Source organism: Magnolia sinica, chromosome 12 (assembly GCF_029962835.1).
Source record: "Magnolia sinica isolate HGM2019 chromosome 12, MsV1, whole genome shotgun sequence".
NCBI classification, from domain to species: domain Eukaryota; kingdom Viridiplantae; phylum Streptophyta; class Magnoliopsida; order Magnoliales; family Magnoliaceae; genus Magnolia; species Magnolia sinica.
Window position 1 is genome coordinate 10927313 of NC_080584.1, and position 72089 is coordinate 10999401.

Consider the following 72089-nt stretch of genomic DNA (forward strand, 5'->3'; position numbering starts at 1 on the left):
GCTGCACTTATGTTGGACATGCGATAATTGATCAGTGATCAGGACACTCACTAGGTGGTTTCCACTGTAGTTAGATCAGTCTTTGAGGTGCACGCATTGGATGATCTTACCTGTTTGAATGATGACCTTTTATCTATTCACTCTGATTATTGCAGATATTCTAATCTATTGACTGTATGGTTAAGATTTTCCGATCAGTTGGATTTGTCTACCGTGGTCCAGTACACTGTAGGACTTGCCCAATTAACTGCCAATGTCATGGTCTATTGTGCCAGATTATATATATATATAGATTGTGGTTTCTCACATTGATAATCTCAGAGGATGGAGGCTCATTCAACTGTTGCATATTGCTGGGCCCATCATGGATGGGCTAGGCACAAAATTTGTACTGGTGAGGTGATTCTATCTGTTGGCGCAATGGACTTTTCCCCTGCTGAATGTAAAGTGTACACCGTGGGCTGTTGTTGTTTTTATAACCATTCATTTACTGGCTATGAACTGACGGGATTTGTCTGTTGATGCATCTTGCACCATGCCTATCCATGGTGGGACCCATCAGATGAAATGGTTTAATTTGGTAGCATTTGGTGGTGATTAGGTGGGCCCCCTACTGGGGCAGTGGGGTCTATGAAACAGTGCCCGACTGTACCATTTAGTAAATGGTGCAGCACCACAATGAGAATGCGAAGTGGACTGCCACCACTGCATTTTCCAAGGTACTCATCCTCACGTGTTTTAATCTGCAGCATGTGTAAGGAATGAGCCATCAAGATGGACCCTATTGTGTAGATGCATGGGACAAAATCAAGGTCTACTCATCTAATTTACTGATTATTCACAACCCCAAGTGTAGGGTCGCGATGTAGTAATAATCTCGGTAAGACCAAGGTCGAATCCACAGGGACTGAACCTTGTACGTAATCTGAAAGTAACTAGAACTAGAACTAGAAGAAGATGTAACCTAAATGAGGAAATTTTAAGAAAATAATTGTGAACTAATTAACTAAAACTTATAAAATTCAAAGGTGGGAAACTAGGGTTTCCAAGGATCCACTTGTAGAGATCAGGGAGATCTATGCTTGATTCATAAACACAGCTCGAATCAGAGTCCCATCTTCATCCAACTGAAAGATAATTCATTAAAACTCAAATATGAACTTCCTTTGATCTAGTTTTCAATGGAAGAGAGGTATGAGAACTGAAATGGATTCCATCACAAAACCATGCCCATGAGAAAAAGTAAACAACAAAATTTAACTAATCCATAACCAATCTGAGAGAGTTATAAATGTTAGGAAGGATTCCATCATCCAACCATGTCCAAGGGGCGATCGTGAATAACAGGGTTCCTAAGTTCATAATCACAATAATGCCAAAAACATGCACAAAGCTAACGCAGATCCATTATAATTTAAGTCACAACAAACCGTTAACAACTAAAAGCATTCCTTATAATCAAACTAGAAGCAAAGATAATTCAACTTAAACATGAATCAAAACCATAGAAAGCATCCCGTCATGCTACAAGCTTCACCTCTTAGCCCTAGCTAAGAGGTTTACCTCATCATAGACATGATGATCTAAAAATCTCTAAACAAAAGCATAAGACAATGAAAGAAGAAGAAGAGAAAACTCCTTTTTGTTGGTTGTCCCACGTCTGATCTCTCTCTCTCTCTCTCTCTCTCTCTCTCTCTCTCTCTCCTCTTGCTTTCCACGTCAAATGCACGTCCTTGGATGATACCCTTCACGTCATTCTCTCCCTCTCTTTTATAGACGATGGAAGTCGGTGGCTGGGAATGGAGAGAGTTTGTTACGCAGCAAAGAGTTATGCGTGCGCAGCGGAAGCAGCAGCGTTTGGTGGCTGTGGGAGAACCCCATTATCAAAGAAAATTTGATCTGGCTTTTTGGTGGTGGTCGGCCCCACCTTGGGCTCTGTCTGAACGGTTCAGATGGGCCAATTGATCAGAGGTGGTGGGCCACATCTTCCTGAAAATTTCGGGCGGCGTCTGGACACTTCTTACGTACGTACATGCACTGAGGTGTTCGGTGGGCCCCTGATCAGTGCTGGCGGAAGAATCCACTTTGTTCATTGAATTCTCCTCGAAAAACCAGTTGGAAATGGGTACTTTTGCTCGAGTTTGGTGCGACCCAATGTATCAAATCTTCCCGCCATTCATCTTGCGTTTGATGGTGATCTTCTTGCGATCGCTTGCATGGTAGCAAAAGGACCCCATGGTTGTGGTCGCACCCCCCTGGACATAATGAACGGTCCAAATCAACCATCGGAACGATGGTGATGGCCCACTACACTCTATAGTAATCGGACGTGCGTCCCCTGCGTAAAAGACGGGTTGGGAGTCAGGTCAGCACACGTTGATCGACTCCCCTGCTCCGGTGGTTCTGGCGTGGTGCACATGCATCACGTGTGTGGGCCCCACAGTGACGTTTTCTAGAAAATCTACACCGTCCATTTGGTTTCGCATCTAATTTAAGGAGTTGAGACCAAATTTGAAGTAAATCCAGAGATCAGGTGGGCCCCAAATTGGTGATTTATTGGTTGATCTGTCCGTTGGACTACTTCTACAAAGATCCAATGGCTGAAATTTTACGTGGACAGTTACTTTATGATCCTCATGCCAGATATAAAGTTTCGAGCGAAACGGATGGTGGGAACCTTGTGATCTTGCATTCAAGACGATTTTTAGGTCCCTTTAACTTTAATCACTTGATTTTCTTGGATCCTTGGCATGTGAATTTTTCAATCTCAGTCCCCTACGATCCGTTCCTTACCTTCGTGATTCGTGAGCGTTAAATCCATGCTTTTAAAACCCTTTTCAGTCCAAGCTCATAAATTCATCTTGCAACAAAAACATGATTAAAATATAACGTTAAGCATTATCATGTTCGTAAAATCAGGTAATAATTGGGGTCTAATATGCAATATTTGACCCTCAACACTGATGTGGTCATCAGGCAGCCCACATAATGAGCAGATAGGCCTCTTTTGGGCCAGGTTATCTGCATGGTGGGGCTAGTCCAATGAGTGCCTTTATTCTGTCACATGTGTGCATTGTTGGCACATGTGAGCGACATGCAGCTGGAAAGCACTTGTGCCAGTGCACTTGGCAGGTCTCCTCCTATAACTCAGAAGGTTTGCTAAGGTATTGAGCAATCTAGACAGAGCACTTGATAGGCCACCTCACAGCTGGGACAGTCCTAAGAAATCATTGTCCTCGGGTGTTTTTAAGCATTCTATGAATCTATCTACTCAACCGTCCAAAATTAGTGATTGATTGGATGGTAATGACTAATGAGTTTCCAATTGGTGCATTGTTTGGCTATAGCTCATCCTAAAGGTGGCCCACAATTGGATGGTTAGATTCATCACTATATCAACCAATCCTCTGAGAAAAAACGCCTTTGTATCATTGATAGACTGAACATCGGATGTACAAGGAAACCACGAATTCAGGAGGGCTCCACAAAAAATCTTGGGCCTCTCCTATTATATCTCCTAACTATCAACAAAACAACATAAAAACCCAGGGCCGCAGCTCCTATAGCCCGCCACCAAAGGCAAGAAAAAAACAACAAAATGCCGCAGAACCCAGGGACATTAAATTTTTACACGACGGGTCTGAAGAACCCCTAATCCAGCCCTGTCAAGGACGAGCAGCCCCCGCACCGCACCTGCCGCGAGTGCACATGGAAGGAAGGCGATTGGCACTCATTGCCCATATGGGCCATTCCATTCGTTGGCCCGTTCCCTTCTCTAAAGGTATGAATAAAGGACAAAGAACCTCCCTGTTTGAGGGAGTTAATCCTCATGACCCATACTTTCATCGGCCATGGGATGCGGGATTTCCCAAGGAGGAGGTTGAGAATGACTTCAGAGTCAGTTTCAACTTCAATTTTCTTCAATCCTCTTGCCAAGCAAAACATGATCCCGTCATGGATCGCCTGCAACTCAGCAAGATTGTTGGAGCCCACCCCATAGCCTGTGGAGAAGGCGAAATTGAGATTTCCTTTTTCCTCCCTACAAACACCACCTCCCCCTGACAAACCTGGGTTGCCTCTTGCTGAACCATCCACATTCAGCTTGACCCACCTTGCTATAGACCTGATCCATCTAATGATATGAGAGCAAAAACGTTGTTGCCGAGGAGATGGGATCCCCATTTCAATTCTGAACAGCATTGACATCGAGCTACCACATGAGCCGTCTTGGAGGATCGTTCTAGCCCACCATTTGATATGGGCAATGGAGGACGCAATCTTCATCTTTTTACCCTCGAACTTAGCTTCATTTCTAGCATGCCAAACCCCCTGGTATATGAGGATGGGGAGCAGATACCTTGTGGAGGCTGGCGCACATCCAAAGTCAGTCGCACGACGCCACTGCAGCAGCCTCCCCTCTACAGACTGATGGGGCATGGGAGAACTCCCAAAAACGAGACCGAAATGGTTCCATACCGCTACTGCATGCTGCCCGTAAAGGAAGAGATGAGCAAAGGACTCTGTGGCCACAGTGGGATCCTGAACATCACCTGTACAGCAACAGCACATAGAGGCTAGCGGTACCCCCTTGGACTGGACACGTTCGTCCACCGGAATGGCCCCCCGCAGCAACCTCCAACAGAAGACCAAGATTTTTTTTATTTTTATTTTTTTTCTTGGGGGGGTATGCTTGATCCAAGGCCACTTGCTCCATCTGATGTCTAGAATCGAGGCTCGTCTCACTTTCCATGCTGACTTGAGAGTGAACGCAGCGGAAGATTCAACTATTGACATGTGGCACAGGCGTCTAGGCCACATGAGTGAAAAAGGGCTTCAGCTACTAGCGAGGAAGCGGCTCCTTCCAGACGTGACATGTACACCTCTCAAAACTTGTATTGATTGTTTATCAGGGAAACAGCATAGAGTTTCATTTATTAAATCTGCTTCTCATGTTAATAAAGTGTATACATTGGATTTGGTTTATTCTGATGTTTGTGGTCCTATAAGGACAAAAACCTTGGGTGGGGCATTGTATTTTGTCACTTTTATAGATGATGCATCTAGGAGGCTTTGGGTTTATACTTTGAAATCCAAGGACGAGGTCTTTGGTGTGTTTAAATTGTTTCATGCTATGGTCAAGAGAGAGACAGATAGATTATTGAAGTGCATCCGCACTGACAATGGTGGTGAATACATTGGCGACTTTCATGAGTATTGTAAGTCCCTAGGTATACGGCATAAATAGACGGTTCCCAAGACCCTCAGCATAATGGTATAGCTGAGCGAATGAATCACACCTTTGTAGAGAGAATCAAATGCATGTTATCCTATGCGAAATTGCCCAAGATGTTCTAGGGAGAAGCAATGCATACAACAGTGTATTTGATAATCAGGTCCCCATCAGCCCTGTTGAATGGAGAAGTGCCTGAGAAGGTGTGGACTGAACAGGATCCATTGTATCGTCATCTCAGGGTGTTTGGATGCAAGGCATCCGTTCACATACCAAAAGACGAGAGGTTCAAGCTTGATATGAAGATCAGGCAGTGTGTGTTCTTGGGGTACGGTGATGAAAAGTTCGGTTACAGATTGTGGGATCCGAACGAGAAGAAGCTCGTCAGGAGCAGAGATGTGGTTTTCTTTGAAGATTAGTATATAAAAGACATTGGTAAGCCAGAGAAGAACCACCCTAGTTCAGGTGAGATAGAGGACATGGATCTGGTTATTCCTCCCGTGGTGCCTAATAACAGGAGAGTACAAGAAGGTGCAGAGAATGAGGGAGTTCCTTCAAAAGATGGACCAGGGGAGCAACCCCCACTTGATCCACCTGTTGAGCCACAGGTGAGGAGGTCATCTAGGGACAGATAGCCGTCCAAGATGTACTTGCCGCATGAGTACATTATGCTGATTGATGGGGGAGAGCCAGAAGACTATTCTAAGGCCCTAGCCGACAAGCATAAAGGGGATTGGTTGAAAGCTTTGCAAGAGGAGATGAGATCCTTGCATAAGAACCATACCTATGATATGGTGAAGTGGATACTGCGGTATCTAAGAGGCTCATCCAGGTTGAGCTTATACTATGGTGACGGAAAACCTGTGTTAAAGGGCTACACAGATGCAGATATGGCAGGCGACATAGACTCCAGGAAGTCTACATCAGGGTTCATGTTCACATTTACAGGGGGAGCGGTCTCTTGGCAGAGCAAGCTACAGAAGGTAGTAGCATTGTCGACGATAGAGGCCGAGTATATTGCAGTCACAGAAGCATGTAAAGAGATGCTTTGGATGCAGAGGTTCTTACAGGAACTTAGCCTGAAGCAGGAGCAGCACGTTGTCTATTGCGATAGTCAAAGTGCTATACACTTGAGCAAGAATCCAAGTCAGCACTCCAAGTCGAAGCACATTGAGATTTGGTATCACTGGATCAGGGATACTTTGGAACAGAAGGTGTTACAGCTTGAAAAGGTCCATACGGATGATAATGAGTCAGACATGATGACCAAGGCTTTGCTTAAGGGCAAGTTTGAGGTTTCTAGAAACTTGGCTAGCTTGAAGAAGGTGAATTGCTCCTGAGTCGAAAAGGGGGAGATTTGATGGGATTTTCCTCCTAAGGTCAGAGGAGATGAGGTGCGGTTCGGATGCTACAAACAGTGGAATCCCCGCGCTGCTCGACCAGTCCTGCAGCCTGCTCGACTGGTCGAGTGAATAGTGCTCAACTGGTCATGGGTCACTCGACTCAAAGTCCAATGAGCTCTGTGAACAGTGCTCGACCAGTCGAGTGAATAATGCTCGATCAGTCCTGCAGCCTGCACGACCAGTCCTGGTTATGCAGATTTGAGTCCGATTTTGTGCAGGATTCGAAATTTTGAGGCGGCTTTCGCAAGGGTGCGAAATAGAGTTTCCTAAACTATAAATAGGAGGTCCCTAGGGTTTTCTAGGGTATTCAAGAGTTAAGGCAAGAGGGTTTCCTAAATCTTTGCAAGGGTTTGCTAAAAGGTTTAAGGCTATCAAACGTGAGAGAGAGAGAGAGAGAAAGAGAGAGGAAGCTTATGGAAGGGAGGCTATGTTCGTAGAGGTGATCTACCATATCTCAGTGCTTCTACGTCCTCATAATCGGTGAGATCTCTCCGTTTTCTTTGTTTCTCTTATTATTTATCCACTCCTGCGTGAGTGAAGAAGGTTGCAACGTTTTACTTCATAGTGAATTGTTGATCTGGACGAGGTCCCGTGGTTTTTACCTCTTTGAGGGTTTTCCATGTAAAAATCTCGTGTGGTGTGGTTTATGCTTTGATTTATTTCATTGCTTTATTATTCTATAATTCTGATTTATTTCGGGAGGCTAGATCCTAAGGTTTTGTGCAAGGCCCCCAACAAAGTGGTATCAAAGCTAAGTTCATTGAATAGGGATGATCGTTTTTAAATTATGAAAGGTGGCTCATCAAGGATGATTACCCTCAATAGTTCTAACTGGACCATATGGAAGGCTAAGATGGAAGATTTGCTTTATTGTAAGGACCTATATTCTCCAATTTTAGGCATATCAGCAAAATCGAAGGATATGTCTGATGATGATTGGAAGAAGATAGACCGGAAGGCAGTGGGGTTTATTAGACAATGGTTGGAAGATTCCGTATTCCACCATGTGTCTACAGAGACCTCAGCTGCTAGCCTATGGTTGAAATTACAATGGTTGTATGAGAGGAAGACTGCCAGTAATAAGATTTTTCTGATAAGGCGACTTGTGAATCTTGAGTTCAAAGATGGTGGTTCTGTGGCTGAGCATATAAATGAGGTCAACAATATAGTGAACCGACTCTCCGCTATGAAGATGGTCTTAGTGATGAATTGCAGGTTTTTCTTTTGCTTAGTTCATTGCCTGATAGTTGGGAGACATTGGTGGTGTCTCTAAGTAACTCTGCGCCAGACGGAAAGATATCCAAGAAACAGGCTACTAACTGTCTCTTCAATGAGGAGACAAGGAGGAAGTCTTAGGGGTCTACTCAGCAAGAGGCCCTTGTGACACAGGAACGGGGGAGAGGAAAGAACAAGAAGGGCAGGAAGGCCGGAGATAAATCAAGAGGCAAGTCAAGTACTAGGAAGGATGTTGAATGCTGGAATTGTGGCAAGAAGGGCCACTATAAGTATGAATGTCGTAAAAATAAGAACGACAATAAAGGAAAATGAAAGGAGAAGAAAGATGAATCAGATTCCACTGCGATCGCTTCAGATGACGACGTTGTAATTATTCTTTCAGCAGATCATGATATATGTCTCACGGCTACGAGTCAGGACACTGACTGGGTGATTGACTTGGGATCTTCTTTTTATGTGATTTCACACAGAGACTTCTTAACAAGCTACAAGTCAGGTGACTATGGGACCGTAAAGATGGAAAATTCTGGCGTATCAAAAATCGTGGGAGTCGGTGATATTTGTATGAAGACCGATGTGTGCTGCACATTGGTTCTCAGGGATGTGAGGCATATCCTAGACCTTCGCCTCAACTTGATGTCGAAGATAAGGTTGGATGATGATGGCTATGAAAGCTGGTTTAGTGGTGGGCAATGGAAGCTCATCAAGGGTTTGTTGATCATGGCCAGAGGAAAGAAGTGTTGCACCCTTTACAAGACAAGTGTCAGTATGTGCAAGGGTGGGTTGAACGCAACGGAAGATTCAACTATTGACATGTGGCACAGGCGTCTAGGCCACATGAGTGAAAAATGGCTTCAGCTACTAGCGAGAAAGTGGCTCCTTCCAGACGTGATAGGTATACCTTTCAAAACCTGTATTGATTGTTTATCAGGAAAACAGCATAGAGTTTCATTTATTAAATCTGCTTCTCATGTTAATAAAGTGCATGCATTAGATTTGGTTTATTTTGATGTTTGTGGTCCTATGAGGACAAAAACCTTGGGTGGGGCATTGTATTTTATCACTTTTATAGATGATGAATCTAGGAGGGTTTGAGTTTATACTTTGAAATTCAAGGAGGAGGTCCTTGGTGTGTTTAAATTGTTTCATGATATGGTCGAGAAAGAGACAGGTAGATTATTGAAGTGCATCCGCACTAACAATGGTGGTGAATACATTAACGACTTTCATGAGTACTGTAAGTCCCCAAGTATACGACATAAACATACGGTTCCCAAGACTCCCCAGCATAATGGTATAGTTGAGTGAATGAATCGCACCATTGTAGAGAATCAGATGCATGTTATCCCATATGAAATTACCCAAGACATTTTGGGGAGAAGCAATGCATACAACAGTGTATTTGATAAAAAGGTCTCCATCAGCCCCGTTGAATGAAGAAGTGCCTGAGAAGGTGTGGACTGGATAAGATCCATTGTACTGTCATCTCAGAGTGTTTGGATGCAGGGCATCCATTCATGTACCAAAGGATGAAAGGTCTTAGCTCGATATGAAGATCGGGCAGTGTGTATTCTTGGGGTACGGTGATGAAAAGTTTGGTTACAGATTGTGGGATCCGATTGAGAAGAAGCTCGTCAGGAGCAGATATGTGATTTCCTTTGAAGATCAGTGTATAGAAGACATTGGTAAGATAGAGAAGAACCATCCTAGTTCAGGTGAGTTAGAGGACATGGATCCGGTTATTCCTCCCGTGGTACCTGATAATGGGGGAGTACAATATGGTGCAAAGAATGAGGTAGTTCCTTCAGAAGATGGACCAGGGGGCAGCCCCCACTTGATCCACCTGTTGAGCCATAGGCGAGGAGGTTATCTAGAGACAGCCAGCCATCCAAGAGGTACTCGCTGCATGAGTATATTATGCTGACTGATGGGAGAGAGCCAGAAGACTATTCTAAGGCCCTAGCCGATGAGCATAAAGGGAATGGTTAAAAGCTATGCAAGTGGAGATGAAATCCTTGCATAAGAACCACACCTATGATATGGTGAAGTGGATACTGCGGTATCTAAAAGGCTCATCCAGGTTGAGCCTATGCTATGGTGACGAAAAACCTGTGTTAGAGGGCTACACAGATGTAGATATGGTAGACGACATAGACTCTAGGAAGTCTACATCGGGGTTCATGTTTACGTTTGCAGGGGGAGAGGTCTCTTGGCAGAGCAAGCTACAGAAGGTAGTAGCATTGTCAACGACAGAAGCCGAGTACATTGCAGTCACAGAGGTATGTAAAGAGATGCTTTGGATGAAGATGGCAAGAGCAGCACGTTGTCTATTGCGATAGTCAAAGTGCTATACACTTGAGTAAGAATCTAAGTTAGAACTCCAAGTCGAAGCACATAAAGATTCAGTATCACTAGATCAGGGATACTTTAGAACAGAATGTGTTACAGCTTGAGAAGGTCCACACGGACGATAATGGGTCAGACATGATGACCAAGGCTTTACTTAAGGACAAGTTTGAGGTTTGTAGAAACCTGGATGGCTTGAAGAAGGTGAATTCCTCCTGAGTCGAAAAGGGGAAGATTTGATGGGGTTTTCCTCCTCAGGTCAGAGGAGATGAGGTGCGGTTCGGATGGTTTATGCTTGTAGGGTGTGGTTTATGCTTTGATTTATTTCATTGCTTTATTATTTCATAATTCTGGTTTGTTTCGGGAGACTAGATCCTAAGGTTTTGTACAAGGCCCCCAACAGTGGACCCTTTCCTTGATTTGTTCCACTGTAGATGTAGTACCATACATGTAACCCAATCCAGACCATCCGAATCACACGCCCCAACATGGATGGACGATGGCATATAAGTCTTTCTAGTTAGATGATCTTAAGTTCTTGAACATCTAATATCAAAGGTAGAATTTGGTCTGCAAACCATTTTTTTACTGTCCAATTGATGTGATTTTTGGATAATGATCCATCTATAATGGGGACACCAATTTAATTTGGATGGTCTAGATTGAAGTACAAGTTTTCTTAGGTTGATCATTATGCTTAGAAATGAATGCGAGCCTTTGAAGGGAAGGCCTTGGGAGACTAACAGAATAGCTGTTGAGCAGACCTACCAAACAACTTGGAATGGAGGAACGTGAGAGAGAGCGGGAGCAGGAAGGGGATCGAGATCTAGAGGGCCAGTGGGAGAGGGTTTCCTCCAGGAAATCTCGGCACTCAATTTATCTCTTCTGCCTCTTTGCGGTAAACCTTACTTTTGATACCACAGAAGAAGATCTGCTCCGAATTTTCGGCCGATTTGGGAAAATTCGGGAAGTTTACATTCCATGGAATCGAGTCCTTAATCAATCTCGTGGATTCACATTCATTCAATTCTGTTATGAGCAGGATGCTCTCAATGCAATCCATTGTCTTCATGAGAGAAGGATTGATGGGAGGGTGGCTCATGTTGCTTGGGCGAAAGGACAGTCTGGAACTAGGGCAGAAACGCCAGGTACTGCTTTTCCTCATCATCAGCAGAAAAAGCCAGATTCGGATCATCATTTCATGAACGTAGTTTCCTGATCCAGTCTGAGATTCAAATCGACGTAGGAGAGTTTGGGGGTAACTACAATTGCTGACCCTAGAGCTATGGAGACCAGACTTCATCTGTTGAATCTAGTTATGGTGGGGACAGCGGTGAACCAGGACGTCCGCATTGATCGTCTAATAGGACCTTTGAAGAATTCGAATATGAACTCTTCCGAGGTGGAGATTGTGCGGATCTCAGTAATGAAATTCCTTCTGACGTTCAAATCCGCAGCGAAGATGGACGCCTTCAGCAATAACACTGCATTACATTCGGACATGGGGCTCCAATCTGTGGAAAAGTGTTCTCTGGAAGAGGTTATTGGAGGTGGAGGTGTTTGGGTCAGACTTTCGGTATTCCGGCCCACGCCTGGATTGAATCTATCATCCTTGATCTGGCTAGCTACTTCGGGAAGATCATACAAATAGATTCCAACTCCAGATTTGGCTATTTCCAGGTGTTTGCTCGGATTAAAGTTCTTCCTAGGCCGAGAGTTAGTTTCAAAGATGTGCCGCGGTTACAGGTTTTGGGGAAGGTATATCCCATCATTGCAGAATTGGAATCGTTGTTCAGGTCCAGAAGCTCTTCGTCTACTGGACCAGCTATGAAAGAGGGCACAAGAGATTAGGTTCTAAGAAGATTCCATGGTAATACAGGGACCCCTACAGATGTTTGTGGAAATGCTTCAGTTAGGGTGGCAACTAATACTCAGGAAAAAGGGGGACACCAGTCTGGCATTCGCACTAACGCCACAGTGGCGGATGGTGTTCAAGCTATTTCGAATGCTTGTGGAATTTCGATCACTGATGTTAGTGAAAATGCTAACTCTGGTGCCAATCCATGTGTTGGGCTTATAATCCCAACAGGTGTTTGTCAAATTGATGATTCCGAAGTGTGTCATAACAGGTGTGACCTTGCTATAGCAGGGGGTCCAGGCACCACTGGCTTTGGTCATATGGTCATTAATCCACCTCTTGTTAGCTCAGGTTATAATGTTAGCACAGGTGGAATGGTAGTTACGGGAGCTGGAGCTTATAACAGCAAGGGAGAAGGGGGAGACAGGGGCGTTTCTTGTCACCATTTCAAGATCGGTCCTCCATATTCTACACCGCAGCTTCCCACTTCTGAAGATCATCCAATGCAGATAGAAAATGCAACAGGGGAGCGAAGTGAGGAGTGTTATGTGAATGACATTCAGGGTATTTTACAACCTCTTTATGATTCTCAGAAGTCAGATAATGTTATGCTCAGCCAAGGTGAAGTCGATATGCTGTGTGGAATGCAGCCTCATGTCCAGCCTCAGTAGAGCATAGTTCTCACAGTCAGCCATTTGGACATGATACATCCAGATGAGTTTGAGGAGAGAAATGCCACTATAGGAATATCAGGGAACTCTGTTGGGAACATCGGTAACTCTCAGGATCTTCAGGTACAGCTACTACATATGTTGCAAGAGAGTGGCAAGGAAAATTTTCCTCCAGAAATTAGGACTGAAGCGATAGGTGCTAAGACGGTGGTGGTAGAGCTTTGTGAAAGCAGAACCGAAAGGAGCAGTCTCTACAAATGCAGGGCTGTGACAAACAAGGGCAGACATTCATTCCCAGTTATGGAATCAGAACGAAACAATACTCAAAGGGAGAGAGCGGCACTCGAAGTGGACCTCTCTCCTTACTTCTCCTCAGTAATCAGACCTGTTAGTGCCTTTGTTGGGAATCCGGAAGAAGGTTATGAAAGCCCAGCTGCCAATCAATGCGAGGGACAAGAGCAGGGTCAAGATATGGAATTGGGCCAAGATTTAATCTGGGAAAGCAGTCAACAGGTTTTGGCAGATAAAGATCTACAAGAGGGAAAGTCACGGCTGACAGTGGACAGATCTGGGAGGCTATCGAGAAGACACAGAATTCTCTACACTAAAGGAAACTGGAGCTCAAGGCTGCGAAGGTTGAAGAGACGGGCAGTGAATTCTGGATGTGTTACGGATGGATAACTCTATTATATGGAATGCACGCGGAGTCGGCAATGCGCTTACGATCAAGTCCCTTAAACAAATGGTAAAAAAAATACAATCCATGTCTTTTGGCGATCCTAGAACCCATGCTATCTGACAGTAAAAGGGTAGCGCTGGGCCTAAAGTTAAGCTTCCATTGTTCGGTTTCAACTTCTAATCAAGGGGGGAAAATCTGGATCTTTCTTAGGAATCAGCTGAGTGCTCGGATGACCTCGGTTTCAAATCAGATGTTGACTTTATCCTTTGCTCCTCCTACCCGGTGTGATCCGGTCTCTCAATCGGTAGTGTATGTTAAATGCTGCAAGTTCCAAAGGAGAGTGCTTTGGAGTGAGATTGAGAATCTTGGCAGATCGGTCCAAGGGGCCTGGGCCATTGCTGGCGATTTCAATGCAGTGATAAATCCAGATGAAAGGAGAGGGAGCCGTGCTGTTGATGGTACAAGCATGGAGGACTTTGCTGAGATGATTCACAATTCCGGCCTTATTGATGCGGGTTTCATCGGTAACCGGTTTACTTGGTGTAACAATCGAGAAGGCAATGCACAAGTTTGGGCAAGGTTGGACAGAGTGCTCCTTAACTCTAGCTGGGTGACCGCGTTTCCGCTATTTCGTGTCGAACACTTGCCTTGAATTAATTCAGATCATGCACCCCTGCGTCTCATCTTCCCTTCCCAGGATTCCCCAAAGGTCAGGCCTTTCAAATTCCTTAGAATGTGGACCATGCATGCTTCCTTCTATCAGCTTATTCAAAGGGCTTGGGCAGGAGAATGTTCCCCTCATTCGATGATTAATGTTCAGCTTAAGTTGAAAAAAACAAAACAAGTTTTAAAAGTGTGGAACAAGGAAATGTTCGGAAATATCTTCTGCCAGATTCAGATAGCTGAAGAGGAGCTGGAAGGGATCGACTTCAGCATGCAATCTGCCCCTTTTGAAGATCTCTCCCATCAGTTCATTGAAGTAAAACACAAGCTTAACCAGCTTCAGATCATGGAGGAGGTCTTTTGGAAATAAAAATCTAAAAAGTCTTGGCTCCTAGAGGGAGATAAAAACACAAAATTTTCGTTCGTCTGCAAATGAAAGAGCTAAAAGGGCCACCATTTCCTCCATCAGAAATGCAGTTGGGGAATCGATCTCCTCTAGCCGGGAGATAAAAGCCAAAGCGGTCAAATTCTTCGAGGATCTTTTCCAAGTTGAACCCATCAGTTTCGATGCTGACTTTCTCCAAGCTATCCCCCAGGTTATCACCCAACTGGATAATGATTCCTTGCTGGCTCCTCCTTTGATGGAGGAGGTCAAAGCGGTGGCCTTTTCTATGCCTCGAGACGGGGCTGCTGGTCCTAATGGCTTCTCGGCGGCTTTCTACGCAACCTGTTGGGACATTATTAGTGATGACATTCTTAAAGCATCGAGGGACCTCATGGATGGGATCGCTATCTCAAGAGCGTTCACTTTAAATCTCATCTGTCTTATCCCAAAATCCCCATCAACTGCATGTTTTGCTGATTTTCGTCCTATAAGCTTGTGTAACGTTATTTATAAAATTTTTGCAAAACTATTACCTAACAGATTAAGCTCTCTTTTATCTAAGATGATATCGCAGGAACAGGGTGCTTTCGTTCAGGGGAGATCGATAGCAGAAAATATAGCGTTAGCCCAAGAAATGATTCGAGACATCAACAGAAAAGTTCGGGGGGGGCAATCTCATTCTCAAACTCGACCTCGAAAAAGCTTACGATAGGTTGAGTTGGGATTATCTGAAACAAGTGCTCCTCAAGTTCGGGTTCAGTCAGAGATGGGCCCAGATCATGGAGAGTTGCTGGGGGAACAACTGGTTCTCCATCCTTATCAACGGGGAACCGACAGGCTTCTTCAAATCTTATCGGGGCTTGAGACAAGGGGACCCCCTCTCCCCGACACTTTTCGTCATTGCTATGGAGACTTTTCTCCGTTAATCTCAACCTGATGATCATGAGTGACGGGTGTCAACAGTTTGCCATGCGTCGGGGATGCCCCAGCTCCTCCCATCTTCTCTTCGCCGACGATATTCTTCTCTTCACCAACGGTAAAAGGGAGTCACTCCTTCAACTCAATCAGTTTCTAGCGTTATTTTAAGCAGTTACATGCCAAAAAATCGGCCGCTGTAAGAGTAGATTCATCTGTTCTAAAGCTCTAACTCCAGCCAGGATCAGATCCACTGAACATACTCTCGGGTTCCAGAAAGCTAGGGAGGAAATTATCTATTTGGGTGCCCCTCTGTGCACAGGCAGAATCAAATCGTCGGCCTTTCAGTTTCTGGTGGACAAGGTGGATAGGAGAACGTCTGGTTGGGCGGGTAGACTGATATCTCAAGCAAGCAGAGTAACGCTAGTTCGTCATGTCCTGAGCAGTCTTCCCATCCATATCATGTTAGCGATGCATATCCCGCGCCAGGTGATCGACAAGATGGAAAGAAGCTTCTCAAATTTCTTTTGGGGATGGGCTGATGAGAACAGGAAACTCCACTGGCTGGCTTGGAAAAAGATTGCCAGACCCATCGAGGAAGGCGGGTTGGGTATTAGAAGGTTGAGAGATGTCATGGAAGCTCATTGCTTCAAGCTAGTTTGGACTGTCAAGTATGGGGATCCTTCAAGTCCTTCGGCAAATCTTATGAAAAGCAAACATGTCAGGGATATACACGCCATTGCTCAGGTGCCCTCTTCCTCTAACCTATCGCCTCTTTGGAAGAAAGTTAGATCCCTTTTTCCTATTCTTTCGGAGTCAATTCAGTGGACGGTTGGCAATGGTGATCTAAATTTCTGGTCAGACAACTGAATGGGCAGGGGCCCCCTCCATCGCCTGCTCGACTGTCCTGTCCCTACTGAGCTACAGGAGCTGAAATTGAAAGACATCCTGGGTCAATCTGGCCCCTTCCCTCCCTCTCGGGTTTTCTCCCTCCTTCCTCAACACCTAATTGATGAAATAATCAACGACAATTTTTCTACTTCTGATGAACCTCTCGAGTGCATCTGGCTGCATGAAACGTCAGGAAGATTCTCTATTCGCTCAGCCTGGAAGCTGCTGCGATCCCCGTCCCCGCCCAACCAGTGGGCTAGATGGATCTGGCAAGGCCCTCTCCCTCCTAAATTCTCCATCTTCTTGTGGAGATTCATTCACAAGGCGATCCCTGTCGATAACAGAGTTCAAGAGAAAGGCGTGGCCATGGCCTCTAGATGCAGATGTTGTCTTCAAGGTATGAATGCCACTCCTCAATCGGAATCAATCCACCACCTCTTTCTTTTTGGCCGTCATGCGCAAGCCCTTTGAGCCTCTTTTGGCTCGTTATGTGGTATCCCTCCTCTGCTCCATAGCTCTATTGCAGGCAAATTGAGCCATTGGAGGAATGCTTCTGCTCCAGGAGCAGCGCCCAACTCGATCAGATTTCTGCCTCCAATCCTTATTATGTGGGAGATCTGGTGAGCTAGAAATGTCGCAGTTTTCGACAACTCCCCGATGATCTTCAGGAAATCTGTGGCCCGTATCAGATGGTGGGCAAACATGGTTCTTGGCGCAGATTTAATTGACTCTGTTGGCTGGAATCGTGGGTGTAGACCCATGAAATCGTTTGCTGTTCAAAATCGTAATGCCTCTATCCTGGTGAAATGGAGATAGCCAACCCCGGGATGGGTCAAATTAAATGTAGATGGATCGGTGATGGGTAATCCTGGTCCTTCAGGTGGGGGTGGCATCTGCAGGAATGAAAACGGTACTTTTCTTTTCGGTTTCACCGCGGGCTACGGGGTTGGTTCTAACAATATGGCGGAACTCTGCGCTATTCATGACGGGATGATGCTTTGCTTGGGCAAAGGCTTGGACATGGTTATTATTGAGTCTGATTCTAAACTGGTGATTCATAGCCTCACTAATCATGCCAAGACCCCTTAGACGTGGAAACCTTGGCCGTCTAGAATCGACCGCTTACGCCGGCAGGAAAATTTTTCTTTCGCTTATATTCTCAGAGAAGGTAACGGTCCGATGGATGGTTTGGCTCGGGAGGGGAGTCTCCTTCAACAGTCTACGATCCATCTTCATTCGGGGTCCCTTCCTGTTGTCGTCTGTGGTGTGATCTTTTTAGATAGGGTTGGGCTAGGTGCCCTCAGATCGACCGACTGACTCGGTCGTTTTGTTGGTTTTTAATTTTCGGCGCTTCTTGTAGATAGGTGGTCACCTATGTCCCGTTTCGTTTGGCCCTTCCATCTATTTTGTTGCGAGGGCCCTGTTTAGTTTTATGCAGATCGTTGTATAGTCTATACCTTTTGAATGGAAAATCTTCAACTTTTAAAAAAAATAAAATAAAAAATAAAATAAATAAATAAAAAATGTTTGCTTAGGTTGGGAGTAACATTGAAATTTATTTTGGACGCTTGAAGGGGTTATCTTGCACCAGAGTACGCCATGCTTGGGCACTTGACGGAGAAGGCTGATGTGTTTGGCTTCGGGGTAGTCGCTCTCGAGATTTTCAGCAGAAAGCGAAATTCATACTCGAGCTTGGATCAAGAGAAGATATATCTCCTTGAACGGGTATGCCATTTTGATTACCTTGGAAGACTAAGATAGGGAGTGCAATATCTCAATAATTTCTTCTTAGAAAAGTATATATGCCTATACCATAGTTCTGAAAGTCACTGACTCGACTCAAAACTTGGCTGATTTTCAACTCGACTTGTTGAGATTTCAAGCTGAGTCAGTGAGAAACTCATTTTTGAATGTGACTCAGCCGAGTTTTAGAAAGACTTGTTGAGTGTTCATTCAGGCAACTATTTTTAATAAAACATTAAGGTGGATGGAGATTCGAACTCCTAAGAGAACCAAGGTATTAAACCAGTGAACTAAACATGTTTTGTTATTGCCTTTTTCTGTTGCTGTTTCGATATCTTTTTTACCATATATTGTAAGCATTTATTACTGAGAAATGATTGAGTTCCCTCAGGCCACTACAAGTTATAGTGCTACTAGTTGCAAAGGGACACTTATAGTTCTATCCGTTGATCTAGACCATTCATCAAGTCCAACATATTTAATGGGCCACCTTTCTAACATTGCACCAACCTGACAATCTTAACAATCTGTTCAGTAGCCGTTATTATGGACGGCCAAGATTGTTTGAACAAAAACAGGTCAAATCAACTGTTCAATCCCTCTCTTAGCAACCTATCATGGATTTCTTATGATTCTAAAGTATCACTCCTGTTAGGCAATCCTAACCATCCCATCCATGGATTGGAGAAAGGATGGCTACAAAGCTAAGGGCAAATCATGGATGGATTGGATCATCCAATCAGTATGATATTTTTATTTTTTATGCTAGCCCATGAAATTTGTTCTGGACTTAATAGACTGTTCAGATTGGTCAATTGGACTGTCCAAGTTCTACAATCCAACTAGGAGCACTATAACTTACAGGGCTCTAAGAGCATAGGAGCATTTCTTTATTAGTGTCCCTACGTCTAATTTTATTGTTAAATAGTGAGTCACGTGAAGACTAGGTGGGTCTTCGATGTTGCGCAGCACATAAACAACGCAGTGAGCCTAGATCCAATCTCAGGCTTCACCCACAAACGATAAACAAGAAGAAATATAAACTAGAAATAGATCAAAGCAATCCAAACAAACCACAAGACAAGATATATGTGGAAAAACCCCAAACTAGGGTAAAAAAACCACGGATGCAAACTTCCACTATGAAGACAAACGAAGATTACAAGGCAATATACTAACCTCTCCCTTGGAAGAACATAGAAAATCTCTTGCCCACACCTTAGAAATATTTCCCAATATTCACCTTAACCTTAGAATAGCCCTAGGGACCCTAATTTATAGTTTTGGCAACTTCCCTTTCGCACCCTTGTGAAAGGCGACACAGAAATTCGCAGTCCGCATCAGATTCGAAAATGAATCTGCATAACCACGACCGGTTGAGCAGACTGCACGATCGGTCGAGTGGACCCCACGACCGGTCGTGCATGGCCCACGACCGGTCGAGCTCCTCGGACTCATAAAACTGATGCTCGCTGGAGTTCGAGTCGTGCCATTCCACGACTAGTCACAACCGGTCGAGTGGGCTCCACGACCGGTCGAGCAGGGGCCACGACCGATTGTGCGCGGCCCCAGATGTGACTCCACTTCTCAACAATCTCCCACTTGGAGACACATCGCCATAAACCTTTGTCTTCTTCATCCGGAGTACATCACCTCCCCATCTTCAAGCCTGAAAACCAATCAAAGCTGAATAGTGCTTTAGCTTCTCCCGTGTGATCGCCTTAGTCAGCATATCCGCAGGATTCTCACTTATATGAATCTTCTCCAGAACAATCAATCCATCTTCCAGTAACGAATGTATGAAGTGATATCTGATGGCAATATGGTTGGTCCTTGAATGAAAGGCTGAATTTTTAGCCAAGTGTATTGCACTCTGACTGTCACTGTACAGCTTGCAATCTGCTTGCTTCTTACCCAACTCTTCCATGAAATCTTGCATCCACACCATCTTCTTGCACGCTTCTGTAGCCGCAACATATTCTGCTTCCGTCGTACTGATAGATACTATCTTCTGTAACTGAGAGACCTAACTGACTGCAACACTACTCAGAGTATAAACATAACCTGTAGTGCTTCTTCTGCCGTCAATATCTCCTGCCAAATCTAAATCCACGTAGCCTTGTAGCTTGATTTTCGATCCACCATAGCACAGCCCTACATCCTTAGTATCTACTAGGTATCTAAGAATCCACTTCACAGCTTCCCAATCTTCCTTCCCGGGGGTTGTTTATGAACCTGCTAACAACTCCTACTGCTTGAGCAATGTCTGACCTCGTGCTCACTATAACATACATGAGACTCCCAATATCTGACGCGTATGAGATTTTAGCCATGTAGTCCCGTTCCTCCTACGTCTTTGCTCCTTGCTCCTTAGATAGCTTGAAGTGGTTGCCTAATGGAGTGCTAACCGGCTTAGCACCTCCCATATTGAATCGATCAAGTACCTTGGCTATGTACTCTGCCCGTGACAGAACTAATTTATTGTTTTCCCTGTCACGCTTTATCCTCATGCCTAGGATTTGTTCTGCAACTCCTAAATCCTTCATGGCAAATTCTCTAGACAGTTGTCTTTTGAGATCTGAGATGTCCTTCATGGTTGAACCGACCACAAGCATATCATCAACGTACAGAAGAAGGATGATGTACGACGTATCAAACTTCTTCAAGTAACAACATTGGTCTGCATGACATTTCCTGAAACCGTTTCCCAACATGAAACTGTCGAACTTCTTGTACCACTGCCTCGGGGCCTGCTTCAGGCCATATAGACTCTTCTTCAGTCTACACACTTTGTTCTCCTTACTTGATGCCACGTATCCTGTCGGCTGATGCATGTATCTCTTTTTCAAGGTCCCCATGAAGAAAGGCTGTCTTACCATCTAGCTGCTCTAGATGTAAGTCTTCTATAGCCACTATACTCAAGACCATGCGAATCGTAGACATTTTCACCACAAGTGAAAATATTTCAGTGAAATCGATACCTGCCTTTTGTTGAAACCCTTTCACAACCAATCTGGTCTTGTACCGTTTCAAACCATCGTGCTCCTCCTTCAGTCTGTAAACCCACTTGTTATGAAGAGCTTTCTTACCCTTGGATAAAGTGACTAGCTCCCAAGTACGATTAGACTCAAGAGAGTTCATCTCCTCATCCATGGCCTGCTCCCACTTAACTCGTGTATCTGACTGTAATGCCTCTTCAAAATACTCTGATTCACCATTATTTGTCAGCAATAGATAATGTAAGGAGGGTGAGTATCGGACCGTGGATCTCCTCTCCCGAGTAGACCTCCTCACACCTGGTGTATGTGGCTCTGCTTCATAATGTTCCTGTGTATGATCATCCTGTGGCGCTGTAAAACCTGTGTCCGGTAACTCTTCTAACTCTACGAATTCCTTTTCCTCAGCCTTATTTCCTTCCACACTGTCCTTATGCATCACTTTTTCATTGCAGACTACGTCCTTGCTTCTGATAATTTTCTTGTTTTCTGCATCCCAAAACTTGTAACCAAAATCATGCTGCCCGTAGCCTATAAACGTGCACCTCCTGAATTTCGCATCCAGCTTGTTTCTGTGCTCTACATCAATGTGAACATATGAAGTGCAACCAAACACTCTGAGATGTGCAAGGTTCACTTCTTTCCCAGACTACGTTTCTTCTGGTAGCCCATCATCCAATGGTGCTGAGGGACTTCTATTGATGAGATATGCAGCAGTATTCACAACATCTGCCCAAAAGGTCTTGGGCAACCCTGCATGTAACCTCATGCTCCTGGCGCGCTCAAGGATGGTCCTGTTAATGCGCTCAGCCACACCATTCTGTTGTGATGTCCCTGAAATCGTTTCTAATGTTTGATTCCATTTGCTGCACAATACTCCTCAAATCTCTTATCACAATACTCTCCCCCATTATCAGATCTGAGACAGTTTACTATTTTACCTATCTCATTTTCTACCATAACTTTTCACTTCTTAAATACATCAAATACATCAGATTTATATTTTAAGAAATAGACCCACAGTTTCCTACTAGTATCATTAATAAAGGAAACAAAATAACGTGAGCCATAAAGAGATAATACCTGTGCCGGTCGCCACACATCAGTGTGTACAAGCTCCAACAGATGCGTCTTTGGAGTACGTCCCGTCTTCTTGAAACTTACCCTTTTCTGCTTGTCATACACGCAGTCCTCGTAGAATTCCAAGTCAATAGACTTCAGCCCTGATAGCTTCCCTTTTGACAATAACACTTTCATCCATTTCTCACTCATATGTCCCAACCTCTGATGCCATAACTGCCCATTTACTCTAGTTGATGCGATTGTGAGTGAACTATATGATCCTGAAGTCACGTACAAAGTATCTTCCTTTTTACCTCGAGATATTACCAAGGCACCTTTTGTGATTTTTCAGAAATCACTGGTGAATGTCGTCACATAACCGGTATCGGCCAACTGCTCCACTGAGATCAGATTCCTTCTCAAACTCGGTACATATCTGACATCCTTTAATTTCAACGTCGTTCTGTCTTTCTCATTCATATGAACGTCTCCCTTTCCAACAATACTGCACGACTCATCATCACCCAGGTAGACTCTCCCGAAGTCATCTGATACATAGTTACGCAGAACTTCCTTACACGAAGTAGCATAAAACAAAGCACCTGAGTCTATGATCTAAGACTCATTCCTCGCATCAAGAGACAAGATCAATGCCTCCGTGTCACTCTCCTCAGATAGATTCACTGAATCCTTCCCACCTTGAGAACTTCCTTCTTGTTTCTTGAGCGCCCTGCAATCACGTTTCATGTGCTCCTTGCCGCAATGCCAGCTCCCGTCTTTGTCTTTCGGTCCTTTGGACTTCTTCCTTGACTTAGAACGCCCGTGTTTATTGCCTCCTTTGTTCAGCGATCTTCATCTTCATTCAATGTTTAGAGCATTCCCTGAATCTCCTGAAACTCCTGATGCTTTTCTTCTAGATTCTTCGCTGAGAATTAGACCGGCCATATCATCAAATTTCAGCTTTATCGACCCTGAAGAATCGCTCACAGCAATCACCAAACGATCCCAACTGTCTGGCAAACTGGATAAGATCAATAATGCCCTGACCTCATCTTAAAAAACAATGCCAACGGATTCCAACTAGCTCGTGACTATATTGAATTCATTTAAATGTTTAGCCACGCTCCCACCATCTGATATCTTCATGTTGAATAGCTGTTTCATAAGATGAACCTTGTTGGACGCAGAAGGTTTTTCATACATGGTGGCTAGGGCTTCCATTAATTCTTTTGTAGTTTTCACCTTGGATATATTAAAGGCGACGCTCTTAGACAAAGAGAGTCGGATTGTTCCTAAAGCCTTTCTATCCAGTAAAAACCATTAATCATCTGTTATCTTTTCTGGTTTCTTCTCTTTTCTTCCTATAGGAATATAGAGGTCCTTCTGATACAGATAATCCTCCATCTGCATCTTCCAGAAGGCAAAGTTTGAACCATCAAACTTCTCAATTCTAGTTTTCCCTTCTTCCGTCATCGCTCCTAATAGAACTAAAAACCAATAGCTCTGATACCAGTTGTTGCGCAACATGCCAACAACGCAGTGAGCCTAGATCCAATCTCAAGCCTCATCCACAAACGATAAACAAGAGGAAATATAAACTAGAAATAGATTAAAGCAATCAAAACAAACCACAAGACAAGATATACATGAGAAAATTCCAAACTAGGATAAAAAAAAAAAAAACCACGGATGCAAACTTCCACTATGAAGACAAATGAAGATTACAAGGCAATATACTAACCTCTCCCTTGGAAGAATATAGAAAATCCCTTGCCTACACCTTAAAAATATTTCCTAATATTCACCTTAACCCTAGAATAGCCCTAGGGACCCCAATTTATAGTTTTGACAACTTTCCTTTCGCACAATTGCGAAAGGCGACATAGAAATCCGCAGTCCGCATCAAATTCAGAAACGAATCTGTATAACTACGACCGGTCGAGCAGACTGCACGACTGGTCGAGCGGATCCCACGACTAGTCGTGCATGGCCCATGACCGGTCGAGCACTTCGAACTCAAAAAACTGATGCTTGCTGGAGTCCGAGTCGTGCCAGTCCACGACCAGTTGAGCGGGCTCCACGACCGGTCGAGCGGGAGCCACGACTGGTAGTGCGCGGCCCCAGATGTGGCTCCACTTCTCAACATTCGAGTCAACCCAACCTGGATGGACATTGAGTGGAGTCGGGTTTTGGGGTTTTTGAACTATGGTATACGTATACTGAGTTATGAAATCTTTTGGGCCACCTAATGAACAAGCTGTAGACCAAAAAACATGGGCTGCCTACTGTATTAGCTGCCACAACAGTGGCATGCAAATTGATGGTCTGGGAAAAGCTGACCAAAATAACCGATCAACGCTTTGCATATCAAATGGCTGAAACTCACAACAATGTAATAGCTTGGATTGTCCAATCATAGTTTTTTGGGTGTGGTGGACGCCATATTCAACAATTCAATCCCCCAGAATCGATTGACATGTATACAGTGGCGATAGTAGAGATAGTAGAGCAACCCCCCAAAAACGATTGGCATGTATATAGTGGAAAATAGAGATGGCAGAGCAACCATCTCCAGAAAAAACTCAAATGCAAATCCCATCGAGGTATGGAGTTTCTATGCATAATTGCTTGAGATATGCTTATGTCACTCTTGGTTGAACTCTGCTCATATCATTGTGACCTGTTCCTCTGCAACTTTGGTAGAATAAGCTTATTCTGCAATTACATGCGAGTCTGCAATTACATGCGAGTACCCTTATGTTCTTCTTTGATCCCAAAAATTACCTGATCCAGAAGTAGGGTGGGGCACACCATGTAAAATCATGCCTTAAAACTCTAAATGTGATGTGTCCCACGAGTTTTGGAATGGCCTGATTTTGGGATGTCCATTCATGTCAGCGGGCTGCATCTTATGAATGGATTGGATGGTAGTACAAATCATGGTATGCTGCACGCATAATCTGGAAGGTTTTAATGGTGGGTATACCATCCAGACCGTTCCCTATGGTATGACCCACCCATGTTTCTTAATTGGCCTGATTTTTGGGGTATGGGGTGAACTTTAAGGGGGTCACCTTATGGATGGGGTGGGTGTGGTCCCTACATAGTTGTAGATTAGGTAATGCACAAAACATATTGTATTGGGAAATATTTACCAAAATAATGCCACCTTGGAAATTATTATTTCGAATATTCCCTTAACCTTGTCGGCACCAATGTGGCACGCATGCGCAACACACACACACACACACACATATATATATGAGTCCGGATCCTCTGTTATCTGGTAAACAAGGATTTCTTGTTATCCTAATGGTTTGGCGTCCGGAGCTTTCTTTTATTTTTATTTTGTATTTTTTAAGTGAGTGGTGACATGGACCAATGAGGATTAGGATAACAGGAAATCTCTGTTTACCTGGTAACAGAGGATCCGAACTCTCTCTCTCTCTCTCTCTCTCTCTCTCTCTCTCTCTCTCTCTATACACACACACACACACACACACACACCGGAAAATAGAATTTTTATTAAGAAAAGACCTTTACAACCCTTCCGGCAGGCTCCCACCAAAAGAAAAGGAGCCGCACCTATCATATACTGACTGACCCACTAAAAGGACGCACACCAAGGGACTGGTCCTGAGGGGCTATGCAAAGGGACCCCCTCTGAGCCCAGACAAAAACCAAAAACCAAAAAGACTGCCGAGAAACACCAAAAAGGCTAAACTCGCAGGTTACCTAGCCCTGCCCTATCGAGGACCAAAATGCCTCTAATCCTCCTTGGCAGCTCCAACGAAGAACGATAAAAAGAATTAGCGCAACCTTCAGATGCCATCCTGGCTAACGCGTCTGCCATTGATTTGCCTTCACAGTAAATGTGCTTAAAGAAAAGGTTTAGGTTGTGGCTAAGACGCTGTCTATACCAGATATTCCAAGGACAATGAGCCGTGGGAGCTGCAGCTGCTTCGACCATGACTTTAGAGTCGGATTCCACAATGATTCTGGAGAAGCCCAATTTACTACATAAAGTAATTCCATCCAACATAGCCTGGGCTTCCGCACTCGTGTTCGAACCAAGGCCGTAGTACCTATTAAAAACAAAGACGACCCTGCCTTGGGGGTCTCTAAGCACCCCACCACCGCCACTCTCGCCCGGATTCCCATAAGAGGATCCATCAACATTAAGCTTAACCCAGCCTTGAAGCGGTTTTTGCCATGTGACAATATGAGGAGCCACTTGAGGAGGTCTCTTGCCACTACCCAACTGAAGAGCCTGAATGGAGATCGAGTCCTTAAAGGACGGAGATTTACTGTCAGGTAAGAGGTTGCTGATTTCCCTCAGCCATTTTGACACTCGGGCAATAAATGTGCAGCTTGACTCTTGACCCCTTCAAAACGCGAAGCATTTCGACTTGGGCATAACTCCCAGGAGATAAGCGCCAGAGCCAGGCCCAATAGCTGTTTGAGACGAGAGGATGGAGAGGGCCTCGATGTCCAAAAGTTTATCTTCTGCTTAATGGTTTGATCATGGATGACGGAACATCAAAAATTCTGTGAAAGTGATCCCAGACCTTGGTAGCTATGATCCCATGACAGAGTAAATGGTCCAGACTTTCCACTGCATGAGCTGGGGGGGAGATGAGGATCTGTTGAGGGCCTGGAGCTGACTGAACTATGGGCTGCGCAACATATATATTGTTCATCTGTCTGGAGCATGTCAAAAAATTCTGTCTACATCTTTTTCATTCAATCGTAGGTTATATACAAAAAAAAAAAAAAAATAATAAATAAAACCTTTTTGCTATACAATTCTGTCTCCTACACTCATGCTACGGGATGTTATAAATTTCAAATGCGTAAAATCTCTCTTGGTTGTTTAGCTCACGCCAACAACTCTCTTGGTTGTTTACAATGCTAAAATCTCTCTTGGTTGTTTAGCTCACACCAATAACTCTATTGGTTGTTTACAGCTCACGCCAACACTCCCCCTCAAGTTGATGCATAGAGGTCTTGCATGCCCAACTTGTCAAGTGAGTTGTAGAAGTCCTTGCTAGATACAGCTTTTGTAAGGATGTCCGCCAACTGATCTTCGGATTTCACAAACGGAAACCTAATTATTTTTGCTTTAAGATTCTCTTTGATGAAATGTCGATCTACCTCCACATGTTTAGTACGATCATGTTGAATAGGATTGTGAGAAATGACAATTGCAGCTTTATTGTCACATAAGAGATCCATCTCGGAAGTGGGGGCAAACCCGATTTCAGTGAGTAGCTTTCTTAGCCAAAGGAGTTCATAAAGACCCTTAGCCATTCCCCTAAACTCAGCTTCAGCACTTGACAAAGCTATTACTTTTTGTTTCTTGCTTCTCCAGGTTACAAGATTTCCCCTAACAAATGTAAAATATCCTGAGGTGGACTTTCTGTCAGTGATATTACTTGCCCAATCTGCATCCGTGTATCCATAAACCATCGACTGACTGTTATATTTTGAGAACATAAGCCCCTTGCCCGAGGATGACTTCAAGTATCGAAGTATTCGAATCACTGCTTCCATATGACTCTTACTTGGATTATGCATAAATTGACTTACAACACTTACAGCGTATGCAATATCTGGACGAGTATGAGAGAGATAAATGAGTTTACCAACTAACCTTTAATATATTCCTTTATCTGTTGGTACTTGGTCTGGGTATTCTCCAAGCTTGTGATTCTGAACTATGGGGGTGTCTGCAGGTTTACATTCCAACATCCCTACTTCGGTTAGCAAGTCTAATATGTATTTCCGTTGGGAGAGAAATATACCTTGCTTAGACTTGGCAACTTCAATTCCCAAGAAATGCTTGAGTCCTCCCAGATTTTTCATCTCGAATTCAGTTGCTAATTGCTTTTGAAGCAGAGAGATTTCTTCTTCATCATCTCCTGTAATAATCATGTCATCTACATAGATTATCAAAGCAGTTACCTTGCCCAACTGATGCTTTAAGAACAAAGTATGGTCAGAGTTACTTTGTTGGAAGCCATATTTCTTCATTGCCAAGCTAAACCTTCCAAACCATGCTCGTGGTGATTGCTTCAGTTCATACAACGCTCGCTACAATTTACACACCACTCCATTCTTTGAAGATGATGTATAACCTGGAGGAACATCCATATAAACCTCTTCTTGGAGATCACCATTGAGAAAAGCGTTTTTTACATCAAATTGATGCAAAAGCCAATCAAGATTTATTGCAAGAGACAATAACACCCTAACTGTATTCAACTTGGCTACAGGTGAGAAAGTCTCTTGATAATCGACACCATATGTCTGCGTATATCCCTTCGCTACCAGTCGTGCTTTATACCGTTTAATAGATCCATCTGCTTTGTGTTTAATGGAGAACACCCATTTGCACCCCACGGTTTGTTTTCCTTTAGGTAATGGAATAAGAGTCCATGTATCATTTTTAAGTAGTGCCTCCATTTCTTCCTCTATAGCTCGAGTCCATCTTGGATTTGCCAATGCCTCATGAACACTGGTAGGAATCTGACATATGGAGAGTTCATGTGCAAATTTCTTGAGAGGTTCAGAGAGTTCTTTGGTGGATGTATAGTTAGCAATTGGATACCTCGACCTTCGTTCTTCAATATCTGGAGAGTATCTGTTAGGTGGCTTGCCACGATTGTACCTGTGAGGTAAGACATATCCTGCAGATGCATCTATATCATCGGTATGTAAGGGTGTAATAATAGTACTTACCTCAGGAGTATTCTCAGGAGATGATTCGGCTGGCACTTCAGAGGAAGGGATATAGGTTCGGTCTCAGATGTTGCATGCTCTACATTAGGATATATCTCGGCTTCACAGTTCACAACGCCTGAGTTATCATTCTGCCCACCATGCTCCTGCGGCTCGGCTTCACAGTTGGCTTCACAGTTCACAACGCCTGAGTTATTATTCGGCCGACCATGCTCCTGCGGCTCGGCTTCACAGTTCACAACGCCTGAGTTATCATTCGACATCTCATGTTGGAACCAATTCAACTCTTCATTATGTATCTCCCCCTAAAGAGTAGAAGTAGGTGCCGGAGAGGAAAAGAACATATCAGTCTCCAAGAATTGGACATCCATAGTCACATAGAGTCTGCGAGTGGTAGGATCATAGCACTGGTACCCTTTGATGGACGCCATAGCCCAAAAACAAATACCGATGTGCACACGGATCAAGTTTAGTGTGCTGGTTCTTGTGGAGATACACATAGACGACACACCCAAAGACGCGAGGAGGAATCATCAGTGCGGTAGGTAGTGACACATAAGTAGAAAGACATTGGAGTTGTGTCTTAAAGGATAAAACCTTGGAAGGCATTCGGTTGAGAAGATGGATAACAGTTGAGACGGCATCGGTCCAAAAACGTTTGGGCATACGAGCACCGAGAAGCAAAGCACGAGCAGTCTCAAGAACATGTCTATTCTCCCTCTCGGCGACACCGTTCTGTTGAGGTGTTTGTGAGCTTGACGTTTCATGAATTAAACCATGTTGAGTAAAGTACGCTTTAAGGTGCTGATTGACATATTCTCCACCATTATCAGAACGGAGAACCTTCATGATGACATTGTACTGAGTACTAACCGTAGCATGGAATGTTTCAAAGACACTGAGAACCTCTTCTTTGTGTTTCATCAAGTAGAGCCATGTCATATAGGTACAATCATCCACAAAAATAACAAACCAACGAAAGCCAGACATATTAGTAACAGGTGAGGGCCCCCATATATCAGAGTGAATTAACGCAAATGGAGTGTCACTTTTAGTCATGCTTAATGGATAAGTAGCGCGATGGCTCTTAGTCAAAATACAAGTGTCACATTTCAAATCAGAGGCTTGTAAATGCTTTAACAGATTAGGAAAAACATGCTTCAAATAAGGAAAAGACGGGTGTCCCAAGTATGGATGCCACAACCAAAGTAGTGTCTCTTTATCAGCATGTGGATGGTTCATGTTATTGGCCTGACCGATATTGATGTCTTTCACATAATATGATCCCCCCCTCTTAGTACCACGTCCAATTATCTCCTTGGTGAGAATATCCTGAATAAGACAAAAATTTAGATAAAGAAGTACAACACACCCAAGGTCTGTAGTAAGCTGACTTATAGACAACAATTTATGGGATAGAGACGGAACAAGTAAAGTATTAGATAAATGCAAGGATGGAGATAAGGTCACAGAGCCAGCTCCAGTGACTGGTGAGATAACACCATTTGCATTGGCTATGCTGGTGCATCGCGGAAGAGAGGTTTGAAAGAAGTCCGAGATAGCAAATGTCATATGGTCAGTGGCCCTCGAGTCGAGAAGCCATGCATTATAGTCCGCATCTCTGTGGGAGGTAAGAAGAGCAAGACCAGGGATACCTGAGTTCAAGTCGGGAGGAGCATCCGTGGACGTTACAGCTGGTTATATAAGAGAAAGATGGGGCTCTGCAGCAGCAACAACAACTGTGCCTGAACTTCTATTGGTTCCGGTTCCATCAGGACGTTTACGGGCTTGAAGATCATGCCACCAATCAGGGTACCCATGCAACTTAAAACAGTTTTCACGTGTGTGTTTCTGGTTTCCACAATGAGAACATTTTTTCGCATTAGTAGAATTCCGGGTCTTGGAAGATTTACCAGGGGCAGAAGTGCTTAACGTAAGGGCTTTGGAGGCCAAGACAACTCCCTGGAGCTCATCGGTATCATGGGAAGTCATAACTTGTTGTCGAATAGCTTCCCGTCTAACATGTGCATACGCTTGTTCGACAGTAGGAAACAGTTTCATCTGTAGAACATCAGCCCGTATTTTGTCTACCCGATCGTCAAGACCATCCAGAAACACATAAACACGGTCTTTCTGGATGATCCGATTATAGTGCTGAATATCAACAGAGCATTCCATAGGATTTGGCCGACGGAAATCAATTTCACGCCATAAACCCTATAACTCAGTGTAATATTTTTCCAGCGAGCCAGCAGCTTGCTTCAGTCGTGTCACATACCGTCAAAGATCATACACTTGTGAGGTATCACTACCATCAAAGAAGGTAGTTGCAATGGAATCCCAAATTGCTTTTACCGTAGGAAACCAAATAAAATTGCCAATTAAGGACGAATCCATGGAAGAAATTAACCAACCTTTAACAATGACGTTATCGGTGCGCCACTCGCGAAAGGAGGGATCAGTTGGTAGCAGCTGGGGAAAGTCGCCGTTAATGTACCCCAGTTTCTCCTTGTCAGAGATATACATCTTGACAACCTGGGACCACAGTGTATAGTTGGAACCATCTAACTTAATGCCGATCGGAGTAGCAGATGTTTCAGTGGTGATGGTCGGGGTTCGAGCGCTGTTCAAAACCTCGGACATCCTTGTAGTCAATTCAAGGTTAGAGTCAGAGAGATTGGACGTACCGCCAGAGGAGTTCGGATCATTAGAGTTCGCCATGAACAGAGGTATAGTTAGGGTTGTAATACAGGAAGTTAGAACTCGTTTGGCTTTGATACCATGTCAAAAAATTCTGTCTACATCTTTTTCATTCAATCGTAGCTTATATATAAAAAATAAAAAATAAAAATAAATAAATAAAACCTCTTTGCTATACAATTCCGTCTCCTACACTCATGTTACGGTTTGTTACAAATTTCAAATGCCTAAAATCTCTCTTTGTTGTTTAGCTCACGCCAACAACTCTCTTGGTTGTTTACAATGCTAAAATCTCTCTTAGTTATTTAGCTCACGCCAACAACTCTATTGGTTGTTTACAGCTCACGCAAACATAACATATGTTCCATGGCCTTAAAATTAGGTAGGTCCACTCATTAGGTGGGCCACACATGGACGAGCACTGTTTGTTAATCGTGTTTTTTATCAACTGGCAATCATTTCTTACACTTGTTGCCCACCAGTGTGGACAGGACTGATTTTCGTTCCAGGTCAAAATCCCATTGTACCTTATGAATGGCCCAGATATCTCACGTCCCATGCCGGGCACTTGAAGTAGAGAATTCATCTGCTCGTGATCATTGGATTTCCTTTGCATGTGAACTGATCCTTTGTCACTCTGTAATCTCTTAGGCTTGGTATTTACATGAAAACAACCGTTCGTTGGAAGTGATCGATCCTGCACTATCCGAATTCTCTGAAGAGGAAGCAGTACGAGTGATTGGAGTGGCTCTTCTGTGCACTCAGGCATCGCCCACGCTACGCCCGCCCATGTCGCGAGTGGTGGCAATGCTATCAGGGGACGTCGAGGTGGGCATTGCTACATCGAGGCCTGGCTACTTGAGTGATTGGCAATTCAATGATGTGAGCGGAGAAGATTCAAGGACATCGATGGGAAGAACTACCAACAGCCAGCGTGACACGTCATCATGTGCGAGCACGGTACTTCCTCCAGAACCCATGCTGCCGTCCACTCATCCAAAGATGCATGAGATCATCAACAAAGGGCAGTGATGATTGTTATCCAAGCTCTCCATGCACGATATGTAAGAACATGGGTAAGTACTTTTGCTCAAAAGTACATAAATACAGGGCTGGAAACGGATCAGGTCGGCCTACGGAGAGGATCCGGACGGTTAGTATGGTGGGTTTCACTGTGGATGGCCCATGTACCAAAGCATTGCCCAGATCGAAATGTTCGAGCCATGGAATGCTTAGCCTCTTTTTGACTGAATGTAAACTACCATTGCCTTTTCTTTCTTAACTATCTATTGCTTGGCCACCTATATATTGAAGGGTAAGGACCTCTCCAATTGGAAGGAGTTCAAATGCATGGGCGAACCATGGTGGGCTTTATCATATCAACGGTTCGAATGACTGGACCATGGGCCCACTTGTATCAATAAAAAGCCAGAAGTATACTATACAAACTTTCTACCCAATGTAGATGGATTATAACACACAAAATAATGAAGATAAAAATAGTGTTACATGAGCAAATGATACTCTGTCCAAATAAAATGATGATTTTTGTTTGTCTCAAGATGTTGGAATTCAATCCTGGCCATACGTTCTTCCCATCTCCACATAAATTGTAGATGTTGAATGGCCCACCAATGAACAAGAATTTACATGTGACTGACTAGGACCAACCTCAACTCGGCTCAGTTCCAGCATCTGAGAATGGGTGAGGGCTGGTTTACCATGCAGTAGTTTTTACCATAGTTTAGAAAGTTTACCGAACTCAACCGAGTCAGACTTGACTCAACTGTAGGGGTCTAACTCAATTGAAAAACCTGCTTGATGAAGACTGGGTTAACTTGTCAAGTTGCGTAAAAGTGCAATTGGGCTGAGTCGACTTGGAAAACGAAACTGAGTCTTCTAAGGTTTTTGAGTACCCCAACCATTAATAAGGAATGAATAACTGGTGGTAATGGGCCGGGTGGCTGGCCATGCAAGCTTGGACCTGGAACTCTAAACTCACTTAAGGGCTGGCCCGGACCATTGACTCTAAAAGTAGTTTGTGTCTATTTTCAGCAGAACATCCTAGCCATGTAAAAAGTGGGTCACAACAGACAAATATGATACTAAGAGTGCATGTTGTTGATGTCTTAAATCTGTAAGGAGTAAGGTCTGTCGATGCCAATGATAGACCACTTGATGCAATCAAAGAGTCTATCAATGCCATCGATAGATGTCCAATGCCATTGAGAAAATTCAGAAAATTCATGTTTTGTTGCTGGAGCATTTTGGTGTTTCTACTCGATGTTATTGAAGGTGTTTGATGCCATCGACAGATCGTCAATGCCATCGAAGTGCCATCGATCATGCAAGTAGAATTGCGTCAGTGCGAGATTTGTTTCCTATTTCGATTGTGATTCTCACAAAAGCTTATATAATGGGTGTAATTGAGATTTAGGACAGAGAGTAGGCTTTCTAATTCGTTCCCAGGGTTTCAAGGGCATAACTTGGCTTGTGAGGAAGATTCGAGGCTTGTTCGAATTGGTAATCTCCATCTCACTACAAGAAATTCTACTTTTACCGACGAAAATTTTCGTCGCTATAAGCCAAATTTTCGTAGGCAAACATTTTTACTAATGAAAATTTTCGTCGGTAAATTCGTTGGTAAAACACCGTCGCAAAAAGCTTTTACCGACGAAAATTTTGAATCGTCGACAAAGGCAAGATTTTTACCGATGAAAATTTTCATCGGTAAAAAATACGTAAAAAACTTTTACCGATGATTTGTTTCGTAGGTGAAAATATTTACAAAACTTTTATCAACGAATATTTTCATCGATAATAATTAAGTAAAAAACTTTTACCGACGATTTTTTTCATAGGTAAAAATATTTACAAAACTTTTACCGATGAATTGTTTCGTCGGTAAAAAATAAGTACAAAACTTTTGCCAACGATTCTTTTCGTAGGTAAAAATATGTAGAAAATTTTTACCGACGAATTTTTTCGTCGTTAAAAAATAAGTAAAAAACTTTTACCTACGAGTTTTTTCGTAGGTAAAAATATTTAAAAAACTTTTACCGATGAATCATTTCGTCGGTAAAGAATAAGTTAAAAACTTCTACCTAATATTTACAAAAGTTTTTTACCAACGAGTTTTTTCGTAAGTAAAAATATTTAAAAAACTTTTACCGATGAAATGATTCATCGGTAAAGAATAAGTTAAAAAATATTTAAAAAACTTTTACCGATGAATCATTTCGTCGGTAAAGAATAAGTTAAAAACTTCTACCTAATATTTACAAAAGTTTTTTACCGACGAGTTTTTTCGTAAGTAAAAATATTTAAAAAACTTTTACCGATGAATCATTTCATCGGTAAAGAATAAGTTAAAAACTTTTACCTAATATTTACAAAACTTTTACCGAAGAATTTCCATCAGTAAAAGGTAAGGAAAAACTTTTAGAGACTTTTACCTACGAAAATTACCGTAGGTGAAAAAGTGGATAACACTTTTACCTACGAAATATTTCGTAGGTAAAAGTCTCTCTCTCTCCTCTCTCTCTCTCTCTCTCTCTTTTAGCACAAAATTCCTGATATTATTACGGTATATTTCATTATATTCTTCCTGATATACACCTATTACAATATATTTCATCATATTCTTCCTGATATACACCTGTTATATATATATTTCATCATATTCACATTCACATCCATCTAAACTCAAACTACATAAATCCATCCAAACATAAACTACATTCATTTAAAACATAAATTACATCCATCCAAACACAAACAATCTTATCCACATCACATTCATGCACGCATAAATACATATAAGTTTAACATCATAAATAAAATACGAAAAATTATTTATAGCCTATTTCCTGGTGGAGCTCACAAAATTCAGTGTGGTAAACACATCGCCGACTGTGTACACGCACCTAGGTCCTGACGCCTTTATGGTAGATTCAAAATAGTTTCAATACAAGGTCACGAGTTCAAGTACCCATTGTGGCCGTAAGCAACTCTGATGTGTGAGTGTGTGTTAAAAGAAAAAGAAAGAAAGAAAATACTGATTTATCTTTTGGGTTGAGCCTAATGGTACTTAGTGATTTCTCATCAGGTAGAAATTATTATTAGTTGTTTTTAGAAAGGTGAGATTAGGCCACTTATAAATATATTAACATGATAAAATGTTGCACGTATATTTGAGCAGACACCACAAAATAAACAATTCTATAGAAAAAAAAACAAATGAAAAGAGAGAGAGAACATATGCGAGGTGATCCTTATCTCATTTGATGGATTCAAGCTGCATGTGCCCTACCCAACTTCCTATAAGGAGAAGTTATATGGATCTTGGAATAATGTTGATGACAAATCCACCTTGTCTATTAATATTATCATATTGTGTTAGGACATGACTCTAAAAATGAGATAAATTCAAATCTCAAATAATCAATGCTATAAGAAATAGTGGAGATGGAAATAGATGCATTGTGATGCTTGAGTTTGAGTATGCTTGTCAACAAAGCAAGATTTTCTTGTTTATTGCTATGTGATTGGGCTATACATTATTACATCAATCGGGTTCGAGTTTGGGATCGGGTTTATGTTTGGGTTTTCAAGTTTAGGTTTAGGTTTAGGTTAGGGAGTTGAGATTAGAATTAGGTGTAGGTTTAGGTTTAGAGATTTGAGAATATATTTAGGTCTTAGGTTTAGGTTTAGGTTTTAGGTTTTAGGTTTAGGTTTAGGTTTTAGGTTATACGTTATAAGTTTAGGTTATAGGTTATAGGTTAAGGTTTAGGTTATAGGTTATAGGTTTTGGTTTAGGTTAAGGTTTAGGTATATGTTTTGGTTTAGGTTAAGGTTGAGGTTTAGGTTTAGGTTATAGGTTATAGGTTATAGGTTATAGGTTATAGGTTATAGCTTTAGGGAATTGAGAATAGGTTAAGGTTTAGGTTTAGGAAATCGGGTTCGGGTTCGGGATCGGGTTTAGGTTTGGGTTTTCAAGTTTAGGTTTAAGTTTAGGTTTGGGAGTTGAGATTAGGATTAGGATTAGGTGTAGGTTTAGGTTTAGGGATTTGAGAATACATTTAGGTTTTAGGTTTAGGTCTAGGTTATAGGTTTAGGTTATAGGTTAGGTTTAGGGAATTGAGTTTAGGTTATAGGTTATACGTTATATGTTATAGGTTAAGGTTTAGGTTTAGGTTAAGGTTTAGGTTTAGGTTATATAGGTTTTGGGATTTGAGAATAGGTTTAGGTTATAAGTATAGGTTTAGGTTAATGTTGTAGGTTATAAGTTTATGTTAATGTTGTAGGTTATAAGTTTAGGTTATGGGTTTAGGTTTAGGGATTTGAGAATACATTTATATTTTAGGTTTTACGTTTAGGTTAAGATTACAGGTTTCGGTTTAGGTTTAGGTTTAAGTTTAGGTTATAAGTGTAGGTTATAGGTTTAGGTTTATGTTAGGTTATAGGTTAAGTTTTAGGGAATTGAGTTTAGGTTATAGGTTATAGGTTTTAGGTTTTAGGTTAAGGTTTAGGTTATAGGATTAGGTTTAGGTTAAGGTTTAGGTTTAGGTTTTGGGATTTGAGAATAGGTTTAGGTTGTAAGTATAGGTTTAGTTTAATGTTGTAGGTTATAAGTTTAGGTTATAAGTTTATGTTAATGTTGTAGGTTATAGGTTTAGGTTTAGGTTTAGGTTTAGGGACTTGAGAATACATTTAGGTTTTAGGTTTAGGTTTAGGTTTTACGTTTAGGTTAAGGTTACAGGTTTAGGTTATAGGTTTCGGTTTAGGTTATAAGTGTAGGTTATAGGTTTAGGTTTAGGTTAGGTCATAGGTTAAGGTTTAGGGAATTGAGAATAGGTTAAGGTTTAGGTTTAGAAAATCGAGTTCAGGTTCGGGTTTGGGTTTTCAAGTTTAGGTTTAGGTTAAGGAGTTGAGATTCGAATTAGGTGTAGGTTTAGGTTTAGGGATTTGAGAATACATTTAGGTTTTAGGTTTATGTTAAGTTTATATAGGTTTAGGTTTAGATTATAGGTTATAGCTTTAGGGAATTGAGAATAGGTTAAGGTTTAGGAATCGGGTTTGGGTTCGAGATCGGGTTTAGGTTTAGGTTAAGGAGTTGAGATTAGGATTAGGTGTAGGTTTAGGTTTAAGGATTTGTAAATACATTTAGGTTATAAGTTTAGGTTAAGGTTATAGGTTTAGGTTATGTTTTAGGTTATAACTTTAGGGAATTAAGAATAGGTTAAGGTTTAGGTTTAGGAAATTGGGTTCGGGTTTGGGGGAGGGTTTAGGTTTAGGTTTTTAAGTTTAGGTTTAGGTTTAGGTTAGGGAGTTGAGATTAAGATTAGGTGTAGGTTTAGGTTTAGGGATTTGAGAATACATTTAGGTTATAGGTTTAGGTTTAGGTTATAGGTTTAGGTTTAGGTTTAGGTTATAGGTTATAGCTTTAGGGAATTGAGAATAGGTTAAGGTTTAGGTTTAGGAAATCGGGTTCGGGTTCGGGTTTAGGTTTGGGTTTAGGTTTGGGTTTTCAAGTTTAGGTTTAGGTTAAGGTGTTGAGATTAAGATTATGTGTAGGTTTCAGTTTCGGAATTTGAGAATACATTTAGGTTTTAGGTTTAGGTTTAGGTTTAGGTTTAGGGTTAGGTTATAGGTTATAAGTTATAGCTTTAGGGAATTAAGAATAAGTTAAGGTTTAGGTTTAGGAAATCGGGTTCGGGTTCGGGATTGGGTTTAGATTTGGGTTTTCAAGTTTAGGTTTAGGTTTAGGTTAGGGAGTTGAGATTAGGATTAGGTGTAGGTTTAGGTTTAGGGAGTTGAGAATACATTTAGGTTTTAGGTTTAGGTTTAGGTTATAGGTTTAGGTTTAGGTTATAAGTGTAGGTTATAGGTTATAGGTTATACGTAATAGGTTAAGGTTTAGGTTTAGGTTATAGGTTTTGGGATTTGAGAATAGGTTTAGGTTAATGTTGTAGGTTATAGGTTTAGGTTATAAGTTTATGTTAATGTTGTAGGTTATAGGTTTAGGGATTTGAGAATACATTTAGGTTTTAGGTTTAGGTTTAGGTTTTATGTTTAGGTTAAGGTTACAGGTTTAGGTTTAAGTTTAGGTTTAGGTTTAGGTTATAAGTATAAGTTATAGGTTTAGGTTTAGGTTAGGTTATAGGTTAAGGTTTAGGGAATTGAGTTTAGGTTATAGGTTATAGGTTTGGGTTATAGGTTAAGGTTTAGGTTTAGGTTTAGGTTAAGGTTTAGGTTATAGGTTTTGGGATTTGAGAATAGGTTTAGGTTATAAGTATAGGTTTAGGTTAATGTTGTACATTATAGGCTTAGGTTATAAGTTTATGTTAATGTTATAGGTTATAGGTTTAGGTTATAAGTTTATCTTAATGTTGTAGGTTATAGGTTTAGGTTATAGGTTTAGGTTTAGGGATTTGAGAATACATTTAGGTTTTAGGTTTGGGTTTAGGTTTTACGTTTAGGTTATAGGTTTAGGTTTAGGTTATAAGCGTAGGTTATAGGTTTAGGTTTAGGTTAGGTTATAGGTTGAGGTTTAGGTTTAGGAAATCGGGTTCGGGTTTGGGTTTAGGTTTGGGTTTTCAAGTTTAGGTTTAGATTAAGGAGTTGAGATTAGGATTAGGTGTAGGTATAGGTTTAGGGATTTGAGAATACATTTAGGTTTAGGTTTTAGGTTGAGGTTTTAAGTTTAGGTTTTGGTTTAGGTTTAGGTTATAGGTTATAGGTTATAGGTTATAACTTTAGGGAATTGAGAATAGGTTAAGGTTTAGGTTTAGGAAATCGGGTTCGGGTTCGGGTTCGGGATCGGGTTTAGGTTTGGGTTTTCAACTTTACATTTAGGTTAAGGAGTCGAGATTAGGATTAGGTGTAGGTTTATGTTTAAGGATTTGAGAATACATTTAGGTTTTAGGTTTAGGTTGAGGTTATAGGTTTAGGTTAAGTTTAGGTTTAGATTATAGGTTTTAGGTTAGAGGTTATAGCTTTAGGGAATTGAGAATAGGTTAAGGTTTAGGTTTAGGAAATCGGGTTCAGGTTCAGGTTCGGGATCGGGTTTAGGTTTGGGTTTTCAAGTTTACGTTTAGGTTAAGGAGTTGAGATTAGGATTAGGTGTGGGTTTATGTTTAAGGATTTGAGAATACATTTAGGTTTTAGGTTTAGGTTTAGGTTATAGGGTATAGGTTACTGGTTAACTTTAGGGAATTGAGAATAGGTTAAGGTTTAGGTTTAGGAAATCGGGTTCAGGTTCGGGATCGGGTTTATGTTTGGGTTTTCAAGTTTAAGTTTAGGTTTAGGTTAGGGAGTTGAGATTAGGATTAGGTGTAGGTTTAGGTTTAGGGATTTGAGAATACATTTTGGTTTTAGGTTTAGGTTTAGGTTATAGGTTATAGGTTTAGGTTTAGATTTTAGGTTTTAGGTTTAGGTTAAGGTTAGGTTATTGGTTATAAGTTTAGGTTATAAGTTATAGGTTATAGGTTAAGGTTTAGGTTATAGGTTTTGGTTTAGGTTAAGGTTATAGGTTTAGGTTTAGGTTATAGGTTTTGGGATTTAAGAATAGGTTTAGGTTTAGGTTTAAGTTTTGGGGTAGATCCAAAGCTCAAGTGGGCCTCGAAACGAATTGGGGCCACAAAAGTTTTCGATCAAGCTGATATTTGTGTTATTCCTTCTTCAAGTCTAGGTCTGTGTGAACTTACCAATAGGTTGGATCTCAAATAACCACCATGGTGGGTCCTAGGAAGGAATCAACGGTCGAGGGCACTATCCCCACCATGATGTTTAGTTTTAGGTGTAGGTTTAGGTTTAGGGTTATACTAGGGTCTGCTCTAACAATTTCAAGCTAATACATAAACACGGCCTGTCCAAATGGCCAGACCACTCCAATGTTGTCCATACGAAATGGACAGCTTCATTATGGTCATAACAACGGTTCCCACCTTCCAGGGACCCCCACTCAATATTCGCATAGCTCCGACGCACATTCGGGTCTGCTCCATCAATTTCGAGCAAATACATAAACACGGCCTATCCAAATGGTCAGGCCACTCCAATGCTATCCATAGGAAATGGACAACTTCATCATGGTCATAACAACGGTTCCCACCTTCCAGGGACCCCCGCTCAAATCCGGATAGCTCCGACGCACATCCAGGTCTGCTCCATTAATTTCGAGCTAATACATTTAAAAACAACATAAAAGGTAAGTAAAGCAAGAAACATCCATATGAAGATATTGAGGGGAATTACTAATGTATCTATATTCCTTCTATATACTATGTTGATTTTGAGTTGATTATGACTAAGATGTTGATATTACATTATATATGATGAGGGTTGCATTACTAATGTATCTATATTCCTTCAAAGCGATCCCTTGGACAGTTATGTATCACCAAATGGCAAGCCAACACATGTACAATTTGCTGGTCCTAGTAAAATTAGTTGACTGAACATTATGTATTTCCTCTATTCAAAATCGTGTCCATTAAAAGCAATTCTTAGAAGAAACTCACAGTTTAGTGGGCTTAGAGCTTCTTTTCTCTTGCCTTCCAATTTCTCCTTCATATCAGAAAGAGACTCAAACTGAGGAGCATATGAAACCTGTAGTTGATTCCCAAGGAAAACAAACTCATCTAGTTTCCTCTTTGCAAACCTGCAAAAATCAGGCCACATATTTAAATACACCATGCTGTGGCCCTACATTCACATCTGAATACTCCAATGGTCACATAATGGAAATTATGAAAAACAGAGGTATATTTGTTGCATTTTGAATCTGTTACACCTTATTGGAAAAAAATGTGCATATTCAATTAAATAACCTAAATTAGATGCTAGAACATGTTATAATTAAAAATTCATTATGTAAGATATTCAAATATTCCAAACAAAAAGTAAAGATGGTTGAGGAAGAAATTTTTAAATCAAATGGTCCTAAAAAATGGATTAAAACAATCACTTCATGACTATGAAAAATCAATGCCATTAGCAAATATCACAGACCAAAAAAGAAAAAGAGAAAAGACATTGCCTGCATTTAAACTAAGAGAAGCTTCACATCTATTTGGAGGCAAGCATGTCTAATCAAACCAAGGATACCAAAGGCTACACATTTCATCTGAAAGGAAATGGATTTTAGAAGTACACAGTTCAAACAACCCAAAAACCTAATATGCAAATCGTAAACCATTTGGATTCACTCCTAATCTAAACAGTCAAGAAATTTAACATGATTTCAAAAGGGGGGATGCTATTATCATCAATCATTTATTTATTTTTCACTGGTAAGTGTCTCAAGTACAAGTTTCTGCTTCTATGGAGTTGGAACTCTCAACACCTGTATAAAATGACACTGACAAAGGCCCAACCTATTGTGTTGTGATAATTTCAAATGGAGTTAATGCTGAAAATGAAACAAGATTGGTTTTTAGTAAATTTCTGAAAATTGGGATCATTTCATGCATTCTTTGATGATTCTGATATCTTGTTTACTTGTAATTGCTTCATATTCAAGAATGATGAAACTTGCAACCATGTGCAAGAAAAGTAGCCACCAAAAAAGGGAAAAACAAGTAAAATCAGGTTTGACAATGCTAGAAGCCAAGTCATATCCGACAAAAGTGAAATAAAAGTTGATGTGGAATTCTGAACAATTCTAGTGAGGAATGGTTAATTGATTCAAATTAACATATCACACAACATATTTTTCTAGCTCATGTCTGATGTCAAGTACTGCTTCTTTGATAGCAATTACCTTATAAAGTCACTTGAAACTGAGTCAAGGGAAGAGGTTCTCCATTTGCTATACGGATCTGCCACTCTACAAGGTGTTGGCCAACAATCATCTCAATTACAGGGTGCTCAACCTATGAATATGCTCAACCTTGAAAATAACCACTTGGTTGAGAATATTGGAAGTACTAGTGGATGTCTACTACTTATTAGATGAGCTGGTAGAGACAAGTGTACCTCTATAAAATTGCCTATGAATGGCAGTTGATTCCACCTCTGTAAATATAGAAGGGAGATCTTGGATTGGGACCATCTACCTAATCTGGTCCTGCTTTGCATGGACCATGGCTAAAAGCATCTAGCTAGTAGGACAACCTGAGTCACATTAGTGAACAGTTGCATGTTGATAAGACGATTCAATTTTGAATAAATAAATAACAAAACCATATCAAAAAAGAAATTTTAATTTCTATTTCATACATTAGGAAAACATGGTACAAAAATATATAAGAAGCTAGGCATAAAAAAGATTACGTGGGGCTGTAACAGCCATTATGAAAAAAATAGCCAGTAGGGTCCATTACAGGGCTGAAACAATTTTTTTCAACAAAAGATAGGAGGCTGTAACAGCCGTAACAGTCATTGTTACTGTTATGGAATACTTGATATCCCATATCCATCCCTGACTGTGGGCCCACCTTGATGTATGTGCATTACATCTGTGCTGTTCATCCGTTTTAAAAGATTATTTTAGGGCATGATCAAAAAAATAAAGCAGATCCAAATCTTAGGTGGACCACACCTCAATGTGGACCAGATGCAATTCCATCCCACCTAATCCCTTCTAATCCCACTGCCCAAACACACCCCAAGTAATTTCGAAGTGCCTGTGTATCAATCCCCAAATCCCTAAATCGGTATTGAGATTGAGAGAGATTGAGAGAGAGAGAGAGAGAGACCTCACTGTTGTGAATGACTTTCAACCGAGCTTCAGAGAGAGAGAGAGAGAGAGAGAGAGAGAGAGAGAGAGAAAGCGTGCGTGGGTAGGGCGTTTAGCAATGGACCACAAGAAAGATCAGAGAGAGAGGAAGAGAGAGACAAAGAGAGAGAGAGGAGGGAGAGGATGCGAGAGAGATAGAGAGAGGAGAGGGTGGAGAGATCAGAGAGAGAGGAAGAGAGAGATAGAGAGCGAGAGGAGGGAGAGGGTGCGAGACAGAGATCTAGAGAGAGAGAGAGATATGGAGAGAGAGACAGACTGCTGCACAGGCACACGACTTAGATAGGTTGAGTAGCGAGTTGGCTACTGAAGTGACATCACCAAGTTCTGTGGGCCCCACTATGATGTATGTGTTGTATCCACACCATCCATCCATTTTGAGATATTATTTTAGGGCATGAGCTAAAGAATGAGGCAGATAAAAAGATGTAGTGGACCTCACCACAAAAAACAGTGTGGAGAGTGATTCCCACCGTTGAAACTATCGTAAGGCCCACCATAAATTTTTTTTGAAATCCAACCTGCTCAAAAGTTAAAAAAGACATTAAATAAGGTAAAACACAAATATCAGCTTGATCTAAAACTTTCGTGGCCTTTAGAAGTTTTTAATGGTGGGTGTCACTTTCCCCACTATTTTCGGTGCTAGGGTCCATTGGAGCTTTGGATTTATCTTTGGATATTGCCCTAAAATGATCTCTCCAAATGGATGGAAGGTGTGGATATAAAACGTACATCATGATGGGGCCCAAAAATGAGAGGTATATAAATATTAGGTGGACCATACCACATGAAAATAATAGTGATTGGATATCCATCATTAAAATCCTCATAAGTCCCACTGTACTGTTTATTTGGCAGCCAATCTGTTTATTAGGTCATACAGTCCTAGACGAAGGGGAAAAACAAAAATCATCTCGATCCAAAACTTTTATGGCCCCCAGAATGTTTTAAATCGTTGACGCTCATTCAACACTATTTCTTGTAATGTGGTCCATTTCAAATTGGGATATGCCTCATTTTTGGTCTCATGCCATAAGATGATCTTTAAAAATAAATGGACGACATGGATTAAACACATACATCATGGTGGGGCCCACACAACACCAACCACCTGCCATTGGATGGTGTAGGGGGAGTAGCCAATCTGTTCCCCTTATTTGTTGTGTGGTCCATTTAATCTTTGGCTATGATTCATTTTTAGGATAATTCTATAAAATGATCTCGAAAAATGGATGAACGGTGTGGGTTGATCCCAAATTTTCGATAAATCCAAAACTCAAGTGGACCATGCCACACAAAACAGTGTGGAATAATGATTTCCACCGTTAATGCCTTCCATGGCCCCACAGTAATGTTTATTTGTCATCCAACATGTTCATAATATCAAAAAGATATGAATGAAGGGAAAACACAAACATCAGCTTGATCCAAAACTTTTATGAATGTTATTTTTAATGGTGGATGTTCAATCCCCACTTTGTAGTCCACTTAAGCCTTGGACCCACCCCATTTTTTAGTTAATATCTTAAAATGATATGAGAAAAGTGTTGAATGGTATGAAGAATGTCAATCCATGACTTGGGTGGGCCACACCACAAAATATAGTGGAGAGGGGTTTCGTTAAAACTTTTATAATCATATATTGGGCCTGTCTAAATATGATTCACATATCTAACCCACTCATTATGTGTGTGCCACTTGGATGAGGGGTCGGACCTAGTTTCAGCTGCATTCAAAACTCATGTGGGCCCCACCAAGTGCTTTTATATTTTTTTAGATATCTTCACATAGTTTTAGATGGTATGGCCCACCTGAGTTTCGTATGCGGATGATTTTTGAGATATCTCATAAGCTAAAGGGGATACATCAAATGCACGGTGTTAATGTTCGACACACATCATGATGGGCCCCACAAAACTTATTAACATTAATTCTTAGGTTCTCAGGGTATCAGTAAGTTGGGTCACAATTTTGACCAGAATATTTGACCCATTTTACATGTCTGGTCCATTCACTCTATTTTACTGATCATTATCCTCAATTTAACTAGTTACTCACCCCAATCATGCTACATATGAGAAAGATATTGGGCAAACAAGATTGATCAACAATTTGATTGAATTTTGATTTAAACATCGGAAGTTATTTACTCTTCAACCTGGACTAATCAAATTGTCCAAAAATGGTTAAAGGTTGTTCATAATATCAAAAATATATGAATGAATAGAAAACACAAACATCAGCTTGATCCAAAACTTCTATGGCCTCCAAGAAATTTTAAATGGTAGAGGTTCAATCACACTATTTCCTGTGGTGTGGTCCACTTGAGCTTTGGATTTGCTTCCTTTTTGTTCTTTAGACCTCAAATTATCTGTTAACATGGATGAATGGAGTGGATAAAATAAATAAATAACAGTGGACACCACAGAGTTTACTCTGGTAAGGGTAACGAGTAACTCACCTAAATGTTGTGGAGAAGGGTTTCCTTAAAACATTCATAATCATATATTAGGTCTGCCTAAATGTTATTCACATATCCAACCCACTCATTGTGTGTGTCCCACTTGGATGAGGGGTCAGACCAAGTTTCAACCGCATCCAAAAATCATGTGGGCCCCACCAAGTGCTTTTATATGTTTTAGGATGTCTTCATATAGTTTTAGAAGGTATGGCCCACTTGAGTTTCGTATACAGATGATTTTTGAGATATCTCATAACCTAAAGGGGACACATCAAATCCACGGTGTTGATGTTCGACACACATCATGATGGGGCCCACAAAACTTACTAACATCAATTCTTAGGTTCTCATGAAGTCAGTAAGTTGGGTCACAATTTTGATCAGAATATTTGGCCCATTTTACATGTCTGGTCCATTCACTCTATTTTACTGATCAATACTCTCAATTTGACTAGTTACTTGCCTCAATCAGGCTACATATGAGAAAGATATTGGGCATATAAGATTGATCAACAATTTCAATGAAATTTGATTTAAACATCTGAAGTTATTTACTCTTCAATCTGAACTGATTAAATTATCCAAAAATAATTAAAGGTTCAATTAGTGGATGTGCCTAATAATTTAGTAATTTTATTTTTCACAGATAAATTTCAATTTCCATTTAAAAATAACATTTTTTTTTCAAAATGTATATTTTTTCTCTTTTAACAAAATATCATTTTTATTATAAAATATTTCAAAAAAAATTTAAAATACAAATTCTGAATTTTTATTTTCAAAATCTCAACAAAGTTCTCATATTCTAATTTTTTTTCAAAAATTTCAAAATTCCGATTTTTTTCTTTAAAAGCATCATTATTCCTGACGGCTTTGGTTCATCAGTAAAACTCTTACCGCGAAACTTTTCAAGGTAGTGGGAAAATTTCCTAAGGTAGAATTATATCATTATTCCCGACGAATTTTTTCGTCGGTAAAAACAATATTCCCGACGGCTTTAGTTCGTCAGTAAAGCTTTTACTGCGAAACTTTTCAAGGCAGCGGGAAAATTTTCTAAGTGAAAAATTATATCATTATTACCGATGAAAGTTTTCGTTAGTAAAACATAAGTTTTACCGATGAAATGTTTTTTGTTTGTAAAAACATTATTCCCGACGGCTTTGGTTCGTCAGTAAAACTTTGAGTGGGAAAATTCTCTGTTTAAAATATAATAGTTTAACCAACGAAAATTTTCGTTGGTAATAGTGGTTTTTTACGGTAAAAACATTATTCCCAACAGCTTTGGTTCGTCGGTAAAACTCTTAGGGGGAAAATTTTATATGTTAAAAATATAATAGTTTTACCGACGAAAATTTTCGTCGGTAAAAGTGGTTTTTTACGGTAAAAACATCAATCCCGACGGCTTTGGTTTGTCGGTAAAACTCTTAGTGGGAAAGTTTTCAGTTTTACTAACGAAAATTTTCGTCAGTAAAAGTGATTTTTTACAAACGAAATTTTTTTCGTTGGTAAAAACATTATTCCCGATGGCTTTGGTTCGTCGGTAAAACTCTTAACGGGAAATTTTTCTATCTTAAAAATATAATAGTTTTACCAACGAAATTTTTCATCGGTAAAAGTGGTTTTTTGCCGACGAAATTTTTTTTTCATTGGGAAAAATGTTTTTTACCGACGAAAATTTTCGTCGATAAAACTCTTACCGCGAAAGTTTCCAAAATAGCGTGAAAATTTTCAATCTTAAAAATATAACAGTTTTACCAACGAAAATTTTCATCGGTAAAAGTGGTTTTTGCCAATAAATTTTGTTTTCATCGATAAAACTCTTACCACAAAAGTTTTTAAAATAGTGCAAAAATTTTCTATCTTAAAAATATAACAGTTTTACCAACGAAAAAGTGGTTTTTGCCAACGAAAAAAATTTTCGACTAAAAAAGTGGTTTTCTATCTTATAAAAGTGGTTTTTGCCAATGCGAAAAAAAAGTTCGTCGGTAAAACACTACTTTTACCGATGAAATTTTTTTCGTTGGTAAAAATTTCGTCGGTAAAAGCTCTATTTCTTGTAGTGTATACATTATTAGAAAGTTTGGGATCTTCAAAACCTTTTAGTTATTCTACATAAACTTCCTCATTTAAGTCATGACCGTTTAAGAAGGCACTTTTGACATCCATTTGGTATATTTTGAAATTTTTATGGCATACAATGGAAATAAATAACCTGATGGATTCATGTCAAGCAACTAGTACAAATGTCTCATCATTGTCAATCCCTTCAATTTGAGTGTACCCTTGTACAACCAATCGTGCTTTATTTCTTATAATATTACCTAATTCAAAATATTCATTGTTGAAAATCCATTTACTTCCAATCACATGTTTATTAGAAGGTCTAGGAACCAGATACCAAACATTATTTGTAACAAACTGATTTAATATTCATCTTGCATAGCCAAAATCCAATTTTCATTAGCAAGGGCTTCATAATTTACATTAGTCGGTTCTATCTGGGAAGTGAAGTAAACGTGATTACATAAGTTTTCTAATTGTCTTCTGGTTTGAACACCAGTTTGAGGGTTACCGAGTATTTGATTAGTCGGATGATCCATGACTAATCTAATCTCAGTTGAATCCAATTTTGATGATGGTTCAGATTGATTAAAAATAGTAATTTCATCTTCTTGATCATGAATGGGTGTGACAGTTTGATCATCGCTAACAACACTTATAAATTCTTTCATCTCCCTAGTCCTTCTATTCAAGACACAATATGCTCTACTATTTAGAACATACTCCAAAAATATACCCTCATCACTTTTAGCTTCAAACTTTTTCAAATGTTCATGATCTCGTAAAATGAAGCATTAATAATATAACAAGTGGTATTAAACCACAGAAGGTATGGAAATATTTCATAGAAGGTTTTTTTTATTAAACCAAAGTTTATAGGTTGTTTTATTTTCACCAGCTCTTATATAAACTCGATTAATAATATAACAAGTGGTATTAATAGCTTCAACCCATAGATTTTTAGCTAATTTTGACTGTTAAGTATAACACTCCCTATTTCTTGTAGAACTTTGTTTTTCCTCTCAGCAACACCATTTTGCTGAGGGATTTTAGGAGCAGAAAATTCATGTAATATTCCATGGTCATTATAGAACTTTTCAAAATTGTTAATCTCAAATTCAGTTCCACGATCACTTCTCATTTTGATTACAGAAAGTTTTTTTCAATTTGGATGCATTTTATTATCTTTTTGATATCGTCAAAAGCATTCGACTTTTCTCTTAAGAAGGCTACTGTTCACTACCCCAAGTGTAGGGTCACGATGTAGTAATAATCTCGGTGAGACTAAGGTCGAATCCACAGGGACTAATCTAATGAGTATTTTGAAAGTAACTAGAAGAAAAGCTAGAAAAAGATGAAAACCTAAATCTGGAAGTATAGAGAGTAATTGTGAGAGATTTAATGAAAAACTTTCAAAGGTGGAAAACTAGGGCTTCCAAGAATCCACTTGTAGAGATCAGGGAGATCTATACTTGATTCAAGGACACAATTGGAATCAGAGTCCCATCTTATCCAATTGGAAGATATCTCAGTAAAATTAAATTTGAACTTCCTTTGACCTAATTCTCAATGGAAGAGCGGTGTGAGAACTACAAGTGATTTCTTCACAAAACCATGCCCATGAGACAATGACTTACAACAGGATTTACCAAACCCACAATCAATCCCAAAATATGAAAAGAACATACTCAAAGCTATCGCAGATCCATTGTAATTTGAGTTACAACAACCCATTAAAAACTGAAAGTATTCCTTATAATCAAACTAGAATCAAAGAGAGTTCAACATAAACATGAATCAAAGCAATAAAAATATCCCATCACGCTACAATCTTCACCTCTTAGCCCTAGCTAAGAGGTTTAGCTAAACATAAACATGATTGGATCTAAAACCCTAGAAGAAAACATGAAAAACTAAGGAATAAAGGAAGAAAAACCCTTGGCGACGGCTCTCCACCCTTGTGCTTCACTCCTCCACACCCTAGATGATGCTTAAGGATGCCCTACGGACCCTTATTTATAGTTTTAGGGCTTAAACTTTCGCACCGACTTGGAAGAATCTAGAAACCGCCTCAATTTTACGCAGTCCGCATAAAATCTGCACAATAGTTCGATGCATAGAAGGTCATTCAATATGATCTTCGATAGCATCAAAGGTCTTTCGATATGATCTTCGATATAAGCTTCGATGCATCGAAGGTCTTTCGATAGCATCGAAAATGGTCCAGAACTGTCCAGTGAGTTTGGCTTAAAATCCTATATTTTTTGATTTCATCTTCGATACATCTAAGTACCTTCGATATAATCTTCGACAGCATCGAAGGTCTTTTGATATAATCGAAACTATTTTTGCAGTTTTCCAGAATTAGACTTTTCTGGTCCCGGAATCTGTTCTCAGGACAATTTTCAGGTTTCCTTATCTTCACTTCAAATCTTCAATTCTCTTCCTTCATCACTTGGTTTCCTTAGATCTTTGGCACGTAAATTCTTCAATCTTGGTCTCCTAAGATCCATCCCTCACCTTGGTGATCTTTAAATATCAAATCCATATTTTTAGCACTTTTTCTAATCCAAGCTCTTAAATTCACCTTGCAACATAAACATGATTAAAATGGAACATTAAACATTATCATGTTCATATAACCAAGTAATAAATAAGGTCCAATATGAATATTTTACCCTCAACAACTACCCATGAATATCTAGTGTAGTCATCTGCTACAACTAGAAAGTATTTCTTACTGCCTCTACTCTCCGTTCGAGTTGGTCCAACTAAGTCCACACGGAGTAGTTCAAGAGGTCTTTTAGTGGCTAAGGAGTTCACCTTTTTGTGACTACTATGGATTTGTTTGCCTATTTGACAGGCACCACATACTTTCTTTTCTAACTTTTTTAGTTTGGGTAAACCATAAAGATGATCTCTCTTGCTTAATTTATATAGGTCTTTATAGTTTACATGTCCAAGACGTTGATGCCAAAATTCAATTTCGTCTGTTTGGATCATGTACAAGAGTGATTTGAAGAACAAGAGTCATCAATGATATAACAATTTTTAGAGGTTCTTTGACCATTTAATATTATATGGCCTTGATTGTTAATTATCTCACATCCATGATCTGAAAAGTTTACACTATGATTATTATGAGTGATTTGAGATATGCTTAGCAAATTATGTTTTAAACATTCAACATATAGAACATCTTTAAAGATAGGTAGATTGAGAAGATTTACATTACCTCTTTCGATGATTTTGCAGTTGCTACCATCTCCAAAAGTAACCGAGCCGCCATCGATTTGATTAATGTCTGATAAAATTGTCTTATCACCTGTCATATGTCTAGAACATCCATTATCTAAGTACCATCTTGAATGACTACTTGCTTTGAAAGATGTGTGGATAACAAGACACTTATCTTTTGGAATCCATTTCATTATGGTTTTGGGTTTAGGAGGATCTCTTACTATTCGTTGTGTTTAGGAGTAAGAATTTTTCTTGTTTCTACTTCCTCTGCTATTTCAAGAGTTAGATTTCAAGAGCTCTTTAAGCAAGTCCACTATCTTATCTACTAGAGGAGGATTATTATTTTTTCCTTTGATATTTATGATAGTTGGACTTAGTTTTTGGATTAGAAGTTTTTTGAAATGATCTTTCATTCTTCTTTACTTCCTTTATAGTTTCTTCAACTTTGAAGATTTTCCCCTTACAAATATGGGAACAGAATTTTTAGATTTTTCTGTGCGACTTTTGATATATTCCAAGCCAGATTTGTTGCTACTCATCGAGATGCAGTTAATAATTTTTCAAGCCTTTGGTCACCTTGGGTGTATATCCAAGTATCTTTTGAAGTCTTAAGGGAAGCAACTTTTAATTTTAAATTCTCATATTCAGTTTTAAGATTTTGAATTTTAGAAAATTTCAAACTTAAATCTAGTTGGGTTTCTCAAAACAATCAGAAAAATGAGATTTTTCCAAAACTGATTTATCAAATTCTAATTTCAGATTAACAAAGTTTTCTTTTTGAATTTTCAGTTTAGCCGCAATCTTGCAACTTTCTTTGTATAGTGCATCATAAGCGATTTGAAGATCTTCTTCATTTTCAGAATCACTTATAGGGGTTTCATGGTTAGAAGTTTCACATTAATATGAGGAAGTGATTCTAGCTATGGTCATGAAAGCCTTTTGATCTTTCTTAGTTTCTTGGTCTGATTCATTAGTTTTTGAAATGGATTCAGATTCTGATGATTCATCCTAAGTAGCAATCATGCCTCTTCTTCTAGATTTATCCTTCTTAGGACATTTTGAAGTTAGATGCCCATATTCAGAACAGTTGAAGCATTAGGTCTCTTTAGATTTTGATTTCCAAAAAATTGGATTTCATTTTCTTTTGTCAATCGGTTTTTAAAAATATGATCTATTTTTATTTTTGAAAATTCTATAAAACTTTTTATCCAACATTGCTATATCATCCTCATTTTCCTCATTATCATAATTTACATTTGTATCTTTGGATTTAGATTTAAAGGATTTAAGAGCTATGGACTTGTTATTAGGAGCTTTGAAATCTAACTTATAAGTTTGTAGAGATCCAACTAATTCCTCAACTTTCATATCATTAGTATCTCGCAATTCCTGTATATATAGCAACTTTAGAATTGAACCTATCAGGAAGTGATGGCAGTATCTTAGCGCAAACCTTGTTTTTAGGGACTTTTTCTCCAAGACCCCACATCGAATTAACAATGTCATTTAGTTTCGTATAGAAGTCTGTGAATGACTCTGTTTCTTACATACGAATTTCATCTAACTTAGTTGTGAGGATTTGGATCTTAGACTTTTTGACAATGTTAGTCCCTTCATTCGAGAATATCCCATGCTTGTTTTGTTGTATCACTAAAAATGATTCTTTTGAATTTATCTGGTGATAGAGCAAAACTAATTGCATTTAAGGCTTTTGCATTAGCACTACTTTCACTTTTCTGAATGGTAATCCAAAAGGTATAAACGGTTTCTTTCTTGGACGTGGTTCCATCCACAGCCAATACTTCCATTGTTGGAGGGGTCCACTTAGTTAAAGTGGCTTGCTAGACACTTTCATCAATAGATTTTAAAAAAAAAATCCTCATTCTGGCTTTCCAATAGGAATAATTTGAGTCATCAAAGGGAGGTGGCCTAGTAATGGATAGACAATGGAAATTTGACGTTCTAATAACTCTGGATCTTGCTCTAGGAGGTTAATCCCAAAAAGAGCAACCTTGCTCTGATACCACTTGATCGAGTCTTTAACAGTTCTTCATGAGTTGTCGAAGATTATCTTCATGAGTGCTTGTGTTCCTTCTAAGGCTACGAAATTTGACAATCCTAATTGTGCTTAAGTATAAGCACTTACAATCTCCCCCTTTGTCAATTTCATGACAAAACACAATCATGCATAACTCATCATACAAACACATATATATATATATATATATATATATATATATATATATATATATATATCTATATATATATATATATATATTCATGCATGTGAGTGCAGGTGCTTAGATATGCATCATAGTAGTCAAAGTGAGAGTTATGCTTGTGCTCATGCTCATATATCCATTACCATATTTTCGCCCCCTTTTTGTCTGAAGTTGACAAAGGAAGAAAAAATTAATTGAAGTATGCAACATGAACATCAAGGAAATAGAACATAAAACATAAGGATAGAGAGTCATTTAATTTCAGTGATAACATCATCTAAAACAAATAAAGAGAATTATCCAAATGTGCTTAAAGAAAAGCCATGAAGGAGTGCATGAAATTTAAAGAGAGAATAATAGTTATTACAGACTATAAGTAAATCAATCAGAACTAGAGGAGGATGGTGCAAGCATTTCAGGGTCATTAATTTTCAGACTCGATTGAATCGACGAAATTACTTTTTCATGTACTTCTGAAGTAATGATTCTTGAGATACATGCAAAGAGTCCACCTTCCTCTATAAACTCTCCAACCTATCAGAGAATTGAGAAGGTCGGAAGTCTGAATCATTCGTATCAGCAGATTCTTCCAAGTCAGTAAATCTGTCATCTATGTTGACATCACCTTCAGGAACATCTTCCTGATCACTTACTGCTTAGGTCTCAGATCTAACTTCATCATGTTTAAGTTTGTATTACCAAATGGAAGCTTCGAGTCCGGTGCTTCAATCGCGGGAATTTGGACATTGAACCACAAAGCAATGGAAGTCATAAGAAATGTAAACGGTATAGAACCATGATGAGGATGAAGACGATATTGAATAATCAAATGAGATATCAAAGAAGGAAGACAAATGCGAATACCAGGTGCAATAGAATGTATAATACGCATTATATAAGGAGTAAGATCAGTCTTATTTCCAGCTCTTGGATAAATATTAGATGTGAAGATGGGTTGAAGAACGCAGTATTTTGGAAGTAAATTATAAGTAGGGAGAGAGTTACCGGATCACCATTTGGCGTCAAAACAACATAACACCTTGGTAATGGTAGTTCTTTCTGAAGTATACATATCTTCAAAAAGAGTAGGAATTGGAATTCCATCTTATGCCATCTCAATGTCCATAACAGACGATATAATAGAACGTGTTATAGTGATAGTTTCTTCCGAAAATTGAATATGAAATATTAAACCATCGGAAGAAACATCATTTATGGATATGTACATCCCTTGTACAATTGACCAGTAAGTAGCTCCGTCGCAACTTAAAATTTTCTCCCATCCCACCTCGAAGAGAAGTTCAATAAGACCATATTAAGCTATGTGATTGACATTAACTGATCACTGAATTATAATACTCCGAGTGCGGAAATCTCGTACATTCTCTGGATCATCCTTCGGTGTGCGTTTGGTCTGCCCAACCCGAGGAGTGGGGCGGGATGAGGAACCGGAATGAGGATGATGAATGGTACGTTTGGTCCGATGTTCCATGAAAGAAAAATGAGTAAAGAATAACAAGGAGGGTGATAGGTTTGAGTAGATTATTAGATTTGTGAGTAAACCCATCAAAATAAAGGTTATAGATTCAAGGAAATTGAAAGATTCACAAATAAATCATAACTAATAACTTAAATCTAGAAGGAAATAGCAAATAAACCACTTATAAGGAGGCTAGGGAGATGGGTTGGCCAAATGAAGCACCAACAAGCTAAGGAAGAAGAAGTGGAAATGAGTAAATTTGGGGTTTCCCCCCTTTTTGTTCAATCCGCTCCCGGTTCGGCTAGCCTGAGTAGGTGCTCGGTTGGCCGAACTGGTCAGTCAGCTATGGGCTGGCCAAAAAATCCCCCAAAAATTTTATTTTTATAATTTTTCTTTTTATGCAAATAAAATAAAATAAAATAAATAAAAAATTGCAATAAAGGAAGATTATCAGTTAATACACCATAATCCAATATCAATTTTCAAATTGGAGAATTTGACATTGTCTAGTGGTTTTGTCAGAATGTCTGCAAGTTGTTTCTTTCAAGGCTACGAAATTTGACAATCCTAATTGTGCTTAAGTATAAGCACTTACAACGACTATTTGTGACATCCAATCTTGAAAGGTGATGTAACACGCATTACGGATTACTTACATCGATTTGTGTACCACTACTTAAATCTATGGATTTACGCATCGACCAAGAGGGTTACTACCCAGACTGCATTACGTCCATGATAAATACATACAAATCACTATTTGTGAGACCTTTAACACATCACTTGCATCAATAGGGAATTAAATCAAACCATAAGAGTTTTGGAACTCCAAGATACATGCCCAAGCCACAACATAAGAAAAGCAATACAAGGCTAACACAATAAAGAGAAATATAGTAGCAATAAGCTAACCCATAAAAGAGAATAGTAGCATTAGGCCAACTCAACTTAAATAAGAAGAGATGAGAAAAATTCAACTCAATATAAAGTGAAAACACATGTCACCTTTAAAATTTGCAAAGGGCAAGGCTTATATCCATCACTCCTTATGAATTCATAAAAAGTCTAGTGATATTTTGATGGAATAATTAATATGAAATTATAATAAAATAAATCACGATAGGGTAGAAAATAGTCCAGTCACTTCAAAGTGAATCCTTAAGCACAACAGTGTGATTTTGGGTCAAATGGGTTACTCGATAAGTCTAAATTACTCTAAAAGTGAATCCCGATGCCCTAAAGTTTAAAATATAAATTTTAGTTCAAATTAATATCATTAAATTTAAAAGATTTACTGACAAAACTATTCGGTCCATTGGATGTGCAAACTATATGCACCCTTCGGGACCCGAACGTGTGTGGTTTAGTGATTTAAAGCATAGTTTTGTGATCTAACCCACAAAATATGTCCAACATGATTAAAATCATATATTAAATATAATTCCAACATAAATTAATAATTCATAATAATCCAGTAACTTATTAATATGAAAATCATAATAAAAATCAAATTATACACAATTTAACGCGAAAATAAGAAAACTATGTATAAACTCAACCTAAATTGGTGTAAGCTTAAAGGAAACTCTCACCTTAGTATTAGATGCAAAACCTAGATATATCTCGATGTAGGAAACCTTTTACATGAATCACGATGTTGCTTGAGCAAGAGGGAGAAACCACACATGTCAAGAAGGAAGAGAATGGATAAACGTGTAAGCTTGAATCTCTCCCTCCCTCTCTCCCTCACTCTCTCTCTCTCTCTCTCTCTCTCTCTCTAACATGAACCTGGGAAGGTAGGTTTTTTAGTAGAGAAGGGACGCACTCACCCTTTTGTAAGGGGGTGGGCATGAGAGGGGGTGTGTCACATCCCACTTGAATTGGGTTTCTCCAATTTGTCTCTTATGGCGATATTTCTTTAAATCTAATTCGTTCACAGTGACAGGGTCATCAAATAAGGCCAGGGTACATAATTTTTCTGATGATCTGAAATTTAGATTGGTTTATCTTGAAAATTCTCCTAGTGGGTGCCAAAATAGACTTAATCTCAATTAACGGTTCACGCTTAATGATCAGGGCTCAAATTTTAGAGAAATGCGCAGTCAAAATAGACAAATGATTGGACAAAATTTGGTGGTTGATCGATGGTGGAAAAGGCTTAAATCTAAAATTTCACCCGCTACTCCAAAATGAAAGAATTGGCTTTAAGGCGGTCAACATTCAACGGTGTACGATCATATATCAGGACCTAAATTTTTTTTTTAATGATCTTGTAGTCACATGAGGCTAAAGTGTAGTCCAAATTTGAGTTACAATTGACGGTATAAAGTGGGTAAATTAGAAGCTCCATATTTAGAAAGAGTTGGTAAGCCTAAAACGGCCAACTTCCCGCCTAAGGAAAGATACGTATACCAAGGTGAAGTTCTTACATTTCACACTCGGTCCATATGATGGGCAATTCAAGTCATTCATATGAAGGAAAATATCCTACTACGAGTGTTCACGAGCTTTCCTCACTCGATCGACACTAAAATTAACGGTTAATGGGTTAATTTGTTAATTGGGCTACTTTAGAATGATCTAAGGGCAGAAATATAATTTGTATGGTTAATTTATGATACATAGTCATGATATAAAATTTTACATCAAATGGATCATGAGAACCAGGTGATCTAGAATGTGAGGATCTAGGTTAATAACATTTTCATAATTATTATTGATTCGAGAGTTTTAAAAAATTTAATAATTCTACGTGGTAATAGGCACATTTTTAGGCAATTCTTATAAAAGAAATCATATCCAAATCATTGCAAATAAAGATATATTCATCAAATGAGTTAAAATTATCATTAATTAAGGCGAGATACATATATCGAACAACATGATGGATGGTTAAATGACATGTTAAAAGTAGGAAAACTTGATGGTTAGTACTTTAACTATATATTTAGGTAGATGTATGATTAGTTTTGTAAACAGATAAACATAAAGTGAGTTTTTAGAGTGATCAAGAGGTAGAACATGCATACCGTTAGATTCAAGTGTCTTGTTCACATATGTAACTTCCTCAAATGTAGTTTTGATGATGGGTTAAGAATATTTATAGGTGGTGAACAAGAAGAATGGATCAACATCTCAATTCGATGTGTACGAGCTAGAGATCAAGTAGTTAGTTTACTATGATTGGGTGGTCCAAACTCAAAGTGGACGGTCAGATATCTTTACCCAACAGTGAATAGTTAACTGAATGGTTGGTTATGATGGACAAGTGAGAATACTTGGATATACGATGATCCTGTTTTAAAAATCAACAATTAGATGACTTGATCTATAAATAAAGATTATTCTCAATTGTCAAATTCAGGTTAGAGAATAAATGTAAGTTTAGGATATGCTAAATTGGTGGCATACACATGCATATACTAAATTAAATTTCATGGTAACATACGAGAACTTTCAATACTGGAGTATTGAAAAGTTCGTAGTATTACATAGTGTATTTGGTGATATTCAGAGATATGCGAAGATAATTTTGTAATGATATAGTTGGTGTCTATCAAGCAGTGCCACATCATTCATTAAGTGAGGCTAGCCGAACGAAAGGTGGACGTGCCGGAGCAGTTATCAAGACAGGTAGTAGGGAAGCCACGTAGTGTTAAAACGATTATAATAACCGTTTGGGAAGCATCTAGATGATCGATCTAATGCTATAAATAATGAAAGAAGTCAGTAAAAAAAGTTGTCTCATACCAACCAAATTAACTAAATCAAATTTATTTTTCAATTACTTTGTGCTCATTATCATTATCAGTCGTTTACATTTCTTAGTATAATCAATAGCAATAATAAGTATCAATAATCAAGTGACTTTTTAACTCTAGTTGTAATTTGGGTCTTCGCTCATACATTGGATTCAGTTCAAGTATCAAGCAAGCTCTTCACTCAGAAAGATATTTTACAATTCTCATGGCCGACTGTAAGAATTTCTATTTTGTTTTATCTGTATTGAAAAGTCCTTTCATACGGAAGGTAAAGGTGCAACCCATCTTTAAAGGATGAGCCCTACCCTCTGATAATCACCAGATAATTTTAAACATGGTTCAAGTACTTAAATAGGCGACTAATTTTCTTGGATCTCGGTCAAATATATTTAATTCCGACATATTTGCCAATCTTTGAGGCCATAGTCATTCAGTTTGAATTGAGCCACTTGTGAAATCGAGAGACAACATATGTATGGAAGAGTCAAGTAAGGAGAAATGGATGATGAGTAGTATTTTAGATGGGCTTAAAGGTGGTATAAACGCGCAGAGACAACAAAACGTCTCATTTATGATATCTAAGCCGCTTGTCTATCGGGCCCTACCATGGATAGGGCATACCCAAATAACAAGAATCACTTAATTGGGCAATCCTAGCCAATAATACGAAATCTCTTGAGGCTGTTTGGTTGATGAGGTAAGGTTGTCTTGGCTTAGAACTCATAAGTCTCATTGAAAAACATATTAGTTTTTTCTCATTAACTATGTTATGTTATTCATTTAGAATCCAATTCTCTAACATTTTTCCAAAATCCACGCCATAGCTTTTAGTTGGAATGATTCTCTTGAAAAATGTGGGGAATGGTTACCTAACCATTGCAAAAAGTGTCAGTTCTTAACCCATTGATTTGATGGTTATTGTTTATGCATAAATCCAGTTAGCCCCCTTTAGACCTTCGTGTACCTGCACAAGGAACAGACATGGAAGACCCTGGCTACTGTAGGGGACCCTCTGATGCCAAAGTTAAGGATCTAGGTCTAGTCGAGTATTGATGGTTTATGGCTAAAGATTGTGCGTACCTTTCACCATTGGGGGTGCCCTTATTTATATATGGGGAGAGGCGGTGGCGTAGAGGGTATTTCCCTGTTTTAGTAGGGACGAGTCATAGTAGGATTCAGATTCCATATTTAGCGGGAGGATCTTTCTAGATCCTTAACTAGAATTCCAAGTAGATCCGTATCGGACTCAATCTCCTGGATCTCCGGCCAGGATCGCGGCCGGCCTGCGATTGAGGTCAAATTGGACTTGGCGAATGGCAATCTTGCCGACCTGAGGTGAAACGACCTGGTCCTTTGGCATGTTTCTCTTCAGATCGTGGTCGGTCAACAATTATCCTGACCTTATCCTAAGAGGTCGAGCTCGGTCTCTCTCCACAGTTGGTTGAGGAGATGAGGGTCGGGGTCATCGAGTCACGCCTGCTGCTGTTTGAAGTGCTGACCTGACCTTCATTAGTTGGTCAGCCCGTTTTACCCATAACATTAAGCCCCCCTACTTTCTAGTTCGCATAGAAGACTTGATAAGTAGATCAAATTTGGCCAAGTCAGGATGTAGTGGAGCTGAGTTAGGAGTCGGTTAGGATTAGCCTAGGGTTGATCTCGGATTAGGGCTGACCCTTGACGGTGGAGTCGAATTCGGCTATGAGTTTGAGGTAGTCATGGCTTGCATTTGCTGTTAAGCAGGTCGAGAAGTTAAGAAGTTAGATCTATCCATCACAAATGATAGGATGGTGGTGAATACGGGGCTCGAGGTGATGTTTAATGATAACAACGGATCGTCAGGACTGACGGCGTCGCTCTTTGACACGAGTCATCACACAGTATTAGTCCACATTAACTTACTTCATGAGCTCCTGAAGAACGCTCTAAAATAGGGAGGCTACTGTTATGGGTAAAAATAGACTGACTAGATGAATAGACTCAAAGACTATGAATTGCTTGACCTTGGCCTCGGGTACCAACCGCAGCCCTGGAGGTCGACCTCGACCAAAGAACTCGACCTCGGTTACTAACTTTGGAGGCCGGCCTTGGGGCCCGACTTTGGATGTCGGCATCGGATATTGACCACCACTTCGGAATCAAATACACTTGCGGTATATTAAGATATGATAGGATTATTGTAACGCCCCGAATCTTCAGGACCCGAGTATATGACCCATGTCCTAAAAACCCGAGTGTTAACTTTAAAGGATGGTCAGATATAATATTTTTCTTTTATCAGAGTAAGCAAATGAGCATAGTGTGGACAAATCGACGTAAAGAAAAATTTCATTATCATTCAAATATGCCCATAATGACTTATACAAACCAATGTCTCCAAAATTAACAAATACAAGAATTACATGATCTAATACATGAGAAATAATAGAAAGCATATTAATATAAGCCGCAAGATCATACAGTTCCTCTAAGCATACAGTCAAGTATTCCTGGTGATCGTACCCTTCTCCTTATTAAGTCTGAACATGCATATCACTTAAGCCACCTGTACTACCTGTACGGTTTTATATTTGATGGATGAGTGGCCAACTCAGTGTAAATTCTCCTCAAGATTACACACCGCCGCATTAGGTAAGAAATAGTATAAAACATACAGACAACCAAAACAGGGTAAATACAGTCTTGTTAGATGCATGGATGCATGAATGTAATGATCGACCCGGGTAAAACATCTAGATGGTCTGTGCCCCGGGTAAAACATCCGGACGGGCAAAGGGGTCGTCACCCAAGGATAAGACTGGTTATCAGCGCAACACGCAGCGTAATCGCAGGGCGTGATAATCCGAGTCAAGGTCACAATCGAATGACTGGTCATAAGCGCAACACGCACCGTAATCGCAGGGTAGAGTGATCCAAGTCATCGAAATATGCCATATATGCATGACTTGTCAGCCTATTATTAGTCAATTTGCAACCAGCCAATTTAAGTAAGTTCACGGTCACTACGGGGAGCACATGTCCTAGCGTAGGCCGACCGCTCGGGCATAGTGTCCCATTACCACCATCCCCGGCCCATGAGACTACCACCTTAGGATGTTTAATGGAACCCCGTCGACTAGTGGCCAATCACATTACAATATATGAGGCTTAGCATCACATGGTTGCACAGTATAAAACATCGGACCCATATAAGAAAAATACTAGAACAAAGCCACATAGGGCGATATCAAAGTAGGCCACATAGGGCGATATCAAAGTAGGCCACATAGGGCGAGTATCAGAACCGTGTGATAAAAGACCATCCTTGAAAGCCATTGGACACAACAACCCTGGATGGTAGGCCCACATCAATGATGCATCTAGACCATCACTCAATAACCACCAAGTCGAAGGTCCATTACGATCACAACTAGTTAAGTTACATCCCAAGTATGGGTGTATATTCATACGTGGGAATTTTTCACTAATGTACCAGTTTAAGTTCCATAAGCAATGCACAAAAAGAAATCCACAAGCATAAACAATTATACAGGATAATCATAAAGCATGTAATACATCAATTCAATTTTCACCAGCTAACACATGTGATTATAAAGGGAGATATCAATTATAAATTTAAATAAAAACTATAACTTAAGCTAATGAGAAGATGAAAAGCTCAAGGGGAAGAATTATCACCAGATACGTTGTAGGGTGTCCTTTAGTGTGAGCCCTCTCGAGAAGCTAGCGTCTCTGCGTCACTTGAACAGATTCCTAGAGAAATCTCTTGCATTAGCTGATAAGTCCTAAGGTTCCAGGATGCCATGGTTGGTCGAAAGGCCCAAATCTTGATGGTCTAGTCCTCATTTGAGAGGAACCTAGGCCCGTCAATACTTGTTCTAACGAGTGGACACAATATACGGTTATATAGTTGGTGGGTCCATTGCACAGACGTGTAGATAAGCATCTATATCATGATGGGGCCCACATACATGGGCCACCGTCATATGGGTGAGCTAGCACACTACTTTTATTTCATGTACATCACACAGTGTATCCCCGTATACGTCATGTATATGATATTTGCAACCTTACATATATATGTGTATATTATACATGTATCACGCGAGCTCTGGGCGGACAGTGTGGATGTGTGTCCAGGTGCACTGCATCCCGACCTTGGACGGTCTATATTCAGTGTGCACAAATGTGGGTTCCACACATGCAGGACTCATCATGCATGAATATATGAGGCATGCCCACCTAGGCACCTAGGCACGTGTGCACCTTCACACATGTGACATGGGTGTCGAATCCGAATGGTTCATAAGATGTGGAATCCCAACAAACCTTAGGGGATAAATTTTCATCCTGATCTAAGATTCAGGTGGGCCATATCAAAGATAAATGTAGTTCAAGGGAAGAAACTGTTTGCATTAATCATGGCCCACCCAAGTTTTGGTTCAAGGTAAAAATGGGAACCAGGGGGTTTTATGAGGTTCTGCTCCAAGTGGACCATTCAGATTTTCCAGATTCATCAGCCATGGGGAGATCTCAAAATTTTGCAATCGGTTTACGTGAACTGATATATTCTGTTTTCACTCCCTGGTGCATGCATGCACCCACAATTTACTTTACGTGTGGGTCCTATGTGGCACGTTTACATCCACCCATGTATCATATATGCGTATACCCTACGTAGTATAACATCACGTATATTGTATATTTTATATAATATATGCACTTATTTATGGACCGTTCAAGTGTCCAGCAACCACTCGTCCAGATCTGGACGGTGCAGATGGGTTTCTCTCAACCCGGCAAGACAGAGGATGGTGTGGATATGCAGTAGGGTCGGCCACTGCATTCGTACAGCCCACCATTCTTCTTCAATGTGTGGCCCAACATAGTGAAGCCCACCTGCAATTTGCACATGGCCCAAGACCAGCCCATTAGCTTGCACATGAAGAGCTTCTTCCTGCACGCCATTTGGAGCTGTTCTTTCGGACGGTTTACAGATGGATCGGGGTCCGATTTTGGGATCCATTCATGGCCCAACTTCGATCAGTCTTTGAGGCCGGATCGAAGTTGATCAAGGGCCAGTCTAAGAGCTCAAATCAACACCCGTTCCCAGCCTAAATAGTACTCGAAACAGGGCCATTTGATGGCTTGTCGAACCGTCCGGTTTCAGCTCTAAACAGAGCTCCAGATAGGCTGCTTCTCGGCCTCGTCTTAGGTCTGATTTCGGACTTAAATGGAGGCGGAGATTGGCTCAGCTTTGGCCCTAAACAGGGTTCCTCATCAGCTGATATCTCGGTCCATATCACAGCCATTGTCTGGTTTGGACTCGGACTGAAACAGGGTTGAAATACTCAGCTCAAAGCATCACTGTATCGGCCTTATTTGGCCTGGGTTGAAGCTTAGATTCAGGGCCATTGGTTGGCTTAGATCCTGCTTAAAATAGGGTCCTAATGCATGGCCCGATCCGTCCCAAAACAGGGACCAAATTTTCGGTTTCCTCGGACTGATTCTCAGCCATTGATTGGCTTGATTCCACCTCATGTGTGGACCCCGCTCGAGAGCTATTCCCAGCGCCATTAATGGCCTGTTTTAAGGCACGCCTCCTGCTCAACACTGTGCTTTAGTTGGGTTGGTTTCAGCCCGGAACAGGGTCATGGATTGGCTCAGTTCCGGTTCGAAACAGGGACCTAACGACAGACTCAACAGTCCGTTCTATTGCCATTGATTGGCTTGCCCTCTGATCTAGTTTCGAAGCTCTACAGAGAGCTCAAAACAGAGCCCCAAACAGGCCAGTTTGAAGCATGATTCTCGTCTCAAACAGAGTTCCATTTGGCCTTTATGTATGGCCGTCATTCGGTCCTCCATCAGTCTTCCACGGTTGCCATTGCTGGGCCGACACTCAGCCATTGTTTGGCATGATATCGGTCCAGCCACTGCTACCCAAACTTAGCTAAAACTTATAAAGAGAGGGAAAGAGAAGGATCACCTGAGGTGGGTGATTGTCGACTCTGTATTCAACCTATAACAGGAGAGAACGACTCCCTGTTTCTCTCTCCCACTGTTACTCTCTGTCTACCTGCTTTCGATGAAATTTCCTCGGGCTACAGGACCCTTCTTATAGATAGAGGGAGAGAGAGAGAACGGCTGAGATTGCTCTCCCTCTTGGATGGCTGAGATTCGTCCTTCCCAAAGAGGAAGGGCGGTCCCCTCTTCCCTCTTACCACAGGCTCTTGGTCAGGCGATTTCTTGGCCGGGATGGACGGTGGCATTCAATCTCCCTCCGCCGCTTACCAATGATCAAACGGCTATACCGTTTTGTTCGTGTGGGTCCCATGAAGAGATTGGACGGCTTGAATGGCTCGGAAAGTGGCCGTGGTGGGCCACCTAAGAGCTCAAACACAGTCGGTTTAAACCTCTGTTGACGGGAGATATTTGTGTTTTGCAAAATGGTCAGTCAAAGCATATCTGACCGAGCTAAAGAGTTTGGTGTACTTCGCACCTAAGTGTTCTTTTTGTATACATGCGTTGTATAAGGGCCCGCTGAGATGTCAGTATTTTAATCCTTACCGTCCATTCGCATTGGGAACCCTTCATAGGGACCCTGGCCCATTTCGGGTAAATGGTGAGACCCAGGTGGGCCATGCCAACCATATCTTGACTCTTAACAGATGATTATAATTGTCCTGGTGATCAGATTTACCCCAAATCGATCATCAATGGCTAAAGTGACCCTATGGGTTGTCCACATCTTCAAGACTTGTTATTACCCATTTAATAATAATAATTTTATTTTATTTCATTTATTTTGTTGTGTATATATATATATATATATATATATATATATATATATATATATATATATATATATATATATATGTATTTATATCATTTTTGTATTATTATTACCATTGTCTGCACACTATATATATAATTCATGTTGTGGGCCATACTGTAGGTCATTAGGAGTTAATATCATTATAAACCAATCCAACGATTGGATTGTCTAGTATTTCATTATTGATAATTCTAGGGGTCCAAATGAATGTCTAGGTGAAATTTGGGAGTTAAATAGGATGGATCTTTGTACGGGGCATTGTAAACTGATGAATAATGGATCTTGTGATTTTGATCTCTACATTGGTTTCATACAGATCGATTGTACTAAATAGGTGTATGATGAGATATCATCACGCTTAAGATTATACAAATAAGATTTTCATTTATTTAAATACAGTTCAACTTGTGATAGTCAAACGGACAGATTGATTCCAAATCTTATTATGATGTTGTGAGTTGTCATAGTCTAAAATGTTAAGGGTTAAGATGGATATATAGATTGAGGGTTTTGGATAGTGACGTGTAAGGTAAATTATGTGGGTAATTGCACATATGTAAGCTAATTTGGATCTACATGGTGACACCCGAGTACTGAAAGTATGGGGTGTTACAATTATCCTCCTAGATATTTGGGAGGATCTCATGAAATCAATTACGACACGTCCCGAGGATGACATCTTTCGTAATACGCAATCACCATCTAAGAGTCATTGTGAATATACACCACCACCCCAAAAAGGCTATAAATAAGGACTCCGCCTATGGTGAAAGGTACGCAAAATCTCTAACCCAAAACTCCTCGATACTACAAGACCCAGATTCCTGGCCTGACTTTGGCATCGGAGGGTCCCCTGCTTTATCCAGGGTCTCCTTTGTCTTCTTCCTATGCAGGTACTCGAAAGTCTAAAGAGGGTAGACTAGATTTTTGCATTAACAGTTATAATCATGCAATGAAAGTGAGTTTTAAAAGGGAAATCAAAGGTGGATCCTACATAATGTAAGGTCCAAATCAACAGTGATCGTCCATTTTTCAAGCCATTGCTCAGACGGTTAGCATCATTTGACCAAATTAATTTTTAAGTAGGATAGACCAACATGATGGTTAATAAATAGGACCATATTCTATATAATAAATATTGTCCCCCAATTTTCTAGCTGTTGATCGGATGGCTAAGATCCTCTATCAAAATAACTTTTTGGTATGAATCTTCAATAGAGCTGTGGCCCACATGGTTTATGGTCTGGATTGCTGATCAGACCTTTTATACAATAATAAATAGGACCATCCATTACTGTGTATTGATAAGATGGTTGGGATCATTAGATCATAAGTGATTTTACAAGCTAATTAAGGGTAATAAAAGGCAGACCAACATCATGGATGATCCGAATCAATGGCTAGATCTGTTTTTAGTATAATCAATATGGACTGCTCATTTTCATAACCATTGATAATAGATTGGTTGGGATCATCCCATGACTTGACTTTTGAGATTGATGGGCCCCACATGATGGTCCCTGTTGGACTATCTCCATTGTAAGCTGTATGGATTGTCCATTTTCAAGGACATTGATTGGATGCGGATAAAGTGGTTTTTTCCATAGAGATGGGCAATCAAAGGTGGGATAATCATGGAGAATCCAAATCAATGAGATGACATTTTCCAATAAGAATAATCAAACTAGCCTATTTTTCCACTAATCAACAGCTGGAGCTATCTTTACAGCGATGGTCAAGTCATGGTCGGTTAAAGGCGCAATATATGTGATAGAGATGCTGTGACCCACCAAATTACAGTATTTTCCAAGAAAAATCATAGCGCGCGTCAACCAAACACAATTTAAAACTCTCCTTATTCCCCGTCAAAACTCAATGTGTCACCACAAATCCTTATTTCCACGAAGGAACATTAAGACAATTTTAAAATTTAACGCTCCTGAGTTTGCCAAAAAAAAAAAAACCCTCATAATTTGCTCCTCTACGACCAAATATCTAGGGCTGTCAATGGGTTGGGTTCTATAATACTCATACCCAAGTCTTGCCCAGGTTTGTAGTACATGTGCTTGGGTTTTGGGTCCTGATGAGCCTTGGGTCTTTACTCATGCTGCTGTGCAGTGGTAGCCTATATATATATATATAGTTTGAGTACCCATTATTGTGGAAAATCACTAAGGTGTGAGTGCATAGGTAGATGGATGGATTAGATCACACACAGGTGCCACTATGACCCATGCATGGTATGTAAACAGGCTTTTTTACATTCTCACGGTTTGGAAACTCACTTCATTGTTAAAATAGTCAATATATATTTAATGCATATTATAGTATTATAAAAACTAACTTGACCCAACTCAACTCTGATATATAAAAAATAAAAAATGTAAGACCCGAACCAGGTTGCTAACGGGTCCAAAAGGAGATCTGGACCTGCTTAACAGGTTTGGGTCCATTACACGGGCCGGTACCCATTGACAACCCTACAAATAGACCTCAGCATTACAAGTGGGCAGCTAAGTGAAGGTCCCAAGGGCGGGACAATGTAGGTGTCTAATCGGCAGCTAGGATCATCCGACCAGTTGGACACTCCATTCACATTAACCTTGCACCTGCATGAGACGTGTATGGAAAGTGAGTGTCTGATGACTTAGATACGGCAGTCTAGCATAGGATACCTCCCCCATGAGAAAAAAAATATCAGGCCTAGTCAATTTGGGCCCACAAAGACAAGGAAAATGCCACTTTCTTTGTGGGCCGGCACGGAAAATAGTGTTTGATTGCTTAGATAGGACAGTCTGTGATAAGGATACGGAGACAAAGCAAATGCCACTTTCTTTGCTTGTATGGAAAGTGAGTGTTTGATGACTTAGATACCTCCTCAGTAGGAAAAAAAAATCAGGCGTAGACAATTTGAGTCAACCGAGAGACAAAGCAAATGCCACTTTCTTTGCGTGCAGTACACGGTGCAATTTTTTGACCAATCAGACTCTCGCGTGTGGAAAACTGACACGCGTACAAGATCTAAGCCACTCATCAGGTAGGTCTATTGTGTGGATGCTGGGGATTCTAGGTGTACTGGCCCATCGCATGGGCCTGGTGCGAGGATCTTCTCTCCAGCAGACGGCCATGACGATGGGACTAGAATCACCTATCAGACTGCGACACTTGTTTTACACAGCTTGTACAACACCCAAGCTCCTTTAGCCCACAACGTTGTATATGCAACATCCACTCTGTCCATCAGATTCTATCTTCAATTATAATCCCCATAAAAAAAACATCAACTAGAACCACATTTCAGGTGGGCCACATCACAGGGAATAATGTGGATGGAACTTCAACCATAAGTTTGTGTTCGAGGCCACCACATTGCGCATCTTTAATCAAAATTGTCAATTAATTTTAAATCATGCGGATACAGTTAAGGTATGGAAGTAATGCTGATGGGATTCTCAGACAAGTCACACCTCATGAAACTATAGGTTTTAGGAGCGATTTCACATTGATTCCATTGGTGTCGCAATTATCAATTTTCTATCGATCTGAGTATGTGCAGTTCCAATAATGGTTCTCAGCTGATGGACAGATTGGATTTCCATGTATGTATATTGGTACCCCTGCGGATCCCATTGTTGTAAATGAATTTGGTCCATAACAACGATCTTAGAATATGCATATCTACGTTGAGCTTTGCTAAAGTACATCACAACATGTTACAGTAGAATACACAGGGACTTTAGCATTTGGATCCGGGTCCTCTTTCAATAATCAAAGCCATTAATATTACGGATCTCACCTTGGATGAGTGATACATAAATATCAAAAGCTCATGGATTAGTCCTTTGATCATTGTGTCTTTCCTTTCAAACGTGGACTATCACTTAACTTTTAAATGATCAAACAGTTTTAATATTTCGGTCCTGAGATGCCCTTTGGTTAACCTGAATCTGCATTATGGTCTATCATATAAACCGTTTGTAACATTTGAAAAGGACCTTGATTCAACTTATAAAGTCGCGATGTATCCTATTTTACTGCATTGGGCTATCTACGAACACACGCTAGGTAGAAAGTGCATGTAGCTATTTTGTCATAGGTGATATGATCAGCTTTGCTGCGCACCCGCGTGTACGGGAGCAGATTACGTCTGACCCGGGGCTGTGTACAGGAGCAGGTCATGTTGTACGGGAGTAGGTCATGTGCACGGGTCATGTGCAGGTCATGAGCTTCGCTATGCACCCGCGTGTACGGGAGCAGGTCATGTGCCCGGAGTAGATTGCGTCTGACCCGGGGCTGTGTACAGGAGCAGGTCATGTTGCACGCGTGTACGGAAGCAGATCATGTTGCCCGGGAGCAGGTCATATGCTCGAGTCATGTGCAGGTCATAAGCTTCGCTACGCACCCGCGTGTACGGGAGCAGGTCATGTGCCCGGGAGTAGATTACGTCTGCGGGGCTGTGTGAGCCATAGAGATATCCAGGTGTCCAGGGCTGTGTGAGGCTCGTAGAGATATCCGTGAAAAATCCACTCCGCCCACCTGTTTTGTAAGGCTACAATAGAATAAGATTCAAAATCAGGCAAATCAGGCAGATCCAAAACTCATGTGGGCCATACCATACAAAACAGTGGGGATCGAACACACTTTGGTGACAGAAATTTCGTATCAGGAAGATTTCTGTTCCTACAGTTTATCTGACTAGTAATAATTATATAAATGGCTTAGATGGCATATAAACATCATGATGAACTCCATAATGATTTCAACCGTGGATGTGGTCCAACTGAGTTTTAGATCTGCTTGATTTTTAAAATCATCAATTTTGATCTTTCAAAACATATAAACGGAATGTATTTTCCAGGGTCATTTCTCTGGACCTATACAGCCCCAGGCATAAATTAGATATCTCTCTGCCAGAAGTCACGAGAAAATCCGTGTGCTGTGTGAGCACACGATTGGGCCTGGCCTGCTCCTAGCTAGGAATAGACGGAGGCTTTGAGGAGCCACCGTGATGCATAGGGTTTATCCCCATAATCCATCCACTTTTCCATATTATCTTAGAATACCAGCTAAAAAAGAAGCAAATCCGAAGGTCATGTGGACCACACCATTGGATGAAATTGTGATAATGACACCCCAGTTGAAACTTTATTAGCGCAGTCTGTTATGGTTAGTTGCCGTCTAATCTATTCACAAGGTTATATAGACTTGGATGAAGGGAAAACATAGATATGGCATTAAGTTTTAATCCGTATTATTATGTACTCTTTTTTTACACCGGCACACACACCCCCACATCCCTAGTATTATGTAGTCTACTTGAAACTTAGAACTGCTTAATTTTTGGGCTTCTACCCTAAAATGATTTGGCAAAATGGATGGACTGTATGGATAAAAGCCATACATCGTGGTAGCCTCGTAGATGTCCCAGTGGCACTACATGGCTAAGCTGGCAAAATGGATGGGTAGTTAGAGCTGGGCATCGGACCAAGTCAGATCGTATCCGGTCCAACTCGATTCGATCCGAAAAGTAGATGGGCTGATCCAAATCCGATCCGATCCGGGACCGAGTCTGGGACACAGAAATCGAACCGATTCAACACACGGTTGTCCTGACCTGAACCGAGTTTGACTCGGTCAGGGAAACCGAGTCGGATCGGGTTGGGTACGATTCGGATCGACTTTTTTAACGATGAAAATCATTATCCTCGTTGCTATTTTCGGTGTGGTCCATTAAAGCTTTAGATATGATTTGTTTTTTTTTCCCAAATGCTTTAAAATGATCACAAAAAATGGATAAACGGTATGGATATAATAAATACTTCATTGTGGGGCCTATGTGATGTTGATCTCATTTGAGCGGAAATGGATTGGCTACTCCCCTTGCCACCTGCCCGGTGGCTGATGGTCGGTGCTCTGTGCGACTCACCATGATGTGTGTTTTTAATCCATTCCATTCATCCATTTTTAAAGATTATTTTAGCACTTGACCCAAAATATGAGAGGGATATAAATCTCAGGTGGACCACACCACAGGAAAACAATAGTGATTGGATATCCACAATTAAAATCCTCCTGAGGCCCAATGTATTGTTTATTTGAAATCCAATCAGTTAACTGCGTCATAAAGATCCAGATGAATGGAAAAAACAAAGAATAAATTGATCCAAAACTGTTATGGTACCCAAAAGTTTTTTAATGGTTAACGCTCATTCAACACTGTTTCTTATAATGTGTTCCACTTGAGATTTGGATAAACCTCATTGTTTTCTCACACCATAAAATGACCCGGAGAAATAGATGGATGGCATGGATGAAACACATACATCCTTTTGGGTCCACAGTTCACCAATAAGTTCGTTCCCATTTTAGCCGTTCGTACAACTCGGAGCTTGAGGCGCTACAAGCTACAGCTGCGTTTACGTGCTGTACACGGCGTGTAACGTGCCATGCACGAAAGTGCCTACATTGCTGCGTTTATGTTAGTAAGTTCTGTGGGTCTGATCATGGGACATGTGTTATATCCAAACCGTCCATCCATTTGGCGAGCTCATTTTAAGGCTTGAGACGAAAAATAAGGTAGATCTAACTATCAGGTGGACCACACTGAAAAAAGCAGTGGGGATTGAATGTCTACCATTGAAAGCCTTTTTGGGGTCACAGCCTCGTAGAAGTTTTGGATGAATTTGAAATTTGTTTTTCCTCTTAATTCAGGTCTTTGTGACCTTATGAACAGATTAGATGGAAAATATACGTTATCGTGGGCCTTACGAATT

General features: G+C 40.3%; 3 protein-coding genes across 3 annotated transcripts; all 3 read left to right on the top strand.

Annotated features, from left to right (window-relative positions):
* Positions 1-10639: 10639 nt before the first annotated feature.
* On the top strand, positions 10640-32551 carry LOC131219924 (probable LRR receptor-like serine/threonine-protein kinase At1g56130). Its single transcript, XM_058214910.1, has 3 exons — positions 10640-10898; positions 17813-18002; positions 32171-32551. Exons 2-3 carry the CDS (start codon positions 17877-17879, stop codon positions 32549-32551), a joined length of 507 nt encoding a protein of 168 aa, XP_058070893.1. The 5' UTR covers positions 10640-10898; positions 17813-17876.
* Positions 10997-11434, top strand: LOC131219922 (serine/arginine-rich splicing factor SC35-like). The gene has a single exon (XM_058214908.1). The coding sequence runs from the start codon at positions 10997-10999 to the stop codon at positions 11432-11434; it is 438 nt and encodes a 145-aa protein (XP_058070891.1).
* On the top strand, positions 13653-16256 carry LOC131219923 (uncharacterized). The gene is made up of 5 exons (XM_058214909.1): positions 13653-13947; positions 14086-14402; positions 14482-14973; positions 15435-15507; positions 15625-16256. The coding sequence occupies exons 1-5, from the start codon at positions 13653-13655 to the stop codon at positions 16254-16256; spliced, it is 1809 nt and encodes a 602-aa protein (XP_058070892.1).
* Positions 32552-72089: the final 39538 nt, after the last annotated feature.

What these genes read in the sequence shown, in the direction of transcription:
- LOC131219922 (XM_058214908.1), top strand. Translation starts at nt 10,997, where the DNA reads ATGGAGGAACGTGAGAGAGAGCGGGAGCAGGAAGGGGATCGAGATCTA.
- LOC131219923 (XM_058214909.1), top strand. Translation starts at nt 13,653, where the DNA reads ATGACCTCGGTTTCAAATCAGATGTTGACTTTATCCTTTGCTCCTCCT. An exon ending in TCTCCCATCAGTTCATTGAA is followed by an intron (nt 14,403 to 14,481) that starts GTAAAACACAAG and finishes CTTGGCTCCTAG; the next exon opens with AGGGAGATAAAAACACAAAA. An exon ending in GTCCTATAAGCTTGTGTAAC is followed by an intron (nt 14,974 to 15,434) that starts GTTATTTATAAA and finishes GGGTGTCAACAG; the next exon opens with TTTGCCATGCGTCGGGGATG.
- LOC131219924 (XM_058214910.1), top strand. Translation starts at nt 17,877, where the DNA reads ATGCTTGGGCACTTGACGGAGAAGGCTGATGTGTTTGGCTTCGGGGTA. An exon ending in AGATATATCTCCTTGAACGG is followed by an intron (nt 18,003 to 32,170) that starts GTATGCCATTTT and finishes GTAATCTCTTAG; the next exon opens with GCTTGGTATTTACATGAAAA.